This window comes from Phyllobates terribilis, unplaced genomic scaffold (genome assembly GCF_046119375.1).
Source record: "Phyllobates terribilis strain yellow unplaced genomic scaffold, ASM4611937v1 Scaffold_15__1_contigs__length_34870131, whole genome shotgun sequence".
Taxonomy (NCBI): Eukaryota; Metazoa; Chordata; class Amphibia; order Anura; family Dendrobatidae; genus Phyllobates; species Phyllobates terribilis.
The window spans coordinates 28,456,337-28,528,425 of NW_027362775.1; positions in this window are offsets into that span (position 1 = coordinate 28,456,337).

Below are 72,089 nucleotides of genomic sequence, written 5' to 3' on the forward strand. Positions count from 1 at the left end.
AGGTTACAGTGGAATAAAAAGACAATATCAATGACCCTTGGAAGAGTGGTGGGGGTCTCAGTGGAATAAAAAGACAATATTAATGTCCCTTGGAAGAGTGGTGGAGGTTACAGTGGAATAAAAAGACAATATCAATGCTCCTTGGAAGAGCTGTGGAGTTCACAGTGGTTTAACCAGAAGGTTTTAAGGCACCATGGAATAGACGTGGAGGTCACAGTATCTAAACAAGACGGTTTTAATGCTTCTTGGAAGAGTGATGGAGGTCACAGTGGATTAAAAAGACAAAATCAATGCCCCTTGGAAGAATAGTGGAGGTTACTGTGGAATAAAAAGACAATATCAATACCTCTTGCAAGAGCTGTGGAGTTCAGAGTGGTTTAAATTGACGGTTTTAATGCCCCTTGGAAGACAGGTGGAGGTCACAGTAGCTTAACAAGACGGTTTTAATGCCCCTTGGAAGAGTGGTGGAGGTTACAGTCGAATAAAAAGACAATATCAATGCCTCTTGGAAGAGATGTGGAGGTCGCAGTGGAATAATAAGACAATATCAATGCCTCGTGGAAGAGACTTGGAGGCCACAGTAGCTTAACAAGATGGTTTTAATGCCCCTTGGAAGAGAGGTGGAGGTCGCAGTAGAATAAAAAGACAATATCAATGTCCCTTGGAAGAGTGGTGGAGGTCGCAGTGGATTAAAAAGACAATATCAATGCCCCTTGAAAGAGTGGTGAAGGTCGCAGTGGAATAAAAAGACAATATCAATGCCCATTGGAAGGGACGTGGAGGTCACAGTAGCTTCACAAGATGGTTTTAATGCCCCTTGGAAGAGAGTTGGAGGTCGCAGTTGATTAAAAAGACAATATCAATGCCCCTTGGAAGAGAGGTGGAGGTCGCAGTGGAATAAAAAGACAATATCAATGACCCTTGGAAAAGTGGTGGAGGTCGCAGTGGAATAAAAGGACAATATTAATGCCGCTTGGAAGAGAGGTGGAGGTCGCAGTAAAATAAAAAGACAATATCAATGCCCCTTGGAAGAGTGGTGGAGGTTACAGTGGAATAAAATGACAATATCAATGCCCCTTGGAAGAGCTGTGGAGTTCACAGTGGTTTAAACAGAAGGTTTTAAGGCACCGTGGAATATATGGGGAGGTCACAGTAGCTAAACAAGACTGTTTTAATGCTTCTTGGAAGAGAGATGGAGGTCGCAGTGGATTAAAAAGACAAAATCAATGCCCCTTGGGAGAGTGGTGGAGGTTACAGTGGAATAAAAAGACAATATCAATGCCTCTTGCAAGAGCTGTGGAGTTCAGAGTGGTTTAAATTGACGGGTTTCATGCCCCTTGGAAGAGACGTGGAGGTCACAGCAGCTTAACAAGACGGTTTTAATGCCCCTTGGAAGAGTGGTGGAGGTCGCAGTGGATTAAAAAGACATTATCGATGCTCATTGGAAGAGTGGTGGAGGTCGCATTGGAATAAAAAGAAAATATCAATGCCCCTTAGAAGAGTGTTGGAGGTTACAGTGGGAAAAAAAGACAATATCAATGTTCCTTGGAAGAGGGGTGAAGGTCGCAGTGGAATAAAAAGACCATATCAATGTCCCTTGGAAGAGTGATGGAGGTCGCAGTGGATTAAAAAGACAATATCAATGCCCCTTGGAAGAGTGGTGGAGGTCGCAGTGGAATAAAAAGACAATATCAATGCGCCGTGGAAGGGACGTGGAGGTCACAGTAGCATAACAAGACGGTTTTAATGCCCATTGGAAGAGTGGTGGAGTTCGCAGTGGATAATAAAGACAATATCAAAGCCCCTTGGAAGAGCTGTGGAGCTCAGAGCGGTTTAACCAGACGGTTTTAATGCCCCTTGGAAGAGACTTGGAGGTCACAGTAGCTTAACAAGACGGTATTAATGCTCCTTGGAAGAGTGGTGGATGTCGCAATGGAATCAAAAGACAATATCAATGCCCCGTGGAAGGGACGTGGAGGTCACAGTAGCATAACAAGACGGTTTTAATGCCCATTGGAAGACTGGTGGAGTTCGCAGTGGATAATAAAGACAATATCAAAGCCCCTTGGAAGAGTGGTGGAGGTCGCAGTGGAATAAAAAGACAATATCAATTCCCCTTGGTAGAGATGTGGAGGTCGCAGTGGAATAAAAAGACAATATCAATGCCTCGTGGAAGAGACTTGGAGTTCACAGTAGCTTAACAAGATGGTTTTAATGCCCCTTGGAAGAGAGGTGAGGATCGCAGTGGAATAAAAAGACAATATTAATGCCTCTTGGAAGAGCTGTGGAGTACAGAGTGGTTTAACCAGACGGTTTAATGCCCCTTGGAAGAGACGTGGAGGTCACAGTAGCTTATCAAGACTGTTTTAATGCCCCTTGGAAGAGTGTTGGAGGTCGCAGTGGATTAAAAAGACAATATCAATGCCCCTTAGAAGAGTGGTGGAGGTCGCAGTGGAATAAAAAGACAATATCAATTCGGCTTGGAAGAGATGTGGAGGTCGCAGTGGAATAAAAAGACAATATAAATGCCTCGTGGAAGAGACTTGGAGTTCACAGTAGCTTAACAAGATGGTTTTAATGCCCCTTGGAAGAGAGGTGGAGGTTGCAGTGGAATAAAAAGACAATATCAATGCCCCTTAGAAGAGTGGTGGAGGTTACAGTGGAATAAAAAGACAATATCAATGACCATTGGAAGAGTGGTGGAGGTCGCAGTGGAATAAAAAGACAATATTAATGTCCCTTGGAAGAGTGGTGGAGGTCGCAGTAAAATAAAAAGACAATATCAATGCCCCTTGGAAGAGTGGTGGAGGTTACAGTGGAATAAAAAGACAATATCAATGCCCCTTGGAAGAGCTGTGGAGTTCACAGTGGTTTAACCAGAAGGTTTTAAGGCACCATGGAATAGACGTGGAGGTCACAGTATCTAAACAAGACGGTTTTAATGCTTCTTGGAAGAGTGATGGAGGTCACAGTGGATTAAAAAGACAAAATCAATGCCCCTTGGAAGAATGGTGGAGGTTACTGTGGAATAATAAGACAATATCAATACCTCTTGCAAGAGCTGTGGAGTTCAGAGTGGTTTAAATTGACGGTTTTAATGCCCCTTGGAAGACAGGTGGAGGTCACAGTAGCTTAACAAGACGGTTTTAATGCCCCTTGAAAGAGTGGTGGAGGTTACAGTCGAATAAAAAGACAATATCAATGCCTCTTGGAAGAGATGTGGAGGTCGCAGTGGAATAATAAGACAATATCAATGCCTCGTGGAAGAGACTTGGAGGTCACAGTAGCTTAACAAGATGGTTTTAATGCCCCTTGGAAGAGAGGTGGAGGTCGCAGTGGAATAAAAACACAATATCAATGCCCCTTGGAAGAGTGGTGGAGGTCGCAGTGGATTAAAAAGACAATATCAATGCCCCTTGAAAGAGTGGTGAAGGTCGCAGTGGAATAAAAAGACAATATCAATGCCCATTGGAAGGGACGTGGAGGTCACAGTAGCTTCACAAGACGGTTTTAATGCCCCTTGGAAGAGAGTTGGAGGTCGCAGTTGATTAAAAAGACAATATCAATGCCCCTTGGAAGAGAGGTGGAGGTCGCAGTGGAATAAAAAGACAATATCAATGACCCTTGGAAGAGTGGTGGAGGTCGCAGTGGAATAAAAGGACAATATTAATGCCACTTGGAAGAGAGGTGGAGGTCGCAGTAAAATAAAAAGACAATATCAATGCCCCTTGGAAGAGTGGTGGAGGTTACAGTGGAATAAAATGACAATATCAATGCCCCTTGGAAGAGCTGTGGAGTTCACAGTGGTTTAAACAGAAGGTTTTAAGGCAACGTGGAATATACGGGGAGGTCACAGTAGCTAAACAAGACTGTTTTAATACTTCTTGGTAGAGAGATGGAGGTCGCAGTGGATTAAAAAGACAAAATCAATGTCCCTTGGGAGAGTGGTGGAGGTTACAGTGGAATAAAAAGACAATATCAATGCCTCTTGCAAGAGCTGTGGAGTTCAGAGTGGTTTAAATTGACGGGTTTAATGCCCCTTGGAAGAGACGTGGAGTTCACAGCAGCTTAACAAGACGGTTTTAATGCCCCTTGGAAGAGTGGTGGAGGTCGCAGTGAATTAAAAAGACATTATCGATGCCCCTTGGAAGAGTGGTGGAGGTCGCAGTGGAATAAAAAGAAAATATCAATGTCCCTTAGAAGAGTGTTGGAGGTTACAGTGGGAAAAAAAGACAATATCAATGTTCCTTGGAACAGGGGTGAAGGTCGCAGTGGAATAAAAAGACCATATCAATGTCCCTTGGAAGAGTGATGGACGTCGCAGTGGATTAAAAAGACAATATCAATGCCCCTTGGAAGAGTGGTGGAGGTCGCAGTGGAATAAAAAGACAATATCAATGCCCCGTGGAAGGGACGGGGAGGTCACAGTAGCTTAACAAGACGGTTTTAATGCCCCTTGGAAGAGTCGTGGATGTCGCAGAGGAATAAAAAGACAATATCAATGCACTTGGAAGAGTGCAGAAGGTTACAATGGAATAAAAAGACATTGTCAATGCCCCTTGGAAGAGCTGTGGAGCTCAGAGCGGTTTAATCAGACGGTTTTAATGCCCCTTGGAAGAGACTTGGAGGTCACAGTAGCTTAACAAGACGGTTTTAATGCCCCTTGGAAGAGTGGTGGAGGTCGCAATGGAATAAAAAGACAATTTCAATGCCCCGTGGAAGGGACGTGGAGGTCACAGTAGCATAACAAGATGGTTTTAATGCCCATTGGAAGAGTGGTGGAGTTAGCAGTGGATAAAAAAGACAAGATCAAAGCCCGTTGGAAGAGTGGTGGAGGTCGCAGTGGAAAACAGAGACAATATCAATGCCCTTTGGAAGTGTGGTGGAGGTTACAGTTGAATAAAAAGACAATATCAATGCCTCTTGGAAGAGCTGTGGAGTACAGAGTGGTTTAACCAGATGGTTTAATGCCCCTTGGAAGAGGCGTGGAGGTCACAGTAGCTTATCAAGACTGTTTTAATGCCCCTTGGAAGAGTGGTGGAGGTCGCAGTGGAGTAAAAAGACAATATCAATGCCCCTTGGAAGAGATGTGGAGGTCGCAGTGGAATAAAAAGACAATATCAATGCCTCGTGGAAGAGACTTGGAGTTCACAGTAGCATAACAAGATGGTTGTAATGCCCCTTCGAAGAGAGGTGGAGGTCGCAGTGGAATAAAAAGACAATATCAATGCCCCTTGGAAGAGTGGTGGAGGTTACAGTGGAATAAAAAGACAATATCAATGCCCCTTGGAAGAGTGGTGGAGTTCACAGTGGTTTAACCAGAAGGTTTTAAGGCACCGTAGAATAGACGTGGAGGTCACAGTAGCTAAACAAGACGGTTTTAATGCTTCTTGGAAGAGTGATGGAGGGCACAGTGGATTAAAAAGACAAAATCAATGCCCCTTGGAAGAATGGTGGAGGTTACAGTGGAATAAAAAGACAATATCAATGCCTCTTGCAAGAGCTGTGGAGTTCAGAGTGGTTTAAATTGACAGTTTTAATGCCCCTTGGAAGATAGGTGGAGGAAACAATAGCTTAACAAGACGGTTTTAATGTCCCTTGGAAGAGTGGTGGAGGTTACAGTGGAATAAAAAGACAATATCAAAGCCTCTTGGAAGAGCTGTGGAGTTCAGAGTGTTTTAACCAGACGGTTTTAATGCCCCTTGGAAGAGACGTGGAGGTCACAGTAGCTTATCAAAACTGTTTTAATGCCCCTTGGAAGAGTTGTGGAGGTCGCAGTGGATTAAAAAGACAATATCAATGCCCCTTAGAAGAGTGGTGGAGGTCGCAGTGGAATAAAAAGACAATATCAATTCCCCTTGGAAGAGATGTGGAGGTCGCAGTGGAATAAAAAGACAATATCAATGCCTCGTGGAAGAGACTTGGAGTTCACAGTAGCTTAACAAGATGGTTTTAATGCCCCTTGGAAGAGTAGTGGAGGTTACAGTGGAAAAAAAAGACAACATCAATGCCTCTTGCAAGAGCTGTGGAGTTCAGAGTGGTTTAAATTGACGGGTTTAATGCCCCTTGGAAGAGACGTGGAGGTCACAGTATCTTAACAAGATGGTTTTAATGCCCCTTGGAAGAGAGGTGGAGGTCGATGTGGAATAAAAAGACAATATCAATGTCCCTTGGAAGAGTGGTGGAGGTCGCAGTAAAATAAAAAGACAATATCAATGCCCCTTGGAAGAGTGGTGGAGGTTACAGTGGAATAAAATGACAATATCAATGCCCCTTGGAAGAGCTGTGGAGTTCACAGTGGTTTAACCAGAAGGTTTTAAGGCAACGTGGAAGAGACATGGAGGTCACAGTAGCTAAACAGGACGGTTTTAATGCTACTTGGAAGAGAGATGGAGGTCGCAGTGGATTAAAAAGACAAAATCAATTCCCCTTGGAAGAGTGGTGGAGGTTACAGTGGAATAAAAAGACAATATCAATGCCTCTTGCAAGAGCTGTGGAGTTCAGAGTGGTTTAAATTGACGGGTTTAATGCCCCTTGGAAGAGACGTGGAGGTCACAGTAGCTTAACAAGACGGTTTTAATGCCCCTTGGAAGAGTGGTGGAGGTCGCAGTGGATTAAAAAGACATTATCGATGCCCCTTGGAAGAGTGGTGGAGGTCGCAGTGGAATGGAAAGAAAATATCAATGTCCCTTAGAAGAGTGGTGGAGGATACAGTGGAAAAAAAAGACAATATAAATGTTCCTTAGAAGAGGGGTGAAGGTCGCAGAGGAATAAAAAGACAATATCAATGTCCCTTGGAAGAGTGGTGGAGGTCGCAGTGGATTAAAAAGACAATATCAATGCCCCTTGGAAGAGTGGTGGAGGTCGCAGTGGAATAAAAAGACAATATCAATGCCCCGTGGAAGGGACGTGGAGGTCACAGTAGCTTAACAAGACGGTTTTAATGCCCATTGGAAGAGTTGTGGAGGTCGCAGTGGATTAAAAAGACTATCAAATCCCCTTGGAAGAGCGGTGGAGGTCGCAGTGGAAAAAAAAGACAATATCAATGCCCCTTGGAAGAGTGGTGGAGGTTACAGTTGAACAAAAAGACAATATCAATGCCCCTTGGAAGAGACGTGGAGGTCAAAGTAGCTTATCAAGACTCTTTAAAAGCCCCTTGGAGGATTGGTAGAGGTCGCAGTGGATTAAAAAGACAATATCAATGCCCCTTGGAAGAGTGGTGGAGGTTACAGTGGAATAAAAAGACAATATCAATGCCCCTTGGAAGAGTGGTGGTGGTTACAGCAGAATAAAAAGACAATATCAATGTCCCTTGGAAGAGTGGTGGAGGTTACAGTGGAATAAAAAGACAATATCAATGCCCCTTGGAAGAGTGGTGGAGGTTCCAATTAAATAAAAAGACAATATCAATGCCCCTTGGAAGAGACGTGGAGGTCACAGTGGAATAAAAAGACAATATTGATGCCCCTTGGTAGAGTGGTGGAGGACACAGTAAAATAAAAAGATAATATCAATGCCCCTTGGAAGAGTGGTGGAGGTTAGAGTGGAATAAAAAGACAATATCAATGCCCCTTGGAAAAGCTGTGGAGTTCACAGTGGTTTAACCAGAAAGTTTTAATGCACCGTGGAATAGACGTGGAGGTCACAGTAGCTTAACAAGACTGTTTCAATGCATCTTGGAAGAGTGATGGAGGTTGCAGTGGATTAAAAAGACAATATCAATGCCCCTTGGAAGAGTGGTGGAGGGTAGAGTGGAATAAAAAGACAATATCAATGCCATGTGTAAGAAACTTGGAGGTCACAGTAGCTTAACAAGACGGTTTTAATGCCCTTTAGAAGAGTGATGGAGGTCGCAGTGGATTAAAAAGACAATATCAATGCAGTTTGGAAGAGTGGTGGAGGTCGCAGTGGAATAACAATACAATATCAATGCCCCTTGGAAGAGTGGTGGAGGTTACAGTGGAATTTAAAGACAATATCAAAGCCCTGTGGAAGAGATGTGGAGGTCACTGTAGCTTAACAAGACAGTTTTATTGCCCCTTGACAGAATGGTGGAAGTTGCAGTGGAATAAAAAGACAATGTCAATGCCCCTTGGAAGAGTGGTGGAGGTTAGAGTGGAATAAAAAGACAATATCAATGCCTCTTGGAAGAGCTGTGGAGTTCAGCGTGGTTTAACCAGACGGTTTTAATGCCCATTGGAAGAGACGTGGAGGACATAGTAGCTTAAAAAGACGTTTTTAATGCCCCTTGGAAAAGTGGTGGAGGTCGCAGTGGAATAAAAAGACAATACCAATGCCCCTTGGAAGAGTGGTGGAGGTGGCAGTGGAATAAAAAGACAATATCAATGCCCCTTGGAAGAATGATGGAGGTCGCAGTGGAATAAAAAGACAATGTCAATGCCCCTTGGAAGAGTGGTGGAGGTTAGAGTGGAATAAAAAGACAATACCAATGCCCCTTGGAAGAGCTGTGGAGTTCAGAGTGGTTTAACCAGATGGTTTTATTGCCCCTTGGAAGAGACGTGGAGGTCACAGTAGATTAAAAAGATGGTTTTAATGCCCCTTGGAAAAGTGGTGGAGGTCACAGTGGATTAAAAAGACAATATCAGTGCCCCGTGGAAGACACGTGGAGGTCACAGTAGCTTAACAAGACAGTTTTAATGCTCCTTGGAAGAGTGGTGGAGGTCTCAGTGGAATAAAAAGACAATATCAATGTCCGTTGGAAGAGTGGTGGAGGTCGCAGTGAAATAAAAAGACAATATCAATGTCCCTTGGAAGAGTGGTGGAGGTCACAGTGGATTAAAAAGACAATATCAATGCCCCTTGGAAGAGTGGTGGAGGTCGCAGTGGAATAAAAAGACAATATCAATGCCCCGTGGAAGGGACGTGGAGGTCACAGTAGCTTAACAAGACGGTTTTAATGCCCATTGGTAGAGTTGTGGAGGTCGCAGTGGATTAAAAAGACTATCAAATCCCCTTGGAAGAGCGGTGGATGTTGCAGTGGAAAAAAAAGACAATATCAATGCCCCTTGGAAGAGTGGTGGAGGTTACAGTTGAATAAAAAGACAATATCAGTGCCTCTTGGAAAAGCTGTGGAGTTCAGAGTTGTTTAACCATGCGGTTTTAATGCCCCTTGGAAGAGACGTCGAGGTCACAGAAGCTTATCAAGACTCTTTTAAAGCCCCTTGGAGGAGTGGTAGAGGTCGCAGTGGATTAAAAAGACAATATCAATGCCCCTTGGAAGAGTGGTGGAGGTTACAGTGGAATAAAAAGACAATATCAATGCCCCTTGGAAGAGTGGTGGTGGTTACAGTGGAATAAAAAGACAATATCAATGTCCCTTGGAAGAATGGTGGAGGTTACAGTGGAATAAAAAGACAATATCATTGCCCTTTGGAAGAGTGGTGGAGGTTCCAGTTAAATTAAAAGACAATATCAATGCCCCTTGGAAGAGACGTGGAGGTCACAGTGGAATAAAAAGACAATATTAATGCCCCTTGGAAGAGTAGTGGAGGACGCAGTAAAATAAAAAGATAATATCAATGCCCCTTGGAAGAGTGGTGGAGGTTAGAGTGGAATAAAAAGACTCTATCAATGCCCCTTGGAATAGCTGTGGAGTTCACAGTGGTTTAACCAGAAAGTTTTAATGCACCGTGGAATGGACGTTGAGGTCACAGTAGCTTAACAAGACGGTTTCAATGCTTCTTGGAAGAGAGATGGAGGTTGCAGTGGATTAAAAAGACAATATCAATGCCCTTTGGAAGAGTGGTGGAGGATACAGTGCAATTAAAAGACAATATCAATGCCCTGTGGAACAGACATGGACGTTACAGTAGCTTAACAAGATGTTTTTAATGCACCTTGGGAGAGTGGTGGAAGTCATAGTGGAATAAAAAGACAATATCAATGCCCCTTGAAAGAGTGCTGTAGGTTACAGTGGAATAAAAAGACAATATCAATGCCTCTTGCAAGAGCTGTGTAGTTCAGAGTGGTTTAAATTGACGGTTTTAATGCACCTTGGAAGAGACGTGGAGGTCACAGTAGCTTATCAATACGATTTTAATGCCCCTTGGAGAAGTGGTGGAGGTCACAGTGGATTAAAAAGGCAATATCAATGCCCCGTGGAAGACACGTGGAGGTCACAGTAGTTTAACAAGACAGTTTTAATGCCCCTTGGAAGTGTGGTAGAGGTCGCAGTGGAATAAAAAGACAATATCAATGCCCCTTGAAAGAGTGGTGGAGATTACAGTGAAATAAAAAGACAATATCAATGCCTCTTGAAAGAGCTATGGAGCTCAGAGTTGTTTAACCAGATGGTTTTAATGTCCCTTGGAAGAGTGGTGGAGGTCGCAGTGCATTAAAAAGACAATATCTATGCCCATTGGAAGAGCAGTGGAGTTCAGAGTAGTTAAACCAGACGGTTTTAATGCCCATTGGAAGTGACGTGGAGGTCACAGTAGCTTATCAAGAGTGTTTTAATGTCCCTTGGAAGAGTGGTGGAGTTCGCAGTCGATTAAAAAGACAATATCAATGCCCCTTAGAAGTGTGGTGGAGGTCACAGTGGAATAAAAAGACAATATCAATTAACCTTGGAAGAGATGTGGAGGTCGCAGTGGAATAAAAAGACAATATCAATGCCTCGTGGAAGAGACTTGGAGGCCACAGTAGCTTAACAAGATGGTTTTAATGCCCCTTGGAAGAGAGGTGGAGGTCGCAGTGGAATAAAAAGACAATATCAATGCCCCTTGGAAGAGTGGTGGAGGTTACAGTGGAATAAAAAGACAATATCAATGACCCTTGGAAGAGTGGTGGAGGTCGCAGTGGAATAAAAAGACAATATTAATGCCCCTTGGAAGAGTGGTGGAGGTCGCAGTAAAATAAAAAGACAATATCAATGCCCCTTGGAAGAGTGGTGGAGGTTACAGGGAAATAAAAAGACAATATCAATGCCCCTTGTAAGAGCTGTGGAGTTCACAGTGGTTTAACCAGAAGGTTTTAAGGCACCGTGGAATAGACGTGGAGGTCACAGTAGCTAAACAAGTCGGTTTTAATGCTTCTTGAAAGAATGATGGAGGTCACAGTGGATTAAAAAGACAAAATCAATGCAACTTGGAAGAGTGGTGGAGGTTACAGTGGAATAAAAAGACAATATCAATGTCTCTTGCAAGAGCTGTGGAGTTCAGAGTGTTTTAAATTGACGGTTTTAATGCCCCTTGGAAGAGACGTGGAGGTCACAGTAGCTTAACAAGACGGTTTTAATGCCCCTTGGAAGAGGGGTGGAGGTTACAGTCGAATAAAACGACAATATCAATGCCTCTTGGAAGAGCTGTGGAGTTCAGAGTGGTTTAACCACATATTTTAATGCCCCTTGGAAGAGACTTGGAGGTCAAAGTAACTTATCAAGACTGTTTTTATGCCCTTTGGAAGAGTGGTATAGGTAGCAGTGGATTAAAAAGACAATATCAATGCCCCTTAGAAGAGCGGTGGAGGTCGCAGTGGTATGAAAAGACAATATCAATTCCCCTTGGTAATGATGTGGAGGTCGCAGTGGAATAAAAAGACAATATCAATGCCTCGTGGAAGAGACTTGGAGGTCACAGTAGCTTAACAAGATGGTTTTAATGCCCCTTGGAAGAGAGGTGGAGGTCGCAGTGGAATAAAAAGACAATATCAATGCCCCTTGGAAGAGTGGTGGAGGTTACAGTGGAATAAAAAGACAATATCAATGACCCTTTTAAGAGTGGTGGAGGTCACAGTGGAATAAAAAGACAATATTAATGCCCCTTGGAAAAGTGGTGGAGGTCGCAGTAAAATAAAAAGACAATATCAATGCCCCTTGGAAGAGTGGTGGAGGTTACAGGGAAATAAAAAGACAAAATCAATGCCCCTTGTAAGAGCTGTGGAGTTCACAGTGGTTTAACCAGAAGGTTTTAAGGCACCGTGGATTAGACGTGGAGGTCACAATAGCTAAACAAGACGGTTTTAATGTTTCTTGGAAGAGTGATGGAGGTCGCAATGGATTAAAAAGATAAAATCAATGCCCCTTGGAAGAGTGGTGGAGGTTACAGTGGAATAAAAAGACAATATCAATGCCTCTTGCAAGAGCTGTGGAGTTCAGAGTGGTTTAAAATGACGGTTTTAATGCCCCTTGGAAAAGACGTGGAGGTCACAGTAGCTTATCAAAACAGTTTTAATGCCCCTTGGAAGAGTGGTGCAGGTCGCAGTGGATTAAAAAGACAATATCAATGCCCCTTAGAAGAGCGGTGGAGGTCGCAGTGAAATAAAAAGACAATATCAATTCCACTTGGAAGAGATGTGGAGGTCGCAGTGAAATAAAAAGACAATATCAATGCCTCGTGGAAGAGACTTGGAGGTCACAGTAGCTTAACAAGATGGTTTTAATGCCCCTTGGAAGAGAGGTGGAGGTCGCAGTGGAATAAAAAGACAATATCAATGCCCCTTGGAAGAGTGGTGGAGGTTACAGTGGAATAAAAAGACAATATAAATGCCCCTTGGAAGAGTGGTGGAAGTTACAATGAAATAAAAAGACAATATCAATGCCCCTTGAAAGAGCTGTGGAGTTCACAGTGGTTTAACCAGAAGTTTTTAAGGCACGGTGGAATAGATGTGGAGGTCACAGTAGCTAAACAAGACGGTTTTAATGCTTCTTGGAAGAGAGATGGAGGTTGCAGTGGATTAAAAAGACAAAATCAATGCCCATTGGAAGAGTGGTGGAGGTTACAGTGGAATAAAAAGACAATATCAATGCCTCTTGCAAGAGCTGTGGAGTTCAGAGTGGTTTAAATTGACGGTTTTAATGCCCCTTGGAAAAGACGTGGAGGTCACAGTAGCTTAACAAGACCGGTTTAACGCCGCTTGGAAGAGTTGTGGAGATCGCAGTGGATAAAAAAGACAATATCAATGCCCCTTGGAGAGTGTTGGAGGTCACAGTGGAATAAAAAGACAATATCAATGCCCCTTGAAAGAGTGGTGGAGGTCGCAGTAAAATAAAAAGACAATATCAATGCCCCTTGGGAGAGTGGTGGAGGTTATTATGGAATAAAAAGACAATATAAATGACCCTTGGAAGACTAGTGGAGGTCTCAGTGGAATAAAAAGACAATATTAATGCCCCTTGGAAGAGCGGTGGAGGTCGCAGGAAAATAAAAAGACAATATCAATGCCCCTTGGAAGAGTGCTGTAGGTTACAGTGGAATAAAACGACAATATCAATGCCCTTTGGAAGAGCTGAGGAGTTCACAGTGGTTTAACCAGATTGTTTTAAGGCACCGTGGAATAGACGTGGAGGTCACAGTAGCTAAACAAGACGGTTTTAATGCTTCTTGGAAGAGAGATGGAGGTCGCAGTGGATTAAAAAGACAAAATCAATGCCCCTTGGAAGAGTGGTGGAGGTTACAGTGGAATAAAAAGACAATATCAATGCCTCTTGCAAAAGCTGTGGAGTTCAAAGTGGTTTAATTTGACTGTTTTAATGCCCCTTGGAAGAGACGTGGAGGTCGCAGTGGATTAAAAAGACAATATCAATGCCCCTTAGAAGAGAGGTGGAAGTCGAAGTCGCAGTGGAATAAAAAGACAATATCAATACCCCTTGGAAGAGTGGTGGAGGATACAGTGTAATAAAAAGACAATATCAGTGCCCCGTGGAACAGACATGGACGTTACAGTAGCTAAACAAGATGTTTTTAATGCACATTGGGAGAGTGGTGGAAGTCGTAGTGGAATAAAAAGACAATATCAATGCCCCTTGAAAGAGTGCTGTAGGTTACAGTGGAATAAAAATACAATATCAATACCTCTTGCAAGAGCTGTGGAGTTCAGAGTGGTTTAAATTGACGGTTTTAATGCACCTTGGAAGAGACGTAGAGGTCACAGAAGCTTAACAATACGGTTTTAATGCCCCTTGGAAGAGTGGTGGAGGTCGCAGTGGATTAAAAAGACAATATCAATGCCACTTGGAAGAGTGGTGAAGGTCCCAGTGGAATAAAAAGACAATATCAATGCCACTTGGAAGAGTGGTGGAGGTTACAGTGGAATAAAAAGACAATATCAATGCCCCGTGAAAGAGACGTGGAGGTCACAGTAGCTTATCAAGACTGTTTTAATGCCCCTTGGAACAGAGGTGGAAGTTGCATTGTAATAAAAAGACAATATCAATGCCCCTTGCAAGAGCTGTGGAGTTCAGAGTGGTTTAAATTGACGGTTTTAATGCCCCGTGGAATTGACGTGGAGGTCAAAGTAGCTTAACAACACGGTTTTAATGCCCCTTGGACGGGTTGTGGATGTTACAGTGGAATTAAAAGACAATGCCAATGCCCCGTGGAAAAGACGTGGAGGTCACAGTAGCTTAACAATATGGTTTAAATGCCCCTTGGAGGACTGGTGAAGGTCGCAGTGGAATAAAAAGACAATATCAATGCCCCTTGGAAGAGTTGTGGAGGTTACAGTGGAATAAAAAGACAATAATAATGCCCCTTAGAAGAGCTGTGGAGTTCAGAGTGGAATAACCAGATGTTTTAATGCCCCTTGGAAGAGACGTGGAGGTCACAGTAACTTATCACGACGATTCTATTGCCCCAGGTAGAGTCGTGGAGGTTGCAGTGGATTAAAAAGACAATATTAATGCCCCTTGGCCCAGTTGAATAAAAAGACAATATCAATGCCCCTTCTTAGACACGTGGATGTCACAGTAGCTTAACAAGACGGTTTTAATGCCCCTTGGAGAGGGGTGGAGTTCGCAGTAGACTAAAAAGACAATATCAATGCCCCTTGGAAGAGTGGTGGAGGTCGTAGTGGATTAAAAAGTCCATGTCAATGCCCCTTGGAAGAGTGGTGGAAGTTAGAGTGGAATAAAAAGACAATACAAATGCCCCTTGGAAGAGCTGTGGAGTTCAGAGTGCTTTAACCAGATGGTTTTAATGCCCCTTGGAAGAGACTTCGACGTCACAGTAGCTTAACAAGACCGTTTTAATGCCCCTTGGAAGAGTGGTGGAGGTCGCAGTGGGTTAAAAAGATAATATCAATGCCCCTTGGAGAGTGGTGGAGGTCGCAGTGGAATAAAAAGACAAAATCAATGCCCCTTGGAAGAGTGGTGGAGGTTACAGTGGAATAAAAAGACAATATCAGTGACCCCTCGGAACAGCTGTGGAGTTCAGAGTGGTTTCACCAGACGGTTTTAATGCCCCGTGGAAGAGACGTGGAGGTCACAGTAGCTTAACAAGACTGTTTTAATGCCCCTTGTAAGAATGGTGGAGGTCGCAGTGGAATAAAAAGACAATATCAATGCCCCGTGGAAGGGATGTGGAGGTCACAGTAGCTTAAAAAGACATTTTTAATGCCCCTTGGAAAAGTGGTGGAGGTCGCAGTGGATTAAAAAGAAAATATCAATGCCCCTTGGAAGAGTGGTGGAGGTGACAGTGGAATAAAAAGACAATACCAATGATCCCTCGGAAGAGCTGTGGAGTTCAGAGTGGTTTCACCAGACGGTTTTAATGCCCCTTGGAAGAGACGTGGAGGTCACAGTAGCTTAACAAGACTGTTTTAATGCCCCTTGTAAGAATGGTGGAGGTCGCAGTGAAATAAAAAGACAATATCAATGCCCCGTGGAAGGGATGTGGAGGTCACAGTAGCTTAAAAAGACGTTTTTAATGCCCCTTGGAAAAGTGGTGGAGGTCGCAGTGGATTAAAAAGAAAATATCAATGCCCCTTGGAAGAGTGGTGGAGGTGACATTGGAATAAAAAGACAATATTAATGCCCCTTGGAAGAATGATGGAGGTCGCAGTACAATAAAAAGACAATACCAATGCCCCTTGGAAGAGCTGTGGAGTTCAGAGTGGTTTAACCATATGGTTTTAATGCCCCGTGGAAGACACGTGGAGGTCACAGTAGTTTAACAAGACAGTTTTAATGCCCCTTGGAAGAGTGGTAGAGGTTGCAGTGGAATAAAAAGACAATATCAATGCCTCTTGAAAGAGCTATGGAGCTCAGCTTTGTTTAACCAGATGGTTTTAATGTCCCTTGGAAGAGTGGTGGAGGTCGCAGTGCATTAAAAAGACAATATCAATGCCCATTGGAAGAGCAGTGGAGTTCAGAGTAGTTAAACCAGACGGTTTTAATGCCCATTGGAAGTGACGTGGAGGTCACAGTAGCTTATCAAGAGTGTTTTAATGTCCCTTGGAAGAGTGGTGGAGTTCGCAGTCGATTAAAAAGACAATATCAATGCCCCTTAGAAGTGTGGTGGAGGTCACAGTGGAATAAAAAGACAATATCAATTTCCCTTGGAAGAGATGTGGAGGTCGCAGTGGAATAAAAAGACAATGTCAATGCCTCGTGGAAGAGACTTGGAGGCCACAGTAGCTTAACAAGATGGTTTTAATGCCCCTTGGAAGAGAGGTGGAGGTCGCAGTGGAATAAAAAGACAATATCAATGCCCCTTGGAAGAGTGGTGGAGGTTACAGTGGAATAAAAAGACAATATCAATGACCCTTGGAAGAGTGGTGGAGGTCGCAGTGGAATAAAAAGACAATATTAATGCCCCTTGGAAGAGTGGTGGAGGTCGCAGTAAAATAAAAAGACAATATCAATGACCCTTGGAAGAGTGGTGGAGGTTACAGTGGAATAAAAAGACAACATCAAGCCCCATGGAAGAGCTGTGGAGTTCACAGTGGTTTAACCAGAAGGTTCTTAGGCACCGTGGAATAGACGTGGAGGTCACAGTAGCTAAACAAGTCGGTTTTAATGCATCTTGAAAGAGTGATGGAGGTCACAGTGGATTAAAAAGACAAAATCAATGCCCCTTGGAAGAATGGTGGAGGTTACAGTGGAATAAAAAGACAGTATCAATGCCTCTTGCAAAAGCTGTGGAGTTCAGAGTGTTTTAAATTGACGGTTTTAATGCCCCTTGGAAGAGACGTGGAGGTCACAGTAGCTTAAGAAGACGGTTTTAATGCCCCTTGGAAGAGGGGTGGACGTTACAGTCGAATAAAATGACAATATCAATGCCTCTTGGAAGAGCTATGGAGTTCAGAGTGGTTTAACCAGATGGTTTAATGCCCCTTGGAAGAGACGTGGAGGTCACAGAAGCTTATCAAGACTGTTTTTATGCCCTTTGGAAGAGTGGTGTAGGTAGCAGTGGAATAAAAAGACAATATCAATGCCCCTTAGAAGAGTGGTGGAGGTCACAGTGGTATGAAAAGACAATATCAATTCCCCTTGGTAATGATGTGGAGGTCGCAGTGGAATAAAAAGACAATATCAATGCCTCGTGGAAGAGACTTGGAGGTCACAGTAGCTTAACAAGGTGGTTTTAATGCCCCTTGGAAGAGAGGTGGAGGTCGCAGTGGAATAAAAAGACAATATCAATGCACCTTGGAAGAGTGGTGGAGGTTACAGAGGAATAAAAAGACTATATCAATGACCCTTTTAAGAGTGGTGGAGGTCGCAGTGGAATAAAAAGACAATATTAATGCCCCTTGAAAGAGTGGTGGAGGTCGCAGTAAAATAAAAAGACAATATCAATGCCCCTTGAAAGAGTGGTGGAGGTTACAGGGAAATAAAAAGACAATATCAATGCCCCTTGTAAGAGCTGTGGAGTTCACAGTAGTTTAACCAGAAGGTTTTAAGGCACCGTAGAATAGACGTGGAGGTCACAGTAGCTAAACAAGACTGTTTTAATGTTTCTTGGAAGAGTGATGGAGGTCGCAATGGATTAAAAAGATAAAATTAATGCCCCCTGGAAGAGTGGTGGAGGTTACAGTGGAATAAAAAGACAATATCAATGCTTCTTGCAAGAGCTGTGGAGTTCAGAGTGGTTTAAAATGACGGTTTTAATGCCCCTTGGAAAAGACGTGGAGGTCACAGTAGCTTATCAAAACAGTTTTAATGCCCCTTGGAAGAGTGGTGGAGGTCGCAGTGGATTAAAAAGACAATATCTATGTCCCTTGGAAGAGTGGTGGAGGTCGCAGTGGAATAAAAAGACAATATCAATGCCCCGTGGAAGGGACGTGGAGGTCACAGTAGCTTAACAAGACGGTTTTAATGCCCCTTGGAAGAGTGGTGGAGGTCGCAGTGGATTAAAAAGACTATCAAATCCCCTTGGAAGAGTGGTGGAGGTCGCAGTGGAAAAAAAAGACAATATCAATGCCCCTTGGTAGAGTGGTGGAGGTTACAGTTGAATAAATAGACAATATCAATGCCTCTTGGAAGAGCTGTGGAGTTCAGAGTGGTTTAAACATGCGGTTTTAATGCCCCTTGGAAGAGACATGGAGGTCACAGAAGCTTAAAAAGACGGTTTTAATGCCCCTTGGAAGAGTGGTGGAGGTCACAGTGGAATAAAAAGACAATATCAATGCCCCGTGGAATAGACATGGACATTACAGTAGCTAAACAAGATGTTTTTAATGTACCTTGGGAGAGTGGTGGAAGTCGTAGTGGAATAAAAAGACAATATCAATGCCTCTTTCAAGAGTTGTGGAGTTCAGAGTGGTTTAAATTGACGGTTTTAATGCAGTTTGGAAGAGACGTGGAGGTCACAGTAGCTTAACAATACGGTTTTAATGCCCCTTGGAAGAGTGGTGGAGGTCACAGTGGATTAAAAATACAATATCAATGCCACTTGGAAGAGTGGTGAAGGCCCCAGTGGAATAAAAAGAAAATATCAATGCCCCTTGGAAGAGTGGTGGAGGTTACAGTGGAATAAAAAGACAATATCAATGCCCCGTGAAAGAGACGTGGAGGTCACAGTAGCTTAGCAAGACGGTTTTAATGCCCCTTGGAAGAGAGGTGGTAGTTGCAGTGGAATAAAAAGACAATATCAATGCCCATTGGAAGAGTGCTGGAGGTTACATTGGAATAAAATGACAATATCAATGCCCCTTGCAAGAGCTGTGGAGTACAGAGTGGTTTAAATTGATGGTTTTAATGCCCTGTGGAATTGACGTGGAGGTCAAAGTAGCTTAACAACAAGGTTTTAATGGCCCTTGGAAGAGTGTTGGAGGTCGCAGTGGAATAAAAAGACAATATCAATGCCCCTTGGAAGAGTGGTGGAGGATTCAGTGGAATAAAAAGACAATATCAATGCCCCTTGGAAGATCTGTGGAGTTCAGATTGATTTAAAAATACGGTTTTAATGCCCCTTGGAAAAGACGTTGAGGTCACAGTAGCTTAACAAGACGGTTTTAATGCCACATGTTAGAGTGGTGGAGGTTGCAGTGGATTAAAAAGACAATATCAATGCCCCGAGGAAGAGTGGTGGAGGTCGCAGTGGAATAAAAAGAAAATATCAATGCCCCGTGGATGAGACGTGGAGGTCACAGTAGCTTAACAAGATGGTTTTAATGCCCTTTGGAAGAGTGGTGGAGGTCGCAGTGGATTAAAAAGACAATATCAATGCCCTTTGGAAGAGTGGTGGAGGTCGCAGTGGAATAAAAATACAGTATCAATGCCCCTTGGTAGAGTGGTGGAGGTTACAGTGGAATTTAAAGACAATATCAATGCCCCGTGGAACAGACGTGGAGGTAACTGTAGCTTAACAAGACAGTTTTAATGCCCCTTAGAAGAATGGTGGAGGTCGCAGTGGAATAAAAAGACAATGTCAATGCCCCTTGGAAGAGTGGTGGAGGTTAGAGTGGAATAAAAAGACAATACCAATGAACCTTGGAGGAGCTGTGGAGTTCAGAGTGGTTTAACCAGACGATTTTTATGCCCATTGGAAGTGACGTGGCGGTCACAGTAGCTTAAAAAGACGTTTTTAATGCCCCTTTGAAAAGTGGTGGAAGTCGCAGTTGATTAAGAAGACAATATCAATGCCCCTTGGAAGAGTGGTGGAGGTGGCTGTGAAATAAAAAGACAATATCGATGCCCCTTGGAAGAATGATGGAGGTCGCAGTGGAATAAAAAGGCAATGTCAATGCCCTTTGGAAGAGTGGTGAAGGTTAGAGTGGAATAAAAAGACAGTACCAATGCCCCTTGGAAGAGCTGTGGAGTTCAGAGTGGTTTAACCAGATGGTTTTATTGCCCCTTGGAAGCGACGTGGAGGTTACAGTACATTAACAAGACGGTTTTAATGCCCCTTGGAAAAGTGTTGGAGGAAACAGTGGATTAAATAGACAATATCAATGCCCCGTGGAAGACACGTGGAGGTCACAGTAGCTTAACAAGACAGTTTTAATGCCCCTTGAAAGAGTTGTGGAGGTTACAGTGAAATAAAAAGACAATATCAATGCCTCTTGAAAGAGCTGTGGAGTTCAGAGTGGATTAACCAGATGGTTTAAATTCCCCTTGGAAGAGTGGTGGAGGTCGCAGTGCATTAAAAAGACAATATCAATACCCCTTGGAAAAATGGCGGAGGTTACAGTGGAATAAAAAGACAATATCAATGCCCCTTGGAAGAGCTGTGGAGTTCAGAGTGGTTTAACCAGACGGTTTTAATGCCCTTTGGAAGGGATGTGGAGGTCACAGTAGCTTAACAAGACTGTTTTAATGCCTCTTGGAAGAGTGGTGGAGGTTGCAGTGGATTAAAAAGACAATATCAATGCCCCTTAGAAGAGAGGTGGAAGGCGCAGTGGAATAAAAAGACAATATCAATACCCCTTGGAAGAGTGGTGGAGGATACAGCGGAATAAAAAGACAATATCAATGCCCCGTGGAATAGACATGGACGTTACAGTAGCTAAACAAGATGTTTTTAATGCACCTTGGGAGAGTGGTGGAAGTCGTAGTGGAATAAAAAGACAATATCAATGCCCCTTGAAAGAGGGCTGTAGGTTACAGTGAAGTAAAAAGACAATATCAAAGCCTCTTGCAAGAGCTGTGGAGTTCAGAGTGCTTTAAATTGACGGTTTTAATGCACCTTGGAAGAGACGTGGAGGTCACAGTAGCTTAACAATATGGTTTTAATGCCCCTTGGAAGAGTGGTGGAGGTCGCAGTGGATTAAAAAGACAATATCAATGCCACCTGGAAGAGTGGTGAAGGTCCCAGTGGAATAAAAAGACAATATCAATGCCACTTGGAAGAGTGGTGACGGTCCCAGTGGAATAAAAAGACAATATCAATGCCCCTTGGAAGAGTGGAGAAGGTTACAGTGGAATAAAAAGACAATATCAATGCCCTGTGGAAGAGATGTGGAGGTCACAATAGCTTAACAAGATGGTTTTAATGCCCCTTGGAAGAGAAGTGGAAGTTGCAGTGGAATAAAAAGACAATATCAACGCACCTTGGAAGAGTGCTGGAGGTTACATTGGAATAAAAAGACAATATCAACGCCCCTTGCAAGAGCTGTGGATTTCAGAGTGGTTTAAATTGACGCTTTTAATGCCCGTTGTAAGGGACGTGAAGGTGACAGTTGCTTAACAAGACGGTTTTAATGCCTCTTGGAAGAGTGGTGGAGATCGCAGTGAATTAAAAAGACAATATCAATGACCCTTGGAAGTGTGGTGGAGGTTGCAGTGGAATAAAAAGACAATATCAATTCCCCTTGGCCAATGGTGGAGGTTACAGTGGAATAAAAAGACAATTCAATGCCCCGTGGAAGAGACGTGGAGGTCACAGTAGCTTAACAAGATGGTTTTAATGCCTCTTGGAGGACTGGTGGAGGTCGCAGTGGAATAAATGGACAATATCAATGCCCCTTGGAAGAGTGGTGGAGGTTACAGTGGAATAAAAAGACAATAATAATGTCCCTTGGAAGAGTAGTGGAGATCAGAGTGTTATAACCAGACGGTTTTAACACTCCTTGGAAGAGACGTGGAGGTCACAGTAACTTAACAAGACGGTTTTAAGGCCCCTTGGAAGAGTGGTGGAGGTCGCAGTGGAATAAAAAAAAAAATATCAATGCCCCTTGGAAGATTGGTGGAAGTTACAGTAAAATAAAAAGACAATATCAATGCCCCGTGGAAGAGATGTGAAGGTCACTGTAGCTTAACAATATGGTTTTAATGCCCCTTGGAAGAGTGGTAGAGGTTGCAGTGGAATAAAAAGACAATGTCAATGCCCCTTGGAAGAGTGGTGGAGGTTAGAGTGGAATAAAAAGACAATACAAATGCCCCTTGGAAGAGCTGTGGAGTTCAGAGTGGTTTAACCATATGGTTTTAATGCCCCTTGGAAGAGAAGTCGATGTCACAGTAGCATAACAAGACGGTTTTAATACCCCTTGGAAGAGTGTTGGAGAACGCAGTGGATTAAAAAGACAATATCAATGCCCCTTGGAAGACTGGTGGAGGTCGCAGTGGATTAAAAAGACAATATCAATGCCCCTTGGAAGTGTGGTAGAGGTCGCAGTGGAATAAAAAGACAATATCAATGCCCCGTGGAAGGGACGTGGAGGTCACAGTAGCTTCACAAGACGGTTTAATGTCCCTTGGAAGAGAGGTGGAGGTCGCAGTTGATTGAAAAAACAATATCAATGCCCCTTGGAAGAGTGGTTGAGGTCGCAGTGGAATAAAAAGACAATATCAATGCCGCTTGGAAGAGTGGTGGATGTTACAGTCGAATAAAAAGACAATATCAATGCCTTTTGTAAGAGCTGTGGAGTTCAGAGTGTTTAACCAGACGGTTTTAATGCGGCTTGGAAGAGACGATGAGGTCACAGTAGCTTCACAAGACGGTTTTAATGCCCCTTAGAAGAGTGATGGAGTTCGCAGTGGAATAAAAAGACAATATCAATGCCCCTTGGAAGATTGGTGGAGGTTGCAGTGGAAAAAAAGACAATAACAATGCCCCTTGGAAGAGTGGTGGAGGTTACAGTGGAATAAAAAGACAATATCAATGCCCTGTGTAAGTAACTTGGAGGTCACAGTAGCTTAACTAGACGGTTTTAATGCCCCTTGGAAGAGTCGGGGACATCGCAGAGGAATAAAAAGACAATATAAATGCACTTGGAAGAGTGCAGAAGGTTACAATGGAATAAAAAGACATTGTCAATGCCCCTTGGAAGAGCTGTGGAGCTCAGAGAGGTTTAACCAGACGGTTTTAATGCCCCTTGGAAGAGACTTGGAGGTCACAGTAGCTTAACAAGACGGTTTTAATGCCCCTTGGAAGAGTGGTGGAGGTCGCAATGGAATAAAAAGACAATATCAATGCTCCGTGGAAGGGACATGGAGGTCACAGTAGCATAACAAGATGGTTTTAATGCCCATTGGAACAGTGGTGGAGGTCGCAGTGGATAAAAAAGACAATATCAAATCCCCTTTGAAGAGTGGTGGAGGTCGCAGTGGAAAACAGAGACAATATCAATGCCCCTTGGAAGAGTACTGGAGGTTACAGTCGAATAAAAAGACAATATCAATGCCTCTTGGAAGAGCTGTGGAGTGGTTTAACCAGACGGTTTAATGCCCCTTGGAAGAGACGTGGAGGTCACAGTAGCTTATCAAGACTGTATTAATGCCCCTTGGAAGAGTGGTGAAGGTCGCAGTGGATTTAAAAGACAATATCAATGCCCCTTAGAAGAGTGGTGGAGGTCGCAGTGGAATAAAAAGACAATATCAAATCCCCTTGGAAGAGATGTGGATGTCGCAGTGGAATAAAAAGACAATATCAATGCCTCGTGGAAGAGACTTGGAGGTCACAGTAGCTTAACAAGATGGTTTTAATGCCCCGTGGAAGAGAGTTGGAGGTCACAGTGGAATAAAAAGACAATATCAATGCCCTTTGGAAGAGTGGTGGAGGTTACAGTGGAATAAAAAGACAATATCAATGACCCTTGGAAGAGTGGTGGAGGTCGCAGTGGAATAAAAAGACAATATTAGTGCCCCTTGGAAGAGTGGTGAATGTCACAGTGGAATAAAAAGACAATATCAATGCTCCTTGGAAGAGCTGTGGAGTTCACAGTGGTTTAACCAGAAGGTTTTAAGGCACCGTGGAATAGACGTGGAGGTCACAGTAGCTAAACAAGGTGGTTTTAATGCCCATTGGAAGAGACTTGGAGGTCACAGTAGCTTAACAAGACGGTTTTAATGCCCCTTGGTAGAGTAGTGGAGGTCACAGTGGAATAAAAATACAATATCAATGCCCCTTGAAAGAGTGGTGGAAGTTACAGTGAAATAAAAAGACAATATCAATGCCCCTTGGAAGAGCTGTGGATTACAGAGTGGTTTAACCAAACGGTTTTAGTGTCCCCTTGGAAGAGACCTGGAGGTCACAGTAGCTTAACAAGACTGTTTTAATGCCCCTTGGAAGAGTGGTGGAGGTCACAGTGGGATAAAAATACAATAACAATGCCCTGTGTAAGAAACTTGGAGGTCACAGTAACTTAACAAGACGGTTTTAATGCCCCTTGGAAGTGTCATGGACATCGCAGAGGAGTAAAAAGACAATACCCATGCACTTGGAAGAGTGCAGAAGGTTTCAATGGAATAAAAAGACATTGTCAATGCCCCTTGGAAGTGCTTTGGAGCTCAGAGCGGTTTAACCAGACGGTTTTAATGCCCCTTGGAAGAGACTTGGAGGTCACAGTAGCTTAACAAGACTGTTTTAATGCCCCTTGGAAGAGTGGTGGAGGTCACAGTGGAATAAAAATACAATATCAATGCCCCTTGAAGGAGTGGTGGAAGTTACAATGAAATAAAAAGACAATATCAATGCCCCCTGGAAGAGCTGTGGAGTACAGAGTGGTTTAACCAAACGGTTTTCGTGCCCCTTGGAAGAGACGTCGAGGTCACAGTAGCTTAACAAGACGGTTTTAATGCCCCTTGGAAGAGTGGTGGAGGTCGCAGTGGATTAAAAAGACAATATCAATGAACCTTGGAAGAGTGGTGGAGGTCGCAGTGGAATAAAAAGACAACATCATTGCCTCTTGGAAGAGTGGTGGAGGTTGCAGTGGAATAAAAAGACAATATCAATGCCCCGTGGAAGAGACGTGGACATCACAGTAGCTTAACAAGACGGTTTTAAAGCCGCTTGGCAGAGTGGTGGGGGTCACAGTGGAATAAAAAGACAATAACAATGCCCTGTGGAAGAGAATTGGAGGTCACAGTAGCTTAACAAGACTGTTTCAATGCTTCTTGGAAGAGTGAGGGAGGTCGCAGTGGATTGAAAAGACAATATCAATGCCACTTGGAAGAGTGGTGGAGGTTACAGTGGAATAAAAAGACAATATCAATGCCCTGTGTAAGAAACTTGGAGGTCACAGTAGCTTAACAAGACGGTTTTAATGCCCCTTGGAAGAGTCGTGGATGTCGCAGAGGAATAAAAAGACAATATCAATGCACTTGGAAGAGTGCAGAAGGTTACAATGGAATAAAAAGACATTGTGAATGCCCCTTGGAAGTGCTGTGGAGCTCAGACCGGTTTAACCAGGCGGTCTTAATGCCCATTGGAAGAGACTTGGAGGTCACAGTAGCTTAACAAGACGGTTTTAATGCCCCTTGGAAGATTGGTGGAGGTCACAGTGGAATAAAAATACAATATCAATGCCCCTTGAAAGAGTGGTGGAAGTTACAGTGAAATAAAAAGACAATATCAATGCCCCTTGGAAGAGCTGTGGATTACAGAGTGGTTTAACCAAACGGTTTTAGTGCCCCTTGGAAGAGACGTGGAGGTCACAGTAGCTTAACAAGACTGTTTTAATGCCCCTTGGAAGAGTGGTGGAGGTCACAGTGGAATAAAATACAATAACAATGCCCTGTGAAAGAGACGTGGAGGTCACAGTAGGTTAACAAGACTGTTTTAATGCCCCTTGGCAGAGTGGTGGAGGTCGCAGTGGAATAAAAAGACAATAACAATGCCCTGTGGAAAAGACGTGGAGGTCACAGTAGCTAAACAAGACGGTTTTAAAGCCCCTTGGCAGAGTGGTGGAGGTCGCAGTGGAACTAAAATACAATAACAATGCCCTGTGGAAGAGACGTGGAGGTCGCAGTGGAATAAAAAGACAATATCAATGCCCTTTGGAAGAGTGGTGGAGGTCGCAGTGGAAAACAGAGACAATATCAATACCCCTTTTAAGAGTGGAGGAGTTTACAGTCGAATAAAAAGACAATATCAATGACTCTTGGAAGAGCTGTGGAGTACAGAGTGGTTTAACCAGACGGTTTAATGCCCCTTGGAAGAGATGTGGAGGTCACAGTAGCTTATCAAGTCTGTTTTAATGACCCTTGGAAGAGTGGTGGAGATCGTTGTGGATTTAAAAGACAATATCAATGCCCCTTAGAAGAGTGGTGGAGGTCGCAGAGGAATAAGAAGACAATATCAATGCCCCTAGGAATATTGGTGGAGGTTACAGTGGAATAAAAAGACAATATGAATGCCCCTTGGAAGAGTGGTGAAGGCTACAGTGGAATAAAAAGACAATATCAATTCCTCTTGGAAGAGCTGTGGAGTACAGAGTGGTTTAAAAAGACGGTTTAATGCCCCTTGGAAGAGACGTGGAGGTCACAGTGGATTAAAAAGACAATATCAATGCCCCTTAGTAGAGTGGTGGAGGTCGCAGTGGAATAAAAAGACAATATCAATGCATCGTGGAAGAGACTTGGAGGTCACATTACCTTAACAAGATGGTTTTAATGCCCCTTGGCAGAGAGGTGGAGGTCGCAGTGGAATAAAAAGACAATATCAATGCCCCTTGGAAGAGTAGTGGAGGTTACAGTGGAATAAAAAGACAATATCAATGACCCTTGGAAGAGTGGTGGAGGTCGCAGTGGAATAAAAAGACAAAATCAATGCCCCTTGGAAGAGTGGTGGAGGTTACAGTGGAATTAAAAGACAATATCAATGCCCCTTGGAAGAGTAGTGGAGGTTACAGTGGAATAAAAAGACAATATCAATGACTCTTGGAAGAGTGGTGGAGGTCGCAGTGGAATAAAAAGACAATATTAATGCCCCTTGGAAGAGTGGTGGAGGTCGCAGTAAAATAAAAAGACAATATCAATGCCCCTAGGATGAGTGGTAGAGGTTACAATGGAATAAAAATACAATATCCATGCCCCTTGGAAGAGCTCAGGAGTTCACAGTGGTTTAACCAGAAGGTTTTAAGGCACCATGAAATAGACGTGGAGGTCACAGTAGCTAAACAAGACGGTTTTAATGATTCTTGGAAGAGTGATGGAGGTCGCAGTGGATTAAAAAGACAAAATCAATGCCCCTTGGAAGAGTGGTGGAGGTTACAGTGGAATAAAAAGACGATATCAATGCCTCTTGGAAGAGCTGTGGAGTTCAGAGTTTTTTAACCAGACTGTTTTAATGCCCCTTGGAAGAGATGTGGAGGTCACAGTAGCTTATCAAAACTGTTTTAATGCCCCTTGGAAGAGTGATAGAGGTCGCAGTGGATTAAAAAGACAATATCAATGCCCCTTAGAAGAGTGGTGGAGGTCGCAGTGGAATAATAAGACAATATCAATTCCACTTGGAAGAGTTGTGGAGGTCGCAGTGGAATAAAAAGACAATATCAATGCGTCGTGGAAGAGACTTGGAGGTCACAGTAGCTTAAAAAGATGGTTTTAATGCCCCTTGGAAGAGTGGTGGAGGTCGCAGTAAAACAAAAAGACAATATAAATGCCCCTTTGAAGAGTGGTGGAGGTTACAATGGAATAAAAAGACAACATCAATGCCCCTTGGAAGAGCTGTGGAGTTCACAGTGATTTAACCAGAAGGTTTTAAGGCACCGTGGAATAGACGTGGAGGTCACAGTAGCTAAACAAGATGGTTTTAATGCTTCTTGGAAGAGAGATGGAGGTCGCAGTGGATTAAAAAGACAAAATCAATGTCCCTTGGAAGAGTGGTGGAGGTTACAGTGGAATAAAAAGACAATATCAATGCCTTTTGCAAGAGGTGTGGAGTTCAAAGTGGTTTAAATTGACGGTTTTAATGCCCCTTGGAAGAGACGTGGAGGTCACAGTAGCTTATCAAGACGGTTTTAATGCCCCTTGGAAGAGTGGTGGAGGTCACAGTGGATTAAAAAGACATTATCGATGCAACTTGGAAGAGTGGTGGAGGTCGCAGTGGAATAAAAAGACAATATCAATGTCCCTTGGAACAGTGGTGGAGTTCGCAGAGGATTAAAAAGACAATATCAATGCCCCTTGGAAGAGTGGTGGAGGTCGCAGTGGAATAAAAAGACAATATCAATGCCCCGTGGAAGGGACGTGGAGGTCACAGTAGCTTAACAAGATGGTTTTAATGCCCCTTGGAAGAGTGGTGGAGGTCGCAGTGGATTAAAAAGACTATCAAATCCCCTTGTAAGAGTGGTGGAGGTCGCAGTGGAAAAAAAGACAATATCAATGCCCCTTGGAAGAGTGGTGGAGGTTACAGTTGAAAAAAAAGACAATATCAATGCCTCTTAGAAGAGCTGTGGAGTTCAGAGTGGTTTAACCATGCGGTTTTAATGCCCATTGGAAGAGACGTGAAGGTCACAGAAGCTTATCAAGACTGTTTAAATGCCCCTTGGAGGAGTGGTAGAGGTTACAGTGGAATAAAAAGACAATATCAATGCCCCTTGGAAGAGTGGTGGAGGTTACAGTGGAATAAAAAGACAATATCAATGCCTCTTGGAAGAGTGGTGGAGGTTACAGTGGAATAAAAACACAATATCAATGCCCCTTGGAAGAGTGGTGGAGGTTCCATTTAAATAAAAAGACAATATCAATGCCCCTTGAAAGAGACGTGGAGGTCGCAGTGGAACAAAAAGACAATATTAATGCCCCTTGGAAGAGTGGTGGAGGTCGCAGTAAAATAAATAGACAATATCAATGCCCCTTGGAAGAGTGGTGGAGGTTAGAGTGGAATAAAAAGACAATATCAATGCCGCTTGGAAGAGCTGTGGAGTTCACAGTGGTTTAACCAGAAAGTTTTAATGCACCGTGGAATAGACGTGGAGGTCACAGTAGATTAACAAGACGGTTTCAATGCTTCTTGGAAGAGTGATGGAGTTCGCAGTGGATTTAAAAGACAATATCAATGCCCCTTGGAAGAGTGGTGGAGGTTACAGTGGAATAAAAAGACAATATCAATGCCCTGTGTAAGAAACTTGGAGGTCATAGTAGCTTAACAAGACGGTTTTAATGCCCCTTGGAAGAGTTGTGGACGTCGCAGAGGAGTAAAAAGACAATATCAATGCACTTGGAAGAGTGCAGAAGGTTACAATGGAATAAAAAGACATTGTCAACGCCCGTTGAAAGAACTGTGTAGCTCAGAGCGCTTTAACCAGACGGTTTTAATGCACCTTGGAAGAGACTTGGAGGTCACAGTAGCTTAACAAGATGGTTTTAATGCCCCTTGGAAGAGTGGTGGAGGTCACAGTGGAATAAAAATACAATATCAATGCCCCTTGAAGGAGTGGTGGAAGTTACAGTGAAATAAAAAGACAATATCAATGCCCCTTGGAAGAGCTGTGGAGTACAGAGTGGTTTAACCAAACGGTTTTAATGCCCCTTGGAAGAGACATGGTGGTCACAGTAGCTTAACAAGACGGTATTAATGCCCCTTGGAAGAGTGGTGGAGGTCGCAGTGGATTAAAAAGACAATATCAATGAACCTTGGAAGAGTGGTGGAGGTTTCAGTGGAATAAAAAGACAATATCAATGCCTCTTGGAAGAGTGGTGGAGGTTACAGTGGAATAAAAAGACAATATCAATGCCCCGTGGAAGAGACGTTGACATCACAATAGCTTAACAAGACGGTTTTAATGCCACTTGGCAGAGTGGTGGAGGTCGCAGTGGAATAAAAAGACAATAACAATGCCCTGTGGAAGAGATGTGGAGGTCACAGTAGCTTAACAAGACGGTTTCAATGCTTCTTGGAAGAGTGAGGGAGGTCGCAGTGGATTAAAAAGACAATATCAATGCCCCTTGGAAGAGTGGTGGAGGTTTCAGTGGAATAAAAAGACAATATCAATGTCCTGTGTAAGAAACTTGGAGGTCACAGTAACTTAACAAGATGGTTTTAATGCCCCTTAGAAGAGTCGTGGACGTTGCAGAGGAATAAAAAGACAATATCAATTTACTTGGAAGAGTGCAGAAGGTTACAATGGAATAAAAAGACATTGTCAATGCCCCTTGGAAGTGCTGTGGAGCTCAGAGCGGTTTAACCAGACGGTTTTAATGCCCCTTGGAAGAGACTTGGAGGTCACAGTAGCTTAACAAGACGATATCAATGCCCCTTGAAAGAATGGTGGAAGTTACAGTGAAATAAAAAGACAATAACAATGCCCCTTGGAAGAGCTGTGGAGTACAGAGTGGTTTAACCAAACGGTTTTAGTGCACCTTGGAAAAGACGTGGAGGTCACAGTAGCTTAACAAGACGGTTTTAATGCCCCTTGGAAGAGTGGTGGAGGTCGCAGTGGATTAAAAAGACAATATCAATGAACCTTGGAAGAGTGGTGGAGGTCGCAGTGGAATAAAAAGACAATATCAATGCCCCTTGGAAGAGTGGTGGAGGTTACAGTGGAATAAAAAGACAATATCAATGCCCCGTGGAATAGATGTGGACAACACAGTAGCTTAACAAGACGGTTTTAATGCCCCTCGGCAGAGTGGTGGAGGTCGCAGTGGAATAAAAAGACAATAACAATGCCCTGTGGAAGAGACGTGGAGGTCACAGTAGCTTAACAAGACGGTTTTAATGCCCCTTAGAACAGTGGTGGAGGTTACAGTGGAATAAAAGACAATATCAATGCCCCTTGGAAGAGTGGTGGAGGTTACAGTGGAATAAAAAGACAATATCAATGCCCTGTGTAAGAAACTTGGAGGTTACAAGACGGTTTTAATGCCCCTTGGAAGAGTCGTGGACGTCGCAGAGGAATAAAAAGACAATATCAATGCACTTGGAAGAGTGCAGAAGGTTACAATGGAATAAAAAGACATTGTCAATGCCCCTTGGAAGAGCTGTGGAGCTCAGAGCTGTCTAACTAGACGGTTTTAATGCCCCTTGGAAGAGCTGTGGAGTACAGAGTGGTTTAACCAAATTGTTTTAGTGCCCCTTGGTAGAGAAATGGAAGTCACAGTAGGTTAACAAGACTGTTTTAATGCCCCTTGGCAGAGTGGTGGAGGTCGCAGTGGAATAAAAAGACAATAACAATGCCCTGTGCAAAAGAGGTGAAGGTCACAGTAGCTAAACAAGACGGTTTTAATGCCCCTTGGGAGAGTGGTGGAGGTCGCAGTGGAATAAAAAGACAATAACAATGCCCTGTGGAAGAGACGTGGAGGTCGCAGTGGAATAATAAGACAATATCAATGCCCCTTGGAATAGTGGTGGAGGTCGAAGTGGAAAACAGAGACAATATCAATGCCCCTTGGAAGAGTGGTGGAGGTTACAGTCGAATAAAAAAACAATATCAATGCCTCTTGGAAGAGCTGTGGAGTACAGAGTGGTTTAACCAGACGGTTTAATGCCCCTTGGAAGAGACGTGGAGGTCACAGTAGCTTATCAAGACTGTTTTAATGCCCCTTGGAAGAGTGGTGGAGGTCGCAGTGGATTAAAAAGACAATATCAATGCCCCTTAGAAGAGTGGTGGAGGTCGCAGTGGAATAGAAAGACAATATCAATTCCCCTTGGAAGAGATGTGGAGGTCGCATTGGAATAGAAAAACAATATCAATGCCCCTTGGAAGAGTGGTGGAGGTTACAGTGGAATAAAAAGACAATATCAATGACCCTTGGAAGAGTGATGGAGGTCGCAGTGGAATAAAAAGACAATATTAATGCCCCTTGGAAGAGCGGTGGAGGTCGCAGTAAAATAAAAAGACAATATCAATGTCCCTTGGAAGAGTGGTGGAGTTTACAGAGGAAAAAAAGACAATATCAATGCCCCTTGGAAGAGCTGTGGAGTTCACAGTGGTTTAACCATAAGGTTTTAAGGCACCGTGGAATAGACGTGAAGGTCACAGTAGCTAAACAAAACGGTTTTAATGCTTCTTGGAAGAGTGATGGAGGTCGCAGTGGATTAAAAAGACAAAATCAATGCCCCTTGGAAGAGTGGTGGAGGTTACAGTGGAATAAAAAGACAATATCAATGCCTCTTGCAAGAGCTGTGGAGTTCAGAGTGGTTTAAATTGACGGTTTTAATGCCCCTTGGAAGAGACGTGGAGGTCACAGTAGCTTAACAAGACGGATTTAATGAGCCTTGGAAGAAACGTGGAGGTCATAGTAGCTTAATAAGATGTTTTTAATGTCTCTTGGAAGAGTGGTGGAGGTCACAGTGGTTTAAAAAGACAATATCACTGCCCCTTAGAAGAGTGGTGGAGGTTATATTGGAATAAAAAGACAATATCAATGCCCCTTGGAAGAGTGGTGGAGTTTACAGAGGAATAAAAAGACATTATCAATGCCCCTTGGAAGAGCTGTGGAGTTCACAGTGGTTTAAGCAGAAGGTTTTAAGGCACCGTGGAATAGACGTGGAGGTCACAGTAGCTAAACAAAACGGTTTTAATGCTTCTTGGAAGAGTGATGGAGGTCGCAGTGGATTAAAAAGACAAAATCAATGCCCCTTGGAAGAGTGGTGGAGGTTACAGTGGAATAAAAAGACAATATCAATGCCTCTTGCAAGAGCTGTGGAGTTCAAAGTGGTTTAAATTGACGGTTTTAATGCCCCTTGGAAGAGACGTGGAGGTCACAGTAGCTTAACAAGACGGATTTAATGAGCCTTGGAAGAGACGTGGAGGTCATAGTAGCTTAATAAGATGTTTTTAATGCCTCTTGGAAGAGTGGTGGAGGTCACAGTGGTTTAAAAAGACAATATCACTGCCCCTTAGAAGAGTGGTGGAGTTTACATTGGAATAAAAAGACAATATCAATGCCCCGTGGAATAGACATGGAGGTTACAGCAGTTTAACAAGACAGTTTTAATGCCACTTGGAAGAGTGGTGGAGGTTATAGTGGAATAAAAAGACAATACCAATGCCCCTTGGAAGAGCTGTGGAGTTCAGAGTGGTTTAAATTGACGGTTTTAATGCCCTATGGAATTGACGTGGAGGTCAAAGTAGCTTAACAACACGGTTTTAATGGCCCTTGGAAGAGTGGTGGAGGTCGCAGTTGATTAAAAAGACTATATCAATGCCCCTTGGAAGAGTAGTGGAGGTCGCAGTGCAATAAAAAAACAATATCAATGCCTCTTGGAAGAGTGGTGGAGGTAACAGTGTATTAAAAAGTCAATATCAATGCCCCTTGGAAGAGCAGTGGAGTTCAGAGTAGTTAAACCAGACGGTTTTAATGCCCATTGGAAGTGACGTGGAGGTCACAGAAGCTTAAAAAGACGTTTTTAATGCCCCTTGGAAAAGTGGTGGAGGTCGCAGTGGATTAAAAATACAATATCAATGCCCCTTGGAAGAGTGGTGGAGGTGGCAGTGCAATAAAAAGACAATATCAATGCCCCTTGGAAGAGTGGTGGAGTTTACAGTGGAATAAAAAGACAATATCAATGCCTCGTGAAAGAGACGTGGATGTCACAGTAGTTTAACAAGACGGTTTTAATGTCCCTTGGAAGAGAGGTGAAAGTCGCAGTGGAATAAAAAGGCAATATCAAAGCCCCTTCGAAAAGTGCTGAAGGTTACAGTGGAATAAAAAACAATATCAAAGCCCCTTACAAGTGCTTTGGAGTTGAGAGTGGTTTAAATTGACGGTTTTAATGCCACTTGGAAGAGAAGTGGAGTTCACAGTGGCTTAACAAGACTGTTTTAATGCCCCTCGGCAGAGTGGTGGAGGTCGCAGTGGAATAAAAAGACAATATCAATGCCTCTTGGAAGAGTGGTGGAGGTTACAGTGGAATAAAAAGACAATATCAATGCCCCGTGGAATAGATGTGGACATCACAGTAGCTTAACAAGACGCTTTTAATGCCCCTCGGCAGAGTGGTGGAGGTCGCAGTGGAATAAAAAGACAATATCAATGCCCCTTTGAAGAGTGGTAGAGGTTACAGTGGAATAAAAAGACAATATCAATGCCCTGTGTAAGAAACTTGGAGGTCACAGTAGCTTAACAAGACGGTTTAAATGCCCCTTGGAAGAGTCGTGGACGTCGAAGAGGAATAAAAAGACAAAATCAATGCACTTGGAAGAGTGCAGAAGGTTACAATGGAATAAAAAGACATTGACAATGCCCCTTGGAAGAGCTGTGGAGCTCAGAGCGGTTTAACTAGACGGTTTTAATGCCCCTTGGAAGAGCTGTGGAGTACAGAGTGGTTTAACCAAATGGTTTTAGTGCCCCTTGGAAGAGACATGGAGGTCACAGTGACTTAACTAGACGGTTTTAATTCCCCTTGGAAGAGTGGTGGAGGTCGCAATGAATTAAAAAGACAATATCAATGAACCTTGGAAGGGTGGTGGAAGTCGCATTGGAATAAAAAGACAATATCAATGCCCCTTGGAAGAGTGGTGAAGGTCGCAGTGGAATAAAAAGACAATAACAATGCCCTGTGAAAGAGACGTGGAGGTCACAGTAGGTTAACAAGACTGTTTTAATGCCTCTTAGCAGAGTGATGGAGGTCGCAGTGGAATAAAAAGACAATAACAATGCCCTGTGGAAAAGCCGTGGAGGTCACAGTAGGTAAACAACACGGTTTTAATGCCCCTTGGAAGAGTGGTGGAGGTCGCAATGAATTAAAAAGACAATATCAATGAACCTTGGAAGGGTGGTGGAGGTCGCATTGGAATAAAAAGACAATATCAATGCCCCTTGGAAGAGTGGTGGAGGTCGCAGTGGAATAAAAAGACAATAACAATGCCCTGTGGAAGAGACGTGGAGGTCGCAGTGGAATAAAAAGACAATATCAATGCCCCTTGGAAGAGTGGTGGAGGTCGCAGTGGAAAACAGAGACAATATCAATGCCCCTTGGAAGAGTGGTGGAGGTTACAGTCGAATAAAAAGACAATATCAATGCCTCTTGGAAGAGCTGTGGAGAACAGAGTGGTTTAACCAGACGGTTTAATGCCCCTTGGAAGAGACGTGGAGATCACAGTAGCTTATCAAGACTGTTTTAATGCCCCTTGGAAGAGTGGTGGAGTTCGCAGTGGATTAAAAAGACAATATCAATGCCCCTTAGAAGAGTAGTGGAGGTCGCAGTGGAATAAAAAGACAATATCAATTCCCCTTGGAAGAGATTTGGAGGTCGCATTGGAATAAAAAGACAATATCAATGCCCCTTGGAAGAGTGGTGGAGGTTACAGTGGAATAAAAAGACAATATCAATGACCCTCGGAAGAGTGATGGAGGTCACAGTGGAATAAAAAGACTATATTAATGCCCCTTGGAAGAGTGGTGGAGGTCGCAGTAAAATAAAAACACAATATCAATGCCCCTTGGAAGAGTGGTGGAGTTTACAGAGGAATAAAAAGACAATATCAATGCCCCTTGGAAGAGCTGTGGAGTTCACAGTGGTTTAACCAGAAGGTTTTAAGGCACCGTGGAATAGACGTGGAGGTCACAGTAGCTAAACAAAATGGTTTTAATGCTTCTTGGAAGAGTGATGGAGGTCACAGTGGATTAAAAAGACAAAATCAATGCCCCTTGGAAGAGTGGTGGAGGTTACAGTGGAAAAAAAAGACAATATCAATGCCTCTTGCAAGAGCTGTGGAGTTCAGAGTGGTTTAAATTGACGGTTTTAATACCCCTTGGAAGAGACGTGGAGGTCACAGTAGCTTAACAAGATGGTTTTAATGAGCCTTGGAAGAGACGTGGAGGTCATAGTAGCTTAATAAGATGTTTTTAATGCCTCTTGGAAGAGTGGTGGAGGCCACAGTGGATTAAAAAGACAATATCAATGCTCCTTGAAAGAGAGCTGTAGGTTACAATGGAGTAAAAAGTCATTATCAATGCCTCTTGCAAGAGCTGTGGAGTTCAGAGTGGTTTCAATTGACGGTTTTAATGCAGCTTGGAAGAGACGTGGAGGTCACAGCAGCTTAACAATACGGTTTTAATGCCCCTTGGAAGAGTGCTGGAGGTCGCAGTGGATTAAAAAAACAATATCAATGCCACTTGGAAGAGTGGTGAAGGTCCCAGTGGAATAAAAAGACAATATCAATGCCCCTTGGAAGAGTGGTGGAGGTTACAATGGAATAAAAAGACAATATCAATGCCCCGTGAAAGAGTCGTGGAGGTCACAGTAGCTTAACAAGACGGTTTTAATGCCCCTTGGAAGAGAGGTGCAAGTTGCAGTGGAATAAAAAGAAAATATCAATGCCCCTTGGAAGAGTGCTTGAGGTTACATTGGAATAAAAAGACAATATCAATGCCCCTTGCTAGAGCTGTGGAGTTCACAGTGGTTTAAATTGATGGTTTTAATGCCCCTTGGAAGAGTGGTGGAGGTCACAATAGCTTAACAAGACGGTTTTAATGCCCCTTGGAAGAGTGGTGGAGGTCTCAGTGGATAAAAAAGACAATATCAATGAGCCTTGGAAGAGTGGTGGAGGTCACAGTGTAATAAAAAGACTAGAGATTTGCGTTGTTCGACTCAAACTGTTCGCCAATCTCAAATTCGAACTGTTTTGGGCTGTGTTCGAGCCGTTCGGCGAATACGAACGATTTGAAAAAAATTCGGCTGTTCGAGGTTATGTTCGATAACTGTTCGTGCACCAAAATCATAACTGGATATTTTCTCAGTAATGATGAAAATTAAAGTTAATACGCAGTTTCAGTGTACAGCGGGGCGGGGGGACGGGCAGGGGATGGATCTCTGCAGGAATAATGAAGATCTCCATTTTTTTTCTCTTTCCCGCATTTACAGTGGGGAGGTGCAATCTGTCAGACTATCAGCAGCGCACACACGGAGCGAACTGCTTTTTTTCACACAAGCAAGGGCATGCGTCATTGGCAGTGTATGTCACATGTCCTTGCCCTATAAGACCCAGCCATTTTCCCCGTCGCCACCATTTTCTCACTGCTGCAGCTGCGTGTTAGACGGCACCGCTGTTGCTGTGTGTGCCATACCTTGTTAATTTCAAGCCAATTTTCGCACAAATCTACAGATAGCTTGGGAGTAGGGAAGAGTGTGACTGCAGTCCTTTAAAGGACTAGGTTACAGCATTTCCTACGACTTTTATCAGGCAGGTCTGTGCTCTTAAATAGATAGGTTGTGGGAGTAAAGACTAATTGTAATTGCAGTCCTTTTCAGGACTAAGTTACATCAGTTCCTATAAGTTTTTGCCAGGCAGGTCTATGCCAGTGCTATGCAAGTTTTTTTCACAGCATTTGGCTGAATCTAGCAAAGCTAATCCTTTTTGGCCTATTGCAGAGTGTGTTAGTCAGTGGAGTAGCCTATCTGTGTTGCAAGCTACACCACCTGTGTATAGAATACCAATTTTTTTACTGCACCTAGTGAAGTAAAACCTTTTCGGCATAGCATCATTCTATTAGTCCATCTATACTGACCTCAATAAGGTTGCAAATTGAATATAATTTTTTTCTGTATCTAGCTCTGAAAAAATATTTGGCCTTCTAGCAGTGTGATTGACTTGTTCTATTAGTCAATCTATACTGACCTCCATCAGGTTGCAAACTGAATATAATTTTTTTCTGCATCTACTTCGGAAAAAATATTTGGCCTTCTAGCTGTGTGTGGGACTTGTTCTATTAGTCCATCTATACTGACCTCCATCAGGTTGCAAATTGAATATAATTTTTTCTGCATCTAGCTCTGAAAAAATATTTGGCCTTCTAGCAGTGTGTGGAACTTGTTCTATTAGTCCATCTATACTGACCTTCATCAGGTTGCAAATTGAATATAATTTTTTCTGCATCTAGCTCTGAAAAAATATTTGGCCTTCTAGCAGTGTGTGGGACTTGTTCTATTAATCCATCTATACTGACCTCCATCAGGTTGCAAACCAAATATAATTTTTTTCTGCATCTACCTCTGAAAAAATATTTGGCCTTCTAGCAGTGTGTGGGACTTGTTCTATTAGTCCATCTATACTGACCTCCATCAGGTTGCAAATTCAATATAATTATTTTCTGCATCTAGCTCTGAAAAAATATTTGGGCTTATAGCTGTGTGTGGGACTTGTTCTATTAGTCCAGCTATACTGACCTCCATCAGGTTGCAAATTAAAAATATTTTTTATCTGCATCTAGCTCTGAAAAAATATTTGGCCTTCTAGCAGTGTGTGGGACTTGTTCTATTAGTCCATCTATACTGACCTCCATCAGGTTGCAAATTAAAAATAATTTTTATCTGCATCTAGCTCTGAAAAAATATATGGCCTTCTAGCAGTGTGTGGGACTTGTTCTATTAGTCCATCTATACTGACCTCCATCAGGTTGCAAATTCAATATAATTTTTTTCTGCATCTACCTCTGAAAAAATATTTGGCCTTCTAGCTGTGTGTGGGACTTGTTCTATTAATCCATCTATACAGACCTCCATCAGGTTGCAAACTGAATATATTTTTTTCTGCATCTACCTCTGAAAAAATATTTGGGCTTCTAGCTGTGTGTGGGACTTGTTCTATTAGTCCATCTATACTGACCTCCATCAGGTTGCAAATTGAATATAATATTTTTCTGCATCTAGCTCTGAAAAAATATTTGGCCTTCTAGCAGTGTATGGGACTTGTTCTATTAGTCCATCTATACTGACCTCCATCAGGTTGCAAATTAAAAATAATTTTTATCTGCATCTAGCTCTGAAAAAATATTTGGCCTTCTAGCAGTGTGTGGGACTTGTTCTATTAGTCCATCTATACTGACCTCCATCAGGTTGCAAACTGAATATAATTTTTTTCTGCATCTACCTCTGAAAAAATATTTGGGCTTCTAGCTGTGTGTGGGACTTGTTCTATTAGTCCATCTATACTGACCTCCATCAGGTTGCAAATTGAATATAATAATTTTCTGCATCTAGTTCTGAAAAAATATTTGGCCTTCTAGCAGTGTGTGGGACTTGTTCTATTAGTTCATCTATACTGACCTCCATCAGGTTGCAAACTGAATATAATTTTTTTCTGCATCTACCTCTGAAAAAATATTTGGGCTTCTAGCTGTGCGTGGGACTTGTTCTATTAGTCCAGCTATACTGACCTCCATCAGGTTGCAAATTAAAAATATTTTTTATCTGCATCTAGCTCTGAAAAAATATTTGGCCTTCTAGCAGTGTGTGGGACTTGTTCTATTAGTCCATCTATACTGACCTCCATCAGGTTGCAAATTAAAAATAATTTTTATCTGCATCTAGCTCTGAAAAAATATATGGCCTTCTAGCAGTGTGTGGGACTTGTTCTATTAGTCCATCTATACTGACCTCCATCAGGTTGCAAATTCAATATAATTTTTTTCTGCATCTACCTCTGAAAAAATATTTGGCCTTCTAGCTGTGTGTGGGACTTGTTCTATTAATCCATCTATACAGACCTCCATCAGGTTGCAAACTGAATATATTTTTTTCTGCATCTACCTCTGAAAAAATATTTGGGCTTCTAGCTGTGTGTGGGACTTGTTCTATTAGTCCATCTATACTGACCTCCATCAGGTTGCAAATTGAATATAATATTTTTCTGCATCTAGCTCTGAAAAAATATTTGGCCTTCTAGCAGTGTATGGGACTTGTTCTATTAGTCCATCTATACTGACCTCCATCAGGTTGCAAATTAAAAATAATTTTTATCTGCATCTAGCTCTGAAAAAATATTAGGCCTTCTAGCAGTGTGTGGGACTTGTTCTATTAGTCCATCTATACTGACCTCCATCAGGTTGCAAACTGAATATAATTTTTTTCTGCATCTACCTCTGAAAAAATATTTGGGCTTCTAGCTGTGTGTGGGACTTGTTCTATTAGTCCATCTATACTGACCTCCATCAGGTTGCAAATTGAATATAATAATTTTCTGCATCTAGTTCTGAAAAAATATTTGGCCTTCTAGCAGTGTGTGGGACTTGTTCTATTAGTTCATCTATACTGACCTCCATCAGGTTGCAAACTGAATATAATTTTTTTCTGCATCTACCTCTGAAAAAATATTTGGGCTTCTAGCAGTGTGTGGGACTTGCTCTATTAGTCCATCTATGCTGACCTCCATCAGGTTGCAAACTGAATATAATTTTTTTCTGCATCTACCTCTGAAAAAATATTTGTGCTTCTAGCAGTGTGTGGGACTTGTTCTATTAGTCTATCTATACTGACCTCCATCAGGTTGCAAATTGAATATCATTTTTTTCTGAATCTAGCTCTGAAAAAATATTTGGCCTTCTAGCAGTGTGTGGGACTTGTTCTATTAGTCCATCTATACTGACCTCCATCAGGTTGCAAATTCAAAATAATTTTTATCTGCATCTAGCTCTGAAAAAATATTTGGCCTTCTAGCAGTGTGTGGGACTTGTTCTGTTAGTCCATCTATACTGACCTCCATCAGGTTGCAAACTGAATATAATTTTTTTCTGCATCTAGCTCTGAAAAAATATTTGGGCTTATAGCTGTGTGTGGGACTTGTTCTATTAGTCCAGCTATACTGACCTCCATCAGGTTGCAAATTAAAAATAATTTTTATCTGCATCTAGCTCTGAAAAAATATTTGGCCTTCTAGCAGTGTGTGGGAATTGTTCTATTAGTCCATCTATACTGACCTCCATCAGGTTGCAAATTCAAAATAATTTTTATCTGCATCTAGCTCTGAAAAAATATTTGGCCTTCTAGCAGTGTGTGGGACTTGTTCTATTAGTCCATCTATACTGACCTCCATCAGGTTGCAAATTCAATATAATTTTTTTCTGCATCTACCTCTGAAAAAATATTTGGCCTTCTAGCTGTGTGTGGGACTTGTTCTATTAATCCATCTATACAGACCTCCATCAGGTTGCAAACTGAATATATTTTTTTCTGCATCTACCTCTGAAAAAATATTTGGGCTTCTAGCTGTGTGTGGGACTTGTTCTATTAGTCCATCTATACTGACCTCCATCAGGTTGCAAATTGAATATAATATTTTTCTGCATCTAGCTCTGAAAAAATATTTGGCCTTCTAGCAGTGTATGGGACTTGTTCTATTAGTCCATCTATACTGACCTCCATCAGGTTGCAAACTGAATATAATTTTTTTCTGCATCTACCTCTGAAAAAATATTTGGGCTTCTAGCTGTGTGTGGGACTTGTTCTATTAGTCCATCTATACTGACCTCCATCAGGTTGCAAATTGAATATAATAATTTTCTGCATCTAGTTCTGAAAAAATATTTGGCCTTCTAGCAGTGTGTGGGACTTGTTCTATTAGTCCATCTATACTGACCTCCATCAGGTTGCAAACTGAATATAATTTTTTTCTGCATCTACCTCTGAAAAAATATTTGGGCTTCTAGCAGTGTGTGGGACTTGTTCTATTAGTCTATCTATACTGACCTCCATCAGGTTGCAAATTGAATATAATTTTTTTCTGCATCTAGCTCTGAAAAAATATTTGGCCTTCTAGCAGTGTGTGGGACTTGTTCTATTAGTCCATCTATACTGACCTCCATCAGGTTGCAAATTGAATATAATATTTTTCTGCATCTAGCTCTGAAAAAATATTTGGGCTTCTAGCAGTGTGTGGGACTTGTTCTATTAGTCCATCTATACTGACCTCCATCAGGTTGCAAACTGAATATAATTTTTTTCTGCATCTACCTCTGAAAAAATATTTGGGCTTCTAGCTGTGTGTGGGACTTGTTCTATTAGTCCATCTATACTGACCTCCATCAGGTTGCAAATTCAATATAATTTTTTTCTGCATCTAGCTCTGAAAAAATATTTCGGCTTCTAGCAGTGTGTGGGACTTGTTCTATTAGTCCATCTATACTGACCTCCATCAGGTTGCAAATTCATTATATTTTTTTTCTGCATCTAGCTCTGAAAAAATATTTGGGCTTCTATCAGTGTGTGGGACTTGTTCTATTAGTCCATCTATACTGACCTTCATCAGGTTGCAAACTGAATATAATTTTTTTCTGCATCTACCTCTGAAAAAATATTTGGCCTTCTAGCAGTGTGTTGGACTCATTGTATTAGGCCATCTATACCAAGCTCCACCAGCTTTTAAATTAATAATAATTTTTCGCTGCATCTAGCCCTGAAAATAATTTTTCTTCCCAATAGTGGTAGCAATAGAAATATGGGTCGCGCTCCTGGCTTACAAAAATATACTCTTCATAGCAAAAAACACCAGCCTAGCGCACTGCATTAATAAGATGGCATCATCGTCTCTCCCAGTGTTAGGCCTACTACCCAGGCTAGCATTCCTGTGCCTAAAACACAATGTATGGGTCCGCGCTAGCCACTATGCTGAGGGGTCTAAAGCTGCTGCTAATGCTTTATAACAATTCAATTGGCAGATTTTCACAGAGCTCTTCCACAACGCCCACCCATCAGGCAACAGTTGCCCACCTTCCCTATGGGATCTAGTGGCGAATAGTTGATGCCATTAATCAGAGCGTCAGTTGCCCCGTCGACGTGGCAAGCATACGGTAAGGCATGGGAAGAGTGGACACGACTAGTAGCAGGCAGACGGGTTGACCAATGTGAACAAGCCAGATCACAAGTCACCATAGAATTTCTCCACCAGCTAATGATGAGGGGCATATCAGGGGCGTCAGCGCAGCGGTGTCTGACCGGAGTAGCATTTCACTTCCAACTACTGAATTGGGGAGATGTGACAAAGATTCATCATCAGACAATCCATAAAAGGGTGGAAAAGGGGTCAGCCAAGTCAGGAGTGTAGACGTCCCGTCCCGTGTCACTAAAACTGATTTCTCACATCATATCCCTAACACCATTAACATGACACTCACAATTTGAAGCAACACTACTGTCTACTGCATTTGTGATCGCCTTCTTCGGGGCGCTATGCATAAGCGAATTAGTCCCTCAATCCAAAATTACCACAAGTGGAGGCTTATTACACCAGGACGTAGTCATAGCCAATAATGCAATACGTCTACGCATACACAAATCGAAAACGGTTCCAGCGGGCAGGGGCACTTGGGTACTTCTACAACCCACAAACGGTACACTGAGTCGGGTAACAATAGTAAAAACATATCTAACCATCAGATCACACAGTAATTTCTTCCTATCACACATTGATGGAACCCATTATCAAGATACCAGTTCCAAGCTATATTTAATAAATGCATAACATCGGCAGGGAACCACCCCAAAGATTACGGGACACACTCATTCCGCATAGGCGCGGCCACGGAAGCAGCAAGAGCAGGACTGTCAGAAACGGAAGTTCAGAGGATAGGGAGATGACGATCCACGTGTTTGGCAAGATACATAAGACCGGACTTGTTATCCTAACGTGGTTTGCTTCTTTTACAGGTGACGCTAAGCCAACAGTGTGGGTGATAGGCCACTCGTATATATATTGGGCAGAAAAAAGGGCGAAAGTCCCCCCAGGCGGGAGGAAATTAGAGTTTCATAACACATATTTCAACTGGAGAGGTATTAGAGGCCTGCTATGGCCACAGGTACTAATGGAGGTAATCAAGGTAGGAAGAGAGGCAAGATGTCCGGTCATCTTAGTTATACAGGCCTGGGGAAACAACCTAGGTCATCACAAGAGCTCATAACTAATGGCAATAATGAAACTAGACACTGAGCGCTTCAGAGAATTTTTCACAAAACTAGCTATAGTATGGTCAGAGATTGTGCCGATAGTGGTATGGCAAGGTGCGCGAGACATCACGGCCATCGAACGGACAAGGCGGGTAATAAATATTCGGATGGCAAAATTTAGAAGAGACAGAGGCGGTGTAGTGGTACGACACCGACAACTGGAAGGAGATAAAGCAGGCCTCATACGGCCCGACGGTGTTCACTTAATGGATATTGGACTGGACATATTCCAGTCAGGACTCCAGGACGGAGTGGAACAAGCGTTAAGAGTGATGGGTGGAGGTCAGAGTCCTGCATACGAGTACGCAGGATCCTCCGTGGCCTGGAAATAGAAGGGACATGTCGGAGAGTTACACTTGTTGGCCAAGTTGCCGGAGTGGAGACCCAGGGCATGCTGCAACAAGCTGAATTAATTAGAAATAAGATGCCTTTCTAATGGAATGAGTATAAAGAGTTAATAAAGCTGTGACCGATCCTCACCCATCCAGTTGTAAGAGTTACATTATTGTATTGTCAAGGAAAGGGGGGCGGTAGGGGGGCTGAGAGTCTGGGTTTGGTTGGGGGTCACCACAGTCTGCCTAGGCTAGATGCATTTAAAAATTCTTATTAGATACACAGGCTGTGTAGCTTGCTTCGCAGCTGGGCTGCTACGCACAAAGTATTGCCTAGGCTAGATGCAGTTAAAAATTCTACGCTGACTAGCAGACACTGAAGATTTGGAGCAGACCTCTGAGTAAACAGCTCTTCAGACTCAACCATCTGTGTTACCCCAAGCCATAGTGTATGTAGTTTCTTACAGTTAAAAGGGGGGGGGGGGCGACCCAACCCACCTGGAATTGACGATGCCAACGTCACGTAAGACACAGCAAGGGGACTCCAAAAAGAGTCTCCATTTTTTCCCAAAATTGTGGCACAGACACCACTTAACCCTAGAACGCATACCTGGGGCCTCGCAGTAATTGTTTTCTATTTTCTGCAAGACTACTTTAGTTAGAATTTTGAAACTCTAGATATTCTTCATGTATATAGTTGTTTGTCATTTGAGTTTGAGTTATTCCATGTTATTTGCACACGGGCCTAAAAGGCCCCAGGTATATGAAAGTGTAGAGTTTTATGGTCATGCGTTCTAGGATTAAGTGGCATCAATTGCCCCACAGTTGCTTAAAACGGTTGGTGATGTGATATTACCAAATCCTCAAGCTTTTAGTCTCCCAAGGATAGCACAGGGTTAGAAAAGTGCTTGCGAATCCATGATTTGTTCATCTTTATGAACGTGAGTCTGTCTACATTCTCAGTGGACAGCCGCGTGCGCTTATCTGTCAGCACACCATCTGCAGCGCTGAACACACGTTCAGAGAGAACACTGGCTGCAGGGCATGACAAGATCTCCAAGGCGTGAGTGGCGAGCTCCGGCCATTTTTCCAGATTGGAATACCAAAATGAGCAAGGGTCCAGTGACACAGTCATGGCTTCGATGTTCACTTGGAGATACTCCTGCACCATCCTCTCTAGGCATTGACTATGTGTCAGACTTCTTGTCTCCTGTGGCCTTGCAAAGGATGGTCTAAAAAAGTGGTGAAACGATTACACAAAATTGCTGTTACCAGCAGATACTGTGTTACTGTTACGGTTTGAGTGATGAAGACTCGACAGTCCCACGGTTGGCAAGTTAGAACTGTGAGATTCACTTCGTGCACCACTGGTGTTTTGTGGAAAAGCACATGTAAGATTCTGCAACAGCGTCTGCAGATACTCCTGCATGCGTCAATCCCTTTTTATGGCAGGAATTATTTCGACAAATTTACTTTTGTACAGGGGATCTAAGAGTGTGGCAACCCAGTAGTCGGGATTACTTCGAATTCTGCAATCTGAGGGTCATGTTGCAGGTAGTGCAGCAAGAAGGCACTCATGTGTCTTGCGCATCCAGGAGGACCAAGTCCTTGTTGTGTTGGTAGCGAGGTAAGAATCATGCTTCCTTCCTCTGCCCTCTCCCCCCAACCTCGCACAACAGAAATGTGATCAAGGTCTCCCTCATATGATGAGTCTTCCATGCCCATCGCAAGTTCATCTTCCACTTCTTCATCGGCTCCTGCACCTTCCTCAACAGTTTGGCTGCTACCATGCGCCCTGGTTATTCCCTCTCCCCCACCCTCCCATGCCTGCCGCCTTGGTGCTGCCAACCGTCTGGACCTTAGAGATGTTATCCCTTCCGCATACGACTCCTCCTCTACTTCCTCCACCTTCTCTTGTCCCACCACCTGACTCTGAATTCTGTTTAATGTGTGCTCCAGCACGTAAATCACCGGAATAGTCATGCTGATAATGGCATCGTCGTCAGCACTAAACATCTTCGTCGCCTTTTCAAAACTGTGCAGAAGGGTGTGTGGCTCCTCTGAGGGTTCAGTCGCCACAGAGTTACTGCATCTCACCCAGAGGTGTGGTATCTCACCCTCAGGTAAGGAAGGCGTATGGCTCGGGACCCTAACACCTGCATCCAACACATACCCGCACTGGGGCTAGGGCGAGATTGCTCCTAAGGGAGAGCACAGTCCCAGGTCCCTAGCTGGTGGGAGGGTCCTATGTAGTGGGTGCTAAGGGGAGCAGCTTAAGGGAGCACATGACAGGGAGAGTATAAATAGGAAGCCATCTTAGAAAGAGCAAGCCAGTCAGAGGAGGAAAAGTGACAGGAGCAGAGGCTCGGCATGAGCTCTGCTCCGAAGGCGGGCCTAGCCTGGGAGGCCCAGGACTGAAGGAGAGAAGAGAGGAGTGGGAGCAGGAAGGCTCCAGGAACCGAAGGGACCCTAAGGCTATGGGCCGTGCAGAAGGCCACCCGTACTCCCGCTGCTAAAAGGAGGTAGAGGGGTCAGGCCAGATAAGGGGAACCGGTCCCTCAACTAGAGGAGAAACAGCAAGGCTCAACTAGAAACCGGAGGCTGCAGCATTTCATGTACTGCAGGCAAAAGTCCACACCAGTCTCACTAAGAAGGTAGCCACATAGGACCCAGGGGACGGAACACAAGTCGCCCGCCAAGGCCCGAGGATACCGGATAGAAGTGTCACTGGGTGTGAGGTGCAGGGAGAAGGCCAGAGAAAGGACACACAGAAGGGGGTCCTGCTAAGTACTCCGGAGCTATCTGGGGGTGGACTGAGCCCCTCACTGAGTACGCACAGCACGACGGGTGAGATTTCTCTGGTACCTGTAATCTGGGCTGCAACAACTGTGAGTAAAGATCTTGGGACTGCATCACACGGACTCTGTGTTCATTACTGACTCCCTGCACTACAACCACCATCATCCACCCACACTGCCCTGAAGCTACATTCTTCCTGTGGTGAGTAATAATACCATTGCTGCAAAACCACCAGCTTCAGAGGACTGTTCCGCAGCGGCGGCCCCTTTGGCCGCACTCCACAGGTGGCGTAGTCGGACATTATAAAATCCATATATACAAATTACCGTTGGATTGACCGCCCTGGGTCACGGACCGGGTCATCGCCACAGTGACTACAACCCCCAGCGTCTACCGGCCCGGCTCAGGGTACCCCACGGCCCAGGGGGCGCGTCAACTTCATAGGTCCCTGATCTGAGAACACTCCGGCAGCGTGATTTGCCCCACCTCTGGATCTCGTTGGCCCAGGCTATACGTCAGAATGTATTGCACCAGGGCTTGTCGGTGCTGCCACAGTCGCTGCAACATGTGCAGAGTTGAATTCCACCATGTCGGCACATCGCATTTCAGCCAGTGAACTGTCAGGCCCAACGACTTCTGTAGAGATGTAAGTCGTTGAGCTGTGGGATGCGAACGGCGGAAGTGAGCACACAGCGACTGTGCCCTCTGCAGAAGGCCATCTAGTCCGGGATAGTGGGCTAAAAATTTATGGACAACCAGGTTCAACACGTGAGCCATACAAGGCACGTGTGTGACATTGCCCCGGCGAAGGGCCGCACCCAGGTTTGCAGCATTGTCGCACACGGCCTTCCCTGGTTGCAGGTCCAGTGGAGACAACCATTCATGAAACTGGGTCTCCAGAGCTGACCACAAGTCCTCAGCTGTGTGACTCACATTTCCCAGACATTTCAAAGTAAACACTGATGCCCTTGAGCCTTGCTGCCAGCATAGTAAGGAGGTGTGCAGGATTCCTTCTGTGCAGTTAGAAAGAAGGTGGCATTACCAGACAGGCTTTGGGTGCAGGTGGAGGACCGAGAGGAGGTTGAGGAGGCAGAAGCAGTGGAGTAACTTCGAGATAAAGAGGATTGACGCAAAACTCGTGGGGACGGTAAGACTTGGACAGCAGCCCCTTGTCCTGCTGTCACCATAGTTACCCAGTGCCCAGTCAGCAACATGTAACTCCCCTGTCCATGCCTACTCGTCCAAGTGTCTGTGGTGAAATGCACCCTGTCACACACAGAGTTTCTCAAAGAAGCGGTGATGTTGTGTGCGACATGCTGGTGGAGCGCAGGCACACCTTTCTTGGAGAAGTAGTGCCGACTGGGCATCTGGTACTGGGGCACTGCGACGGACATAAGGTCTCGAAAATCCACTGTGTCCTCCAGGCGGAAAGGCAGCATTTCTGTAGCCAACAGCTTGCAGATGGTGAAATTCAACCTCTTAGCTTTCTCATGGCTAGGAGGAAATGGTCTTTTACTTTTCCACATCTGAGGGACCGAGGGCTGGCTGTTGTGCTTTGACGGGGTTGAGTAGGGTGTCCCCGGCAAACTGCCGGTCTGTGAGGAAGATGCAGGCGGACATGTTAGGTTGCCTTGATCCAAAGGTGGTGCTCTCGATGTCAGAGAGCGCTCAACACCACCAGGTGTTTCCACTTCCCAATGAACTGACGACCTGCCAATCACACTGGCTGTTGCAGGTAAAGAGGTGGCAGGTCTGCGTCCAAAAACATGTGTGACTGCTGTCCCCCCAGTCACAGAGGATGAAGAGGCCACAGATGCACAAGATGGGGCAGACGGTGGTTGGCCCAGCCTGCTAGGCCGCATTGTAGCACAGTGAGCTTCCCACTGCAACTTATGCTTCATATCCATGTGACGGTACATGCATGAAGTACTCAAACTATGGATTTTTTGGCCTCTATTTAGCTTTTGGTGACAAATATTACAGATAACACGAGTTGGGTCATCCTTATCGATCTGAATAAATGCCCAGGCTATGCAAGGCTTAGAGCCCATGCGACCTGAAGAGCCACTACGACTTGTGGTCAGAGGCAGAGTTGTGGTTGAGGATGCAGTTGTTGATGTGCTGCCAGTACTCCATCTCTGTCCAGGAAGGCGCAACCTAACCTCGTCGTCAATAGCATCTGTGACGCCCCGCTGCGCTTGGTATCACAGATCCTAGAAGAGTGTATTGATGGAATCCTCCACAAGAGGCCCCCATAAACATTCACACATCTCCACCTTCCACCTCAGACCAGCAGAGGGAGCCCGTTAGGGATATAAATAGGGAAGGTGGAGCTAGGCAGTTCAGTTCCTCTGAAGAGTTCCTGCAGTAGAGAAGCCTAAGAGAGCTCAGTCTGCAGTGGAGCTCAGTCTAGTCTAGAGAACTCAGTTAATAGTTCAGCAGTGGAGCACGAGGCTCCTGCTAGCTAGATTCAGGGAGCCCAGATAGAGCTTAAGGTGTGCCGGCGCCATAAGATCGGTGAAGCGCGGCAAGCTGCCGTTAGTGTGTATAGCCTAGTGAGGGCCCGAGTAGGCCGAAGGCGAGTGGCGAGTTAGTACATAGGGGGCAGAGGAGCTTAAACTGCTCACCCCGAAGCATTTACCGGACACCGGATCCGAGCTTACCGGGATCTCTATGACCCAGTAAGGAATAACCGGAATCCCTGGAGAACTACAAGTCCCAGGATCGCTAAGGTGCTGATACGTAACAGAGCCAGGAGACGCTTAGGCCCCGCATACTGGGAGCGTGAACTCCAAGAGAAGGCCCTACCACAAGGTCAGCCAGCGCAGGACAGAGACAAAGTTAGGCCTAGCTCCAGGCAGGTCAGAAACTTACTACGCAGAGGAAAGAAACAGGAGGCCCTACACCCGCTCATTGGGGAGGATCCTGATATGCACCCTTCACCCTACAGTGCTCCGGGATGTGCCTGAATTTCCTCCAGTAAAAGGTACTGAAGTGACTACCGTGTCCGTTCCCGTTCTTGCTCTGACCCATCTGGGTCTCGCCTGTCCTGCATTCCCCCTGCATACGCTGCCCTGAGACCTAGCTCCACCTGTGGGGAGCTATACCATCGAGCTGCCTTATCACGGGCCTCAGTGGACTGCTGCAGCGCTGGTGCTTCTCACCAGATACCACAGGTGGCGTCACGAACTCTTATAAAATTAACAATTATCCACCCTTTTAAAGAGTGACCCCAGGGTACGGGCCAGGGAGCCGACCACCGCGACATCCCCAAGGCCATGCAAAGGCCCGGGTGACCTCATCGACTGGCTGACTGTGGGTTGACAGTAAGTGGGATCTCCAACCTTGTCATCATCACCCTGTGTGTTATCACACCCGTCGTCCTCAAAGCCAACCTCTTCCTGCCCTGACCGAAAAGTCAAGTTGTCGCTCCAATCAGGTATTTGAGTCTCATCATCGTCTTCATCATTGTCTCCACCAACAGGAGCTACAGTTTGGGAACGAGGGTCTACATTATGCTCAGAACCTTCTTCATCTGGTCCTGGATCCGACTTATAAAGATTCTGGGCATCAGTGCAGATCATTTCCTCATCTGGATTAACAGAAGCTCTGGAGCAGACCTCCGTTTCCGAGGCTATAGTATGAGTAAACAGCTCTGCAGACTCAACCATCTGTGTTACCCCATACTCAGACGGGCAGCTGGGGACTTGGGAGCTGTGAGCAAGCAAGTGCGATTGGGGTGACACCTCTGAGGAGTGGAGTATTTGTGATGTTGAAATTGAGGTGGAGGAGAGCCCACTTGAAGGAGCACTTGATATCCGCTGAAGCACCTGCTGTTTTTGTGCCTCATCTGGAATTTGTAGCAATGGGCGTGTCCGTGACAAAGGGATCGTATCACATTGTCCACGAAAAGAAATTGACATGTAAGTTTGGCTGGAAGATGGTCTTTCTTCTTCAGATGTTACTCCCCCCCACCGCGGGGGGGGGGTCGACCAACCAGATGACAGGCACCAGTATTGGGAGAGGGGAGCTGGCCGTCAGGGTCCACCGCGGCTCTGGCACAAACCCGGCGACACAGAGGTGGCACAGGCAGGAATGGACTGGCCGTGTCGGCTTATCACTTTTTGGATTTTAGAAGGGCATGACATGCCTATATCTGTGTCTCCCCCTCCTTTTACTACTCCACCTCTTTTCTTTCCGCATGACTATATGTACTTGTCACTTTTCCATGTGTTAGTTACAGTGCCTACAAGTAGTATTCAACCCCCTGCAGATTTAGCTGGTTTGATAAGATGAAAATAAGTTAGAGCCTTCAAACTGCAAACGAGAGTAGGTTTTATGAACCGAAGCATAAATCTTACAAACCAAAAAGTTATGCTGCTCTGTTGAATTTTATTAAATTTTAAACATAAAAGTGTGGGTCAATTATTATACAACCCCTATGTTTAATATTTTGTGGAATAACCCTTGTTTGCAATTACAGCTGATAATCGTCTTTTATAAGACCTGATCAGGCCGGCACAGGTCTGTGGAGTTATCTTGGCCCACTCCTCCATGCAGATCTTCTCCAAGTTATCTACGTTCTTTGGGTGTCTCATGTGGACTTTATTCTTGAGCTCCTTCCACAAGTTTTCAATTGGGTTAAGGTCAGGAGACTGACTAGGCCACTCCAACACCTTGACTTTTTCCCTCTTGAACCAGGCCTTGGTTTTCTTGGCTGTGTGCTTTGGGTCGTTGTCTTGTTGGAAGATGAAATTACGACCCATCTTAAGATCCTTGATGGAGGAGCGGAGGTTCTTGGCCAAAATCTCCAGGTAGGCTGTGCTATCCATCTTCCCATGGATGCGGACCAGATGGCCAGGCCCCTTGGCTGAGAAACAGCCCCACAGCATGATGCTGCCACCACCATGCTTGACTGTAGGGATTGTATTCTTGGGGTCGTATGCAGTGCCATCCAGTCTCCAAACGTCACCTGTGTGGTTGGCACCAAAGATCTCGATCTTGGTCTCATCAGATCATAGAACCTTGAACCAGTCTGTCTCAGAGTCCTCCAAGTGATCATGAGCAAACTGTAGACGAGCCTTGACATGACGCTTTGAAAGTAAAGGTACCATACAGGCTCGTCTGGAACGGAGACCATTGCGGTGGAGTACGTTACTTATGGTATTGACTGAAACCAATGTCCCCACTGCCATGAGATCTTCCCGGAGCTCCTTCCTTGTTGGCCTTGGGTTAGCCTTGACTCTTCGGACAAGCCTGGCCTCGGCACGGGAGGACACTTTCAAAGGCTGTCCAGGCCGTGGAAGGCTAACAGTAGTTCCATAAGCCTTCCACTTACGGATGATGCTCCCAACAGTGGAGACAGGTAGGCCCAACTCCTTGGAAAGGGTTTTGTACCCCTTGCCAGCCTTGTGACCCTCCACGATCTTGTCTCTGATGGCCTTGGAATGCTCCTTTGTCTTTCCCATGTTGACCATGTCTGAGTGCTGTTCACAAGTTTGGGGAGGGTCTTAAATTGTCAGAAAAGGCTGGCAAAAGAGATCTTTAATCCACACATGTGAAGCTCATTATTCTTGGTGCCTGAACTACTTCTTAATACTTTAGGGGGACCAAACAGAATTCTTGTGGTTTGAGGGGTTGAATAATAAATGACACTCTGAATTAACTTTTAACGTTTAAAAAAAACAAAAAAAAACAAAACAAAACCAAAATTTGCTGCAGTGCATTTCCCACTTCCAGGCTGATCTACAGTACAAATGTCACAATGCCAAGTTAATTCCGCATGTGTCAACCAGCTAAATCTGCAGGGGGTTGAATACTATTTGTAGGCACTGTATGTCTTCTGAGCAGTTTGTCAGCTTTTGGACAACTTTGAAGGTGTTTTCTATGTGTTTCTATGTGTTTTTGTTTGCCTGCCATTGGTTTTAACGGTGTTCGAAGGTGTTCGACGAACCGAACTCGAACACTACGGGGGTGGCTCAACACTAAAAAAGACATTATCAATGCCCCTTGGAAGACTGGTGGAGGTCGCAGTGGAATAAAAAGACAATATCAATGCCCCTTGGACGAGTGGTGGAGGTTACAGTGGAATAAAAAGACAAATTCAATGCCCCGTGGAAGAGACGTGGAGGTCACAGTAGCTTAACAAGACCGTCTTAATGCCTCTTGGAGGACTGGTGGAGGTCGCAGTGGAATAAAAAGACAATATCAATGCCCCTTGGAAGAGTGGTGGAGGTTATAGTGGAATAAAAAGACAATAATAATGCCGCTTGGAAGAGCTGTGGAGTACAGAGTGGTATAACCCGAAGGTTTTAACGCTCCTTGGAAGAGACGTGGAGGTCCCAGTAACTTAACAAGACGGTTTTAATGCCCCTTGGAAGAGTGGTGGAGGTCGCAGTGGAATAAAAAAACAATATCAATGACCCTTGGAAGATTGGTGGAGGTAACAGTAGAATAAAAAGACAATATCAATGCCCCATGGAAGAGATGTGGAGGTAAGAGTGGAATAAAAAGACAATGCAAATGCCCCTTGGAAGAGCTGTGGAGTTCAGAGTGGTTTAACCAGATGGTTTTAATGCCCCTTGGAAGAGAAGTCGACGTCACAGTAGCATAACAAGACAGTTTTAATGCCCCTTGGAAGAGAGGTGGAGTTCGCAGTGGATTAAAAAGACAATATCAGTATCCCTTGGAATAGTGGTGGAGGACGCAGTGGAATAAAAAGACAATATCAATGCCCCGTGGAAGGGACGTGGAGGACACAGTAGCTTCACAAGACGGTTTTAATGCACCTTGGAAGAGAGGTGGAGGTCGCAGTTGATTAAAAAGACAATATCAATGCCCCTTGGAAGAGTGGTGGAGGTCGCAGTTGAATCAAAAGACAATATCAATGCCGCTTGGAAGAGTGGTGGATGTTACAGTCGAATAAAAAGACAATATCAATGCCTCTTGTTAGAGCTGTGGAGTTCAGAGTGTTTAACCAGATGGTTTTAATGCCCCTTGGAAGAGACGAGGAGGTCACAGTAGCTTAACAAGACTGTTTTAATGCCCCTTGGAAGAGTGGTGGAAATCGTTGTGGATTTAAAAGACAATATCAATGCCCCTTGGAAGAGTGGTGGAGGACACAGTGCATTAAAAAGACAATATCAATACCCCTTGGAAGAATGGTGGAGGTTACAGTGGAATAAAAAGACAATATCAATGACCCTTGGAAGAGCTGTAGAGTTCAGAGTGGTTTAACCAGACGGTTTTAATGCCCCTTGGAAGAGATGTGGAGGTCACAGTAGCTTAACAAGACTGTTGTAATGCCTCTTGGAAGAGTGATGGAGGTCGCAGTGGATTAAAAAGACAATATCAATGACCCTTAGAAGAGAGGTGGAAGTCGCAGTGGAATAAAAAGACAATATCAATACCCCTTGGAAGAGTGGTGGAGGATACAGTGGAATAAAAAGACAATATCAATGCCTAGTGGTTTAGATATGGACGTTACAGTAGCTAAACAAGATGTTTTTAATGCACCTAGGGAGAGTGGTGGAAGTCGTAGTGGAATAAAAAGACAATATCAATGACCCTTGAAAGAGTGCTGTAGTTTACAGTGGAGTAAAAAGACAATATCAATGCCTATTGCAAGAGCTGTGGAGTTCAGAGTGGTTTAAATTGACAGTTTTAATGCACCTTGGAAGAGACATGGAGGTCACAGTAGCTTAACTATACGGTTTTAATGCTCCTTGGAAGAGTGGTGGAGGTCGAAGTGGTTTAAAAAGACAATATCAATGCCACTTGGAAGAGTGGTGAAGGTCCCAGTGGAATAAAAAGACAGTATCAATGCCCCTTGGAAGAGTGGTGGAGGTTACAGTGGAAAAAAAAGACAATATCAATGCCCCGTGAAAGAGACGTGGAGGTCACAGTAGCTTAACAAGATGATTTTAATGCCCCTTGGAAGAGAGGTGGAAGTTGCAGTGGAATAAAAACACAATATCAATGCCCCTTGGAAGAGTGCTGGAGGTTACATTGGAATAAAAAGACAATATCAATGCCCCTTGCAAGAGCTGTGGAGTTCAAAGTGGTTTAAATTGATGGTTTTAATGCCCCTTGGAAGGGACGTGGAGGTGACAGTAGCTTAACAAGACGGTTTTAATGCCCCTTGGAAGAGGGGTGGAGGTTACAGTTGAATAAAAAGACAATACCAATGCCCCTTGGAAGAGTGATGGAGGTTACAGTGGAATAAAAAGACGATATCAATGCCCCTTGGAACAGTGGTGGAGGTTACAGTTAAATAAAAAGGCAATATCAATGCCCCATCAAAGAGATGTGGAGGTCACAATAGCTTAACAAGACGGTTTTAATGCCCCTTGGATGAGTGGTGGAGGTCGCAGTGGATTAAAAAGACAATATCAATGAGCCTTGGAAGAGTGGTGGAGGTCGCAGTGGAATAAAAAGACATTTTCAATGCCTCTTGGAAGAGTGATGGAGTTCGCAGTGGAATAAAAAGACATTATCAATGCCCCTTGGATGAGTGGTGGAGCTTACATTGGAATAAAAAGACAATTGCAATGCCCCGTGGAAGAGACATGGAGGTCACAGTAGCTTAACAAGACGGTTTTAATGCCTCTTGGAGAACTGGTGGAGGTCGCAGTGGAATAAAAAGACAATATCAATGCCCCTTGGAAGAGTGGTGGAGGTTACAGTGGAATGAAAAGACAATAATAATGCCCCTTGGAAGAGCTGTGGAGTTCATAGTGGTATAAGCAGACGGTTTTTACGCTCCTTGGAAGAGACGTGGATGTCCCAGTAACTTAACAAGACGGTTTTAATGCCCCTTGGAAGAGTGGTGGAGGTAGTAGTGGAATAAAAAGACAATATCAAAGCCCCGTGGAAGTGACGTGGAGGTCACAGTAGCTTCACAAGACGGTTTTAATGCCCCTTGGAAGAGAGGTTGAGGTCGCAGTTGATTAAAAAGACAATATCAATGCCCCTTGGAAGAGTGGTGGAGGTCGCAGTGGAATAAAAAGACAATTTCAATGCCGCTTGGAAGAGTGGTGGATGTTACAGTCGAATAAAAAGACAATATCAATGCCTCTTGTAAGAGCTATGGAGTTCAGAGTGTTTAACCAGACGGTTTTAATGCCTCTTGGAAGAGATGAGGAGGCCACAGTAGCTTAACAAGACTGTTTTAATGCCCCTTGGAAGAGAGGTGGAGGTCGCAGTTGATTAAAAAGACAATATCAATGCCCCTTGGAAGAGTGGTGGAAGTCGCAGTGCATTAAAAAGACAATATCAATACCCCTTGGAAGAATGGTGGAGGTTAGAGTGGAATAAAAGACAATATCAATGACCCTTGGAAGAGCTGTAGAGTTCAGAGTGGTTTAGCCAGACGGTTTTAATGCCCCTTGGAAGAGATGTGGAGGTCACAGTAGCTTAACAAGACTGTTTTAATGCCTCTTGGAAGAGTGATGGAGGTCGCAGTGGATTAAAAAGACATTATCAATGACCCTTAGAAGAGAGGTGGAAGTCGCAGTGGAATAAAAAGACAATATCAATACCCCTTGGAAGAGTGGTGGAGGATACAGTGGAATAAAAAGACAATATCAATGCCTAGTGGTTTAGATATGGACGTTACAGTAGCTAAACAAGATGTTTTTAATGCACCTAGGGAGAGTGGTGGAAGTCGTAGTGGAATAAAAAGACAATATCAATGCCCCTTGAAAGAGTGCTGTAGGTTACAGTGGAGTAAAAAGACAATATCAATGCCTATTGCAAGAGCTGTGGAGTTCAGAGTGGTTTAAATTGACAGTTTTAATGCACCTTGGAAGAGACATGGAGGTCACAGTAGCTTAACTATACGGTTTTAATGCTCGTTGGAAGAGTGGTGGAGGTCGAAGTGGTTTAAAAAGACAATATCAATGCCACTTGGAAGAGTGGTGAAGGTCCCAGTGGAATAAAAAGACAGTATCAATGCCCCTTGGAAGAGTGGTGGAGGTTACAGTGGAAAAAAAAGACAATATCAATGCCCCGTGAAAGAGACGTGGAGGTCACAGTAGCTTAACAAGATGATTTTAATGCCCCTTGGAAGAGAGGTGGAAGTTGCAGTGGAATAAAAACACAATATCAATGTCCCTTGGAAGAGTGCTGGAGGTTACATTGGAATAAAAAGACAATATCAATGCCCCTTGCAAGAGCTGTGGAGTTCAAAGTGGTTTAAATTGACGGTTTTAATGCCCCTTGGAAGGGACGTGGAGGTGACAGTAGCTTAACAAGACGGTTTTAATGCCCCTTGGAAGAGGGGTGGAGGTTACAGTTGAATAAAAAGACAATACCAATGCCCCTTGGAAGAGTGATGGAGGTTACAGTGGAATAAAAAGACGATATCAATGCCCCTTGGAACAGTGGTGGAGGTTACAGTTAAATAAAAAGGCAATATCAATGCCCCATCAAAGAGATGTGGAGGTCACAATAGCTTAACAAGACGGTTTTAATGCCCCTTGGATGAGTGGTGGAGGTCGCAGTGGATTAAAAAGACAATATCAATGAGCCTTGGAAGAGTGGTGGAGGTCGCAGTGGAATAAAAAGACATTTTCAATGCCTCTTGGAAGAGTGATGGAGTTCGCAGTGGAATAAAAAGACATTATCAATGCCCCTTGGACGAGTGGTGGAGTTTACAATGGAATAAAAAGACAATTTCAATGCCCCGTGGAAGAGACATGGAGGTCACAGTAGCTTAACAAGACGGTTTTAATGCCTCTTGGAGAACTGGTGGAGGTCGCAGTGGAATAAAAAGACAATATCAATGCCCCTTGGAAGAGTGGTGGAGGTTACAGTGGAATGAAAAGACAATAATAATGCCCCTTGGAAGAGCTGTGGAGTTCATAGTGGTATAAGCAGACGGTTTTTACGCTCCTTGGAAGAGACGTGGATGTCACAGTAACTTAACAAGATGGTTTTAATGCCCCTTGGAAGAGTGGTGGAGGTAGTAGTGGAATAAAAAGACAATATCAATGCCCCGTGGAAGAGATGTGGAGGTCACTGTAGCTTAACAATATGGTTTTAATGCCCCTTGGAAGAGTGGTGAAGGTCGCAGTGGAATAAAAAGACAATGTCAATGCCCCTTGGAAGAGTTGTGGAGGTTAGAGTGGAATAAAAAGACAATGCAAATGCCACTTGGAAGAGCTGTGGAGCTCAGAATTGTTTAACAAGATGGTTTTAATGCCCCTTGGAAGAGAAGTCGACGTCACAGTAGCATAACAAGACGGTTTTAATGCACCTTGGAGAGTGGTGGAGTTCGCAGGGGATTAAAAAGACAATATCAATGCCCCTTGGAAGAGTGGTGGAGGTCGCATTGGAATAAAAAGACAATATCAATGCCCCGAGGAAGGGACGTGGAGGTCACAGTAGCTTAACAAGACGGTTTTAATGCCCCTTGGAAGAGTGGTGGAGGTTGCAGGGGATTAAGTAGACAATAACAATGCCCATTGGAAGAGTGGTGGAGGTCGCAGTGGAATAAAAAGACAAAATCAATGCCCTTTGGAAGAGTGGTGGAGGTTACAGTGGAATAAAAAGACAATATCAATGCCCCTTGGAAGAGCTGTGGAGTTCTGAGTGGTTTAAAGAGACAGTTTTAATGCCCCTTGGAAGAGACGTGGAAGTCACAGTAGCTTAACAAGACTGTTTTAATGCCCCTTGGAAGAGTGGTGGAGGTCGCAGTGGATTAAAAAGACAATATCAATGCCCCTTAAAAGAGAGGTGTAAGTCGCAGTGGAATAAAAAGACAAAATCATTACCGCTTGGAAGAGTGGTGGAGGTTACAGTGGAATAAAAAGACAATACCAATGCCCCATGGAAGAGTTGTGGAGGTCACTGTAGCTTAACAAGATGGTCTTAATGCCCCTTGGAAGAGTGGTGGAGGTTACAGAGGAATAAAAAGACAATATCAATGCCCTGTGTAAGAAACTTAGAGGTCACAGTAGCTTAACAGGACGTTTTTAATGCCCCTTGGAAGAGTCGTGGACGTCGCAGAGGAATAAAAAGACAATATCAATGCACTTGGAAGAGTGCAGAAGGTTACAATTAGAGATGAGCGTTGTTCTACTCGAACTGTTCGCCAATCTCAAATTCGCGCTGTTTTGGGCGGTGTTCGAGCCGTTCGGCGAACACGAACAATTTGAGAAAAATTCGGCTGTTCGAGGTTATGTTCGATAACTGTTCGTGCACCAAAATCATAACTGGATTTTTTCTCAGTAATGATGAAAATTAATGTTAATACGCAGTTTGAGTGTACAGCGGGGTGGGGGGAGGGGCAGGGGATGGATCTCTGCAGGAACAATGAAGATCTCCATTTTTTTTTCTCTTTCCCGCATTTACAGTGGGGAGGTGCAATCTGTCAGCCTATCAGCAGCGCACACACGGAGCGAAGTGCTTTTTTTCACACAAGCAAGGGCATGTGTCATTGGCAGTGTATGTCACATGTCCTTGCCCTATAAGACCAAGCCATTTTCCCCGTCACCACCATTTTCTCACTGCTGCAGCTGCGTGTTAGACGGCACCGCTGTTGCTGTGTGCGCTATACCTTGTTAATTTCAAGCCAATTTTCGCACAAATCTACAGATAGCTTGGGAGTAGGGAATAGTTGTGATTGCAGTCCTTTTAAGGACTAGGTTACAGCATTTCCTACGACTTTTATCAGGCAGGTCTGTGCTCTTAAATAGATAGATTGTGGGAGTAAAGACTAATTGTAATTGGAGTCCTTTTCAGGACTAGGTTACATCAGTTCCTATCAGTTTTTGCCAGGCAGGTCTGTGCCAGTGCTGTGCAAGTTTTTTTCACAGCATTTGGCTGAATCTAGCAAAGCTAATCCTTTTTGGCCTATTGCAGAGTGTGTTAGTCAGTGGAGTAGCCTATCTGTGTTGCAAGATATACCACCTGTGTATAGAATACCAATTTTTTTACTGCACCTAGTGAAGTAAAATCTTTTGGGCATAGCATCATACTATTAGTCCATCTATACTGACCTCCATCAGGTTGCAAATTGAATATAATTTTTTTCTGCATCTAGCTCTGAAAAAATATTGGGCTTCTAGCTGTGTGTGGGACTTGTTGTATTAGTCCATCTATACTGACCTCCATCAGGTTGCAAACTGCATATATTTTTTTCTTCATCTACCTCTGAAAAAATATTGGGCTTCTAGCTGTGTGTGGGACTTGTTCTATTAATCCATCTATACAGACCTCCATCAGGTTGCAAACTGAATATATTTTTTTCTGCATCTACCTCTGAAAAAATATTGGGCTTCTAGCTGTGTGTGGGACTTGTTCTATTAATCCATCTATACAGACCTCCATCAGGTTGCAAAGTGAATATATTTTTTTCTGCATCTACCTCTGAAAAAATATTGGGCTTCTAGCTGTGTGTGGGACTTGTTCTATTAATCCATCTATACAGACCTCCATCAGGTTGCAAACTGAATATATTTTTTTCTGCATCTACCTCTGAAAAAATATTGGGCTTCTAGCTGTGTGTGGGACTTGTTGTATTAGTCCATCTATACAGACCTCCATCAGGTTGCAAACTGAATATATTTTTTTCTGCATCTACCTCTGAAAAAATATTGGGCTTCTAGCTGTGTGTGGGACTTGTTCTATTAATCCATCTATACAGACCTCCATCAGGTTGCAAACTGAATATATTTTTTTCTGCATCTACCTCTGAAAAAATATTGGGCTTCTAGCTGTGTGTGGGACTTGTTGTATTAGTCCATCTATACAGACCTCCATCAGGTTGCAAACTGAATATATTTTTTTCTGCATCTACCTCTGAAAAAATATTGGGCTTCTAGCTGTGTGTGGGACTTGTTCTATTAATCCATCTATACAGACCTCCATCAGGTTGCAAACTGAATATATTTTTTTCTGCATCTACCTCTGAAAAAATATTGGGCTTCTAGCTGTGTGTGGGACTTGTTGTATTAGTCCATCTATACAGACCTCCATCAGGTTGCAAACTGAATATATTTTTTTCTGCATCTACCTCTGAAAAAATATTGGGCTTCTAGCTGTGTGTGGGACTTGTTGTATTAGTCCATCTATACAGACCTCCATCAGGTTGCAAACTGAATATATTTTTTTCTGCATCTACCTCTGAAAAAATATTGGGCTTCTAGCTGTGTGTGGGACTTGTTCTATTAATCCATCTATACAGACCTCCATCAGGTTGCAAACTGAATATATTTTTTTCTGCATCTACCTCTGAAAAAATATTGGGCTTCTAGCTGTGTGTGGGACTTGTTGTATTAGTCCATCTATACAGACCTCCATCAGGTTGCAAACTGAATATATTTTTTTCTGCATCTACCTCTGAAAAAATATTGGGCTTCTAGCTGTGTGTGGGACTTGTTGCATTAATCCATCTATACAGACCTCCATCAGGTTGCAAACTGAATATATTTTTTTCTGCATCTACCTCTGAAAAAATATTGGGCTTCTAGCTGTGTGTGGGACTTGTTCTATTAATCCATCTATACAGACCTCCATCAGGTTACAAACTGAATATATTTTTTTCTGCATCTACCTCTGAAAAAATATTGGGCTTCTAGCTGTGTGTGGGACTTGTTGTATTAGTCCATCTATACTGACCTCCATCAGGTTGCAAACTGAATATATTTTTTTCTGCATCTACCTCTGAAAAAATATTGGGCTTCTAGCTGTGTGTGGGACTTGTTCTATTAATCCATCTATACAGACCTCCATCAGGTTGCAAACTGAATATATTTTTTTCTGCATCTACCTCTGAAAAAATATTGGGCTTCTAGCTGTGTGTGGGACTTGTTGTATTAGTCCATCTATACTGACCTCCATCAGGTTGCAAACTGAATATATTTTTTTCTGCATCTACCTCTGAAAAAATATTGGGCTTCTAGCTGTGTGTGGGACTTGTTCTATTAATCCATCTATACAGACCTCCATCAGGTTGCAAACTGAATATATTTTTTTCTGCATCTATCTCTGAAAAAATATTGGGCTTCTAGCTGTGTGTGGGACTTGTTGTATTAGTCCATCTATACAGACCTCCATCAGGTTGCAAACTGAATATATTTTTTTCTGCATCTACCTCTGAAAAAATATTGGGCTTCTAGCTGTGTGTGGGACTTGTTGTATTAGTCCATCTATACTGACCTCCATCAGGTTGCAAACTGAATATATTTTTTTCTGCATCTACCTCTGAAAAAATATTGGGCTTCTAGCTGTGTGTGGGACTTGTTCTATTAATCCATCTATACAGACCTCCATCAGGTTGCAAACTGAATATATTTTTTTCTGCATCTACCTCTGAAAAAATATTGGGCTTCTAGCTGTGTGTGGGACTTGTTGTATTAGTCCATCTATACTGACCTCCATCAGGTTGCAAACTGAATATATTTTTTTCTGCATCTACCTCTGAAAAAATATTTCGGCTTCTAGCTGTGTGTGGGACTTGTTGTATTAGTCCATCTATACTGACCTCCATCAGGTTGCAAATTAAAAATAATTTTTATCTGCATCTAGCTCTGAAAAAATATTTGGCCTTCTAGCAGTGTGTGGGACTTTCTCTATTAGTCCATCTATACTGACCTCCATCAGGTTGCAAATTAAAAATAATTTTTATCTGCATCTACCTCTGAAAAAATATTTGGGCTTCTAGCAGTGTGTGGGACTCATTGTATTAGGCCATCTATACCAAGCTCCACCAGCTTTGAAATTAATAATAATTTTTAGCTGCATCTAGCCCTGAAAATAATTTTTCCCAATAGTGGTAGCAATAGAAATATGGGGCGCGCGCCTGGCTAACAAAAATATACGCTTCATAACACAAAACACCAGCCTAGCGCACTGCATTAATAAGATGGCATCATCGTCTCTCCCAGTGCTAGGCCTACTATGCAGGCTAGTATTCCTGTGCCTAAAACACAATGTATGGGTCCGCGCTAGCCACTATGCTGAGGGGTATAAAGCTGCTGCTAACGCTTTATAACAATTCAATTGGCAGATTTTCACAGAGCTCTTCCACAACGCCCACCCATCGGGCAACAGTTGCCCACCCACCCTATGGGATCTAGTGGCGAATAGTTGATGCCATTAATCAGAGCGTCAGTTGCACCGTCAACGTGGCAAGCATACGGTAAGGCATGGGAAGAGTGGACACGACTAGTAGCAGGCAGACGGGTTGACCAATGTGAACAAGCCAGATCACAAGTCACCATAGAATTTCTCCACCAGCTAATGATGAGGGGCATATCAGGGGCGTCAGCGCAGCGGTGTCTGACCGGAGTAGCATTTCACTTCCAACTACTGAATTGGGGAGATGTGACAGAGATTCATCATCATACAATCCATAAAAGGGTGGAAAAGGGGTCAGCCAAGTCAGGAATGTAGACGTCCCGTCCCGTGTCACTAAAACTGATTTCTCACATCTTATCCCTAACACCATTAACATGACACTCACAATTTGAAGCAACACTAATGTCTACTGCATTTGTGATCGCCTTCTTCGGGGCGCTATGTATAAGCGAATTAGTCCCTCAATCCAAAATTACCACCAGTGGACGCTTATTACACCAGGAAGTAGTCATAGCCAATGATGCAATACGTGTACGCATACACCAATCGAAAACGGTTCCAGCGGGCAGGGGTACTTGGGTACTTCTACAACCCACAAACGGTACACTGAGTCGGGTAACAATAGTAAAAACATATCTAACCATCAGATCACAAAGTAATTTCTTCGTATCACACATTGATGGAACGCCATTATAAAGATACCTGTTCCAAGCTATATTTAATAAATGCATAACATCGGCAGGGAACCACCCCAAAGATTACGGGACACACTCATTCCGCATAGGTGCGGCCACGGAAGCAGCAAGAGCAGGACTGTCAGAAACGGAAGTTCAGAGGATAGGGAGATGGCGATCCACGTGTTTGGCGAGATACGTAAGACCGGACTTGTTATCCTAACGTGGTTTGTTTCTTTTACAGGTGACGCTAAGGCTACAGTGTGAGTGATAGGCCACTCGTATATATATTGGGCACAAAAAAGGGCGAAAGTCCGCCCAGGCGGGAGGAAATTAGAGTTTCATAACACATATTTCAACTGGAGAGGTATTAGAGGCCTGCTATGGCCACAGGTACTAATGGAGGTAATCAAGGTAGGGAGAGAGGCAAGAGGTCCGGTCATCTTAGTTATACAGGCCGGGGGAAACAACCTAGGTCATCACAAGAGCGCATAACTAATGGCAATAATGAAACTAGACACTGAGCGCTTCAGAGAATTTTTCACAAAATTAGCTATAGTATGGTCAGAGATTGTGCCGATAGCGGTATGGCAAGGTGCGCGAGACATCACGGCCATCGAATGGACAAGGCGGGTAATAAATATTCGGATGGCAAAATTTAGAAGAGACAGAGGCGGTGTAGTGATACGACACCGACAACTGGAAGGAGATAAAGCAGGCCTCATACGGCCCGACGGTGTTCACTTAATAGATATTGGACTGGACATATTCCTGTCAGGACTCCAGGACGGAGTGGAACAAGCGTTAAGAGTGATGGGTGGGGGTCAGAGTCCTGCATACGAGTACGCTGGATCCTCCGTGGCCTGGAAATAGAAAGGACATGTTGGAGAGTTACACTTGTTAGCCAACTTGCCGGAGTGGGGACCCAGGGCATGCTGCAACAAGCTGAATTATTTTAGAAATAAAATGCCTTTCTAATGGAATGAGTATAAAGAGTTAATAAAGCTGTGACCGATCCTCACCCATCCAGTTGTAAGAGTTACATTATTGGGTTGTCCATGAAAGGGGAGCGGTAGGGGGGCTGAGCATCTGGGTTTGGTTGGGGGTCCCCACAGTCTGCCTAGGCTAGATTAATTTAAAAATTCTTATTAGATACACAGGCGGTGCAGCTTGCTTCGCAGCTGGGCTACTACGCGCAAAGTATTGCCTAGGCTAGATGCAGTTAAAAATTCTTATTAGATACACAGGCTGTGTAGCTTGCTTCGCAGCTGGGCTGCTACGCACAAAGTATTGCCTAGGCTAGATGCAGTTAAAAATTCTACGCTGACTAGCAGACACTGAAGATTTGTAGCAGACCTCTGAGTAAACAGCTCTTCAGACTCAACCATCTGTGTTACCCCAAGCCATAGTGTATGTAGTTTCTTACAGTTAAAAGGGGGGGGTGCGACCCAACCCACCTGGAATTGACGATGCCAACGTCACGTAAGACACAGCAAGGGGACTCCCAAAATTGTGGCACAGACACCACTTAACCCTAGAACGCATACCTGTGGCCTTGCAGGCCCGCCCAGTTAATTGTTTTCTATTTTCTGCAAGATTGCTTTAGTTAGAATTTTGAAACTCTAGGTATTCTTCATGTATATAGTTGTTTGTCATTTGAGTTTGAGTTATTCCATGTTATTTGCACACGGGCCTAAAGGGCCCCAGGTATGTGAAAGTGTAGATTTTTATGGTCATGCGTTCTAGGGTTAAGTGGCATCAATTGCCCCACTGTTGCTTAAAACGGTTGGTGAGGTGATTTTACCAAATCCCCAAGCTTTTAGTCTCCCAAGGATGACACAGGGGTAGAAATGTCCTTGCGAATCCATGATTTGATCATCTTTATGAACGTGAGTCTGTCTACATTCTCAGTGGACAGCCGCGTGCGCTTTTCTGTCAGCACACCACCAGCAGCGCTGAACACACGTTCAGAGAGAACGCTGGCTGCATGGCATGACAAGATCTCCAAGGCGTGAGTGGCGAGCTCCGGCGATTTTTCAAGATTGGAATACCAAAATGAGCAAGGGTCCCGTGACACAGTCATGGCTTCGATGTTCACTTGGAGATTCTCCTGTACCATCCTCTCTAGGCATTGACTATGTGTCAGACTTCTTGTCTCCTGTGGCCTTGCAAAGGATGGTCTAAAAAAGTGGTGAAACGATTCCACAAAATTGCTGTTACCAGCAGATACTGTGTTACTGTTACTGTTTGAGTGATGAAGACTCGACAGTCCCACCGTTGGCAAGTTAGAACTGTGAGATTCACTACGTGCACCACTGGTGTTTTGTGGAAAAGCACATGTAAGATTCTGCAACAGATACTCCTGCATTCGTCAATACCTTTTTATGGCAGGAATTATTTCGGCAAATATACTTTTGTACCGGGGATCTAAGAGTGTGACAACCCAGTAGTCGGGATTACTTCGAATTCTGACAATCCGGAGGTCATGTTGCAGGTAGTGCAGCAAGAAGGCACTCATGTGTCTTGCGCATCCAGAAGGACCAAGTCCTTGTTGTGTTGGTAGCGAGGTAAGAATCATGCTTCCTTCCTCTGCCCTCTCCCTCTAACCTCGCACAACAGAAATGTGATCAAGGTCTCCCTCATCTGATGAGTCTTTCATGCCCATTGCCAGTTCGTCCTCCACTTCTTCCTCGGCTTCTGCACCTTCCTCAACAGTTTGGCTGCTACCATGCGCCCTGGTTAATCCCTCTCCCCCACCCTCCCATGCCTGCCGCCTTGGTGCTGCCAACCGTCTGGACCTTGGAGATGTTATCCCTTCCGCATACGACTCCTCCTCTACTTCCTCCACCTCCTCTTGTCCCACCACCTGACTCCGAATTCTGTTTAACATGTGCTCCAGCATGTAAATCACCGTAATAGTCATGCTGATAATGGCATCGTCAGCACTAAACATCTTCGTCGCCATTTCAAGACTGTGCAGAAGGGTGCATAGGTCCCTGATCTGAGACCACTCCTCCAGCGTGATTTGCCCCACCTCTGGATCTCGTTGGCCCAGGCTATACGTCAGAACGTATTGCACCAGGGCTTGTCGGTGCTGCCACAGTCGCTGCAACATGTGCAGAGTTGAATTCCACCGTGTCGGCACATCGCATTTCAACCGGTGAACTGGCAGGCCCAACGACTTCTGTAGAGATGTAAGTCGTTGAACTGCGGGATGCGAACGGCGGAAGTGAGCACACAGCGACCGTGCACTCTGCAGAAGGCCATCTAGTCCGGGATAGTGGGCTAAAAACTGCTGGACAACCAGGTTCAACACGTGAGCCATACAAGGCACGTGTGTGACATTGCCCCGGCGAAGTGCCGCACCCAGGTTTGCAGCATTGTCGCACATGGCCTTCCCTGGTTGCAGGTCCAGTGGAGACAACCTTTCATGAAACTGGGTCTCCAGAGCTGACCAAAACTCCTCAGCTGTGTGACTCACATTTCCCAGACATTTCAAAGTAAACACTGATGCGTTGAGCCCTGCTGCCAGCATAGTAAGGAGGTGTGCAGGATTCCTTCTGCGCAGTTAGAAAGCAGGTGGCATTACCAGACAGGCTTTTGGTGCAGGTGGAGGACCGAGAGGAGGTTGGGGAGGCAGAAGCAGTGGAGGAAGTTCGAGATAAAGAGGATTAACACACAACTCGTGGGGACGGTAAGACTTGGACAGCAGCCCCTTGTCCTGCTGTCACCATAGTTACCCAGTGCCCAGTCAGCGACATGTAACGCCCCTGTCCATGCCTTCTCGTCCAAGTGTCTGTGGTGAAGTGCACCCTGTCACACACAGAGTTTCTCAAAGAAGCGGTGATGTTGTGTGCGACATGCTAGTGGAGCACAGGCACACCTTTCTTTGAGAAGTAGTGCCGACTGGGCATCTGGTACTGGGGCACTGTGACGGACATAAGGTCTTGAAAATCCTCTGTGTCCTCCAGGTGGAAAGGCAGCATTTCTGTAGCCAACAGCTTGCAGATGGTGAAATTCAACCTCTCAGCTTTCTCATGGCTAGGAGGAAATGGTCTTTTACTTTTCCACATCTGAGGGACCGAGGGCTGGCTGTTGTGCTTAGACGGTGTTGAGTAGGGTGTCCCCGGCAACTGCCGGTCTGTGAGGAAGATGCAGGCGGACATGTTAGGTTGCCTTGATCCAAAGGTGGTGCTCTCGATGTCGGAGAGCGCTCAACACTAGCAGGTGTTTCCACTTCCCAATGAACTGACGACCTGCCAATCACACTGGCTGTTGCGGGTAAAGAGGTGGCAGGTCTGCGTCCAAAAACATGTGTGACTGCTGTCCCCCCAGTCACAGAGGATGAAGAGGCTGCGGATGCACAAGATGGGGCAGACGGTGGTTGGCCCAGCCGGCTAGGCCGCATTGTAGCACAGTGAGCTTCCCACTGCAACTTATGCTTCATATCCATGTGATGGTACATGCATGAAGTACTCAAACTATGTATTTTTTGGCCTCTACTTAGCTTTTGCTGACAAATATTACAGATAACACGAGTTGGGTCATCCTTATCGATCTGAATAAATGCCCAGGCTGTGCAAGGCTTAGAGCCCATGTGACCTGAAGAGCCACTACGACTTGTGGTCAGAGGCAGAGTTGTGTTTGAGGATGCAGTTGTTGACGTGCTTCCAGTACTCTGTCTCTGTTCAGGAAGGCGCAACCTAACCTCGTCGTCAATAGCATCTGTGATGCCCCGCTGCGCTTGGTATCACAGATCCTACAAGAGTGCATTGATGGAATCCTCCAGAAGAGGCCCCCATAAACATTCACACATCTCCACCTTCCACCTCAGACCAGCAGAGGGAGCCCGTTAGGGATATAAATAGGGAAGGTGGAGCTAGGCAGTTCAGTTCCTCTGAAGAGTTCCTGCAGTAGAGAAGCCTAAGAGAGGTCAGTCTGCAGTGGAGCTCAGTCTAGTCTAGAGAACGCAGTTAATAGTTCAGCAGTGGAGCACGAGGCTCCTGCTTGCTAGATTCAGGGAGCCCAGATAGAGCTTAAGGTGTGCCGGTGCCGTAAGATCAGTGAAGCGCGGCAAGCTGCCGTTAGTGTGTATAGCCTAGTGAGGGCCCGAGTAGGCCGAAGGCGAGTGGCGAGTTAGTACATAAGGGGCAGAGGAGCTTAACCAGCTCACCCCGAAGCATTTACCGGACACAGGATCCGAGCTTACCGGTATCTCTATGACCCAGTAAGGCATAACCGGAATCCCTGGAGAACTTCAAGTCCCAGGATCGCTAAGGTGCTGATATGTAACAGAGCCAGGAGACGCTTAGGCCCCGCATACTGGGAGCGTGAACTCCAAGAGAAGGCCCTACCACAAGGTCAGCCAGCGGAGGACAGAGACAAAGTTAGGCCTAGCTCCAGGCAGGTCAGAAACTTACTACGCAGAGGCAAGAAACAGGAGGCCCTACACCCGCTCATTGGGGAGGATCCTGATATGCACCCTTCACCCTACAGTGCTCCGGGATGTGCCTGAATTTCCACCAGTAAAAGGTACTGAAGTGACTACCGTGTCCGTTCCCGTTCTTGCTCTGACCCAGCTGGGTCTCGCCTGTCCTGCATTCCCCCTGCATATGCTGCCCTGAGACCTAGCTCCACCTGTGGGGAGCTATACCATCGAGCTGCCTTATCACCGGCCTCAGTGGACTGCTGCAGCGCTGGTGCTTGTCACCAGATACCACAGGTGGCGTCATGAACTCTTATAAAATTAACAATTATCCACCCTTTTAAAGAGAGACCCCAGGGTACGGGCCAGGGAGCCGACCACCGCGACTTCCCCAAGGCCAGGCAAATGCCCGGGTACCGAGTCATCCCCATCCCCAGGGCTAGTCACATCCTCCTCCACCTCCTCTGCTGACCTCATCGACTGTCTGACTGTGGGTTGACAGTAAGTGGGATCTCCAACCTCGTCATCATCACCCTGTGTGTTATCACACCCGTCGCCCTCAGAGCCAACCTCTTCCTGCCCTGACCAAAAAGTCAAGTTGTCGCTCCCATCAGGTATTTGAGTCTCATCATCGTCTTCATCATTGTCTCCACCAACAGGAGTTACAGTTTGGGAACAAGGGTCTACATTATGCTCAGAACCTTCTTCATCTGGTCCTGGATCCAACTTATAAAGATTCTGGGCATCGGATCAGATCATTTCCTCATCTGGATTAACAGAAGCTCTGGAGCAGACCTCCGTTTCCCAGGCTATAGTATGAGTAAACAGCTGGGCAGACTCAGCCATCTGTGTTACCCCATACTCAGACGGGCAGCTGGAGACTTGGGAGCTGTGAGGAAGCAAGTGCGATTGGGGTGACACCTCTGAGGACTGGAGTATTTGTGATGTTGAAATTGAGGTGATGGAGAGCCCACTTGAAGGAGCACTTGATATCCGTTGAAGCACCTGCTGTTTTTGTGCCTCATCTAGAATTTGTAGCGATGGGCGTGTCCGTAAGAATGGGATCGTATCACATTGTCCACGAAAAGAAGTCGACATCTTAGTTTGGCTGGAAGATGGTCTTTCTTCAGCAGATGTTACTCCCCCCCCCCACCGTGGGGGGCCTCGACCCACCGGCGGACAGGCACCAGTATTGGGATAGGGGGGCTGGCCGTCAGGGTCCACCGCGGCTCTGGCACAAACCCGGAGACACAGAGGTGGCACAGGCAACGGACTGGCCGTGTCGGCTTCTCACTTTTTGGATTTTAGAAGGGCATGACATGCCTATATCTGTGTCTCCCCCTCCTTTTACTCCTCCACCTCTTTTCTTTTCGCATGACTATATGTACTTGTCACTTTTCCATGTGTTAGTTGTGTCTTCTGAGCAGTTTGTCAGCTTTTGGACACCTTTGAAGGTGTTTTCTATGTGTTTCTATGTGTTTTTGTTTGCCTGCCATTGGTTTTAACGGTGTTCGAAGGTGTTCGACGAACAGTTCGACGAACAGTTCGGCGAACACACGGGTGTTCGACGAACCGAACCGAACTCGAACACTACGGGGGTGGCTCAACACTAGTTACAATGGAATAAATAGACATTGTCAATGCCCCTTGAAAGAGCTGTGGAGCTCAGAGCGGTTTAACCAGACGGTTTTAATGCCCCTTGGAAGAGACTTGGAGGTCACAGTAGCTTAACAAGATGGCTTTAATGCCCCTTGGAAGAGTGGTGGAGTTCACAATGGAATAAAAAGACAATATGAATGCACCTTGGAAGGGACGTGGAGGTCACAGTAGCATAACAAGACGGTTTTAATGACCATTGGAAGAGTGGTGGAGGTCGCAGTGGATAAAAAAGACAATATCAAAGCCACTTGGAAGAGTGGTGGAGGTCGCAGTGGAAAACAGAGACAATATCAATGCCCCTTGGAAGAGTGGTGGAGGTTACAGTCGAATAAAAAGACAATATCAATGCATATTGGAAGAGTTGTGGAGTACAGAGAGGTTTAACCAGACGGTTTAATGCCCCTTGGAAGAGAAGCGGAGGTCACAGTAGCTTATCTAGACTGTTTTAATGCCCCTTGGAAGAGTGGTGGAGGTCGCAATGGATTAAAAAGACAATATCAATGCCCCTTAGAAGAGTGGTGGAGGTCGCAGTGGAATAAAAAGACAATATCAATTCCCCTTGGAAGAGATGTGAAGGTCGCAGTGGAATAAAAGTCAATATCAATGCCTCGTGGAAGAGACTTGGAGGTCACAGTAGCTTAACAAGATGGTTTTAATGGCCCTTGGAAGAGAGGTGGAGGTCGCAGTGGAATAAAAAGACAACATCAATTCCCCTTGGAAGAGTGGTGGAGGTTACAGTGGAATAAAAAGACAATATCAATGCCCCTTGGAAGAGTAGTGGAGGTCGCAGTGGAATAAAAAAACAATATCAACGGCCCTTGGAAGAGTGGTGGAGGTAACAGTGGATTAAAAAGACAATATCAATGCCCCTTGGAAGAGCAGTGGAGTTCAGAGTAGTTAAACCAGGCGGTTTTAATGCCCATTGGAAGTGACGTGGAGGTCACAGTAGCTTAAAAAGACGTTTTTAATGTCCCTTGGAAAAGTGGTGGAGGTCACAGTGGATTAAAAAGACAATATCAATGCTCCTTGGAAGAGTGGTGGAGGTGGCAGTGGAATAAAAAGACAATATCAATGCCACTTGGAAGAGTGGTGGAGTTTACCGTGGAATAAAAAGACAATATCAATGCCCCGTGAAAGAGACGTGGATGTCACATTAGCTTAACAAGACAGTTTTAAAGTCCCTTGGAAGAGAGGTGAAAGTCGCAGTGGAATAAAAAGAAAATATCAATGCCCCTTGGAAGAGTGCTGGAGGTTACAGTGGAATAAAAAACAATATCAAAGCCCCTTGCTAGACCTGTGGAGTTGAGAGTGGTTTAAATTGACGGTTTTAATGCCCCTTGGAAGAGACGTGGAGGTCACAGTAGATTAACAAGACTGTTTTAATGCCCCTTGGAAGAGTGGTGGAGGTCGCAGTGGAATAAAAAGACAATTTCAATGCCCCTTGGAAGAGTGGTGGAGTATACAGTGGAATAAAAAGACAATATTAATGCCCCTTGGAAGATCTGTGGAGTTCAGATTGGTTTAACCATACTGTTTTAATGCCCATTGGAAGAGACGTGGAGGTCACAGTAGCTTAGCAAGACTGTTTTAATGCCACATGGAAGAGTGGTGG